Source organism: Rhinolophus ferrumequinum, chromosome 8 (genome assembly GCF_004115265.2).
Source record: "Rhinolophus ferrumequinum isolate MPI-CBG mRhiFer1 chromosome 8, mRhiFer1_v1.p, whole genome shotgun sequence".
NCBI lineage: Eukaryota > Metazoa > Chordata > Mammalia > Chiroptera > Rhinolophidae > Rhinolophus > Rhinolophus ferrumequinum.
The window spans coordinates 65,722,514-65,794,602 of record NC_046291.1 but is presented as its reverse complement, the minus strand read 5'-3'; the positions used below and the strand labels follow the sequence as shown (position 1 = coordinate 65,794,602).

Below are 72,089 nucleotides of genomic sequence, written 5' to 3'. Positions count from 1 at the left end.
AACTAGAAACTAGAGTTAGTGAAAATACTTCTCTGACAAGAAAAAAACTAAAGAAATTCATCACCATCAAAACAGTATTACAGGAAAGATTAACGGGACTTCTTTAAGAAAAAGAAGGCTGAGAAAAGAACATAAATATGAATAAGACGACAATAAGTATGTACCTATCAATAATCACTTTAAATGTAAATGGATTAAATGATCCAATCAAAAGACATAGGGTAGCTGAATGGATAAGAAAACAAGACACATACATATACTGTCTAAAAGAGGCCCATGCCTGATCAAAAGACACACACAGACTGAAAATAAGGGGATAGAAAAAATATTTCATGCAAATGGAAATTAAGAAAAAAAAAGCTGGGGTAGCAATACTTATATATATCAGAAAAATAGACTTCAAAAGAAAAGCTGTAATGAGAGATAAGGAAGGACATTTCATAATGATAAAGGGATCAATCCAACAAGAGGATATGGCCCTTGTAAACATTCATGCACCCAACATAGGAACACCTAACTATAACACATTAGGCAATATTGACAGACATAAAGAGAGATCGACAATAATACATGTTCATAGTAGGGAACATTAACACCCCACTGAAATCAATGGATAGATCTTCTAGACAGAAAATCAACAAGGAAACAGCCACCTTAAATGGTACATTCGACCAGATGGATTTAATTGATATTTTTAGAGCATTTCACCCCAAAGGAGTAGAATATACATTTTTTTCAAGTGCACATGGGACATTTTCCACGATAGACCAAACTTTAGGCCACAAAACAAGTCTCAATAAATTTAATAAGATTGAAATCATATCAAGCATCTTCTCCAACCACAACGATATGAAACTAGAAATCAATTACAAGAAAAAAAGGGAAAAACACACAAACACATGGAGGCTAAATAACATGCTACTGCACAATGAATGGGTTAAAAATGAGATCAAGGGGAAAAAAATCAAAAGATACCTTGAGGCAAATGAAAGTGAAAACACAACCCCAAATCTATGGAACACAGGGAAAGCAGTCTTAAGAGGGAAATTTTTAGCAATACAGTTATACCTCAAGAAATAAAAAAAATCTGAAATAAATAATCTAACCTTGCACCCAAAGTCTCTAAGAAAAGAAAAAGAAACAAAGCCCAAAGTGAATAGAAGGAAAGAAATAATAAAGATCAGAGCAAAAATAAACAAAATAGACTCTAAAGAAAAATACAAAAGATCAATAAAAATAAGAATTTGTACTTCGAAAAGATGAAATTGATAAACTGTTAACAGATTCATCAAGAAAAAAAGAGAGAGAGTACTCTAATAAATAAAATCAGAAATGAAAGAGAAGACATGACAACTGACACATGGATATATAAAGGATTATAAGAAAATACTGCAAACAATTACATGCCAACAAATTGGGCAATCTGGAAGAAATCGATAAAGTTCTAGAAACATACAATCTTTCAAGACTGAATCAAAAAGAAACAGAAAACCTGAACAGCTCAATTACTACTACTGAAATCGATTCAGTAATCAGAAAACTCCCAACAAACAAAAGTCTTACACCAGATGGCCTCACAGGTGAATTTTACAAAATATTCAAAGAAAAATTAAACCTATTCTTCTCAAACTATTCCAAAATATTCAAGAGTAGGGAAGGTTCTCAATTTCATTCTACGAAGCCACCATTACCCTGATTCCAAAACATACAAAGACATTACAAAAAAAAAGAAAATTAGAGGCCAATATCGCTGATGAACATAGATACAAAAATCCTGAACAAAATATCAGCAAACCAAAATCAGCAATATATTAAAAAGAGCAACAGATAGAATGATCAAGTGAGATTTATTACTGGGATGCAATGTTGGATCAATATCTGCAAATTAATGTGATACACCACATAAATAAAATAAAAGAAAAAAATCATATCATCATATCAGTAGATGCAGAAAAAGTGTATGACAAAACCCAGCATCCATTTATGATAAAAATTCTCAGCAAAGTGAGAATAGAGGAAACATAACTCAACATAATAAAAGCAACATATAACAAACCCACAACTAATATCATACTCAACGGGGAAAAGCTAAAAGTGTTTCTCAGATCTGGAACAATACAATGATGTCTATTTTCACCACTTTTATTCAACATAATATTGGAAGTCCTAGCCACAGCAATCAGTCAAGAAAAAGAAATAAAAGGCATCCAAATTGGAAAGGAAGAAGTAAAACTGTCATTATTTGCAAATGACATGATACTATATAGAGAGAACCCTAAAGATGTCACCAAAATCTATTAAAATTGATAAAAGAATTCAGTAGAGTAGCAGGGTACAAAATTAACATTCAGACATTGCTTGCATTTTATACACCAATAACAAACTATCAGAAAGAGAAATTAAGAAAACAATCTCATTTATAATTGTATCCAAGAAAATGAACTACCTAGGCATAAATTTAACCAAGGGGGTAAAAGACCTGTACTTGGGAAATTATAAGACATTTAAAAAAGAAATAGAAGATGCACAAACAAATGGAAGCATATATCATGCTCGTGGATAGAAAGAATTAATATTGTTTAAATGTCCATATTACCCAAAGCAGTCAACCAATGCAATCATTATCAAAATACCAATGGTATTTTTCACAGAACTAGAACAAATAATCCCAAAATTTATATGAAACCACAAAAGACCTCAAATAGCCACAGCAATCTTGAGAAGGAAGAAAGGTAGAGATGTCATGCTACCTGATATCATACTATAATATCAGGCTATAGTAATCAAAACAGCATGGAATTGGCATAAAAATGGATACATAGATCAATGGAGCAGAATAGAGAGCCCAGAAATAAATCCATGCCCTATGGTCAATTAATCTATGATAAAGGAGGAAAGAACACACGATGAGGTAAAGACAGTCTATTCAGTAAATGATGTTGGGAAAACTGAACAGATACATGTAAAAAAATGAAGTTAGATCACCTTGTTACACCATATACAAGAACAAAGTCAAAATGGATTAAAAACTTAAATGTTAGATTAGAAACCATGAAACTCCTAGAAGAAAACGTAGGCAGTAAACTCTTTGACATTGCTCGTAGTATTTTTTTTTCTAATAAGTCTCCCTGGGCAAGTGAAACACAACTAAAAGTAAACAAATGAGACTACATCAAACTAAGAAGTTTTTGCACAGCAAAGAAAACCATCAACAACAACAAAAAAAGACAAGCTGTCAATGGAAGAAGATATTCACCAATGATACATCAAATAAGGGGTTAATATACAAAATTTATAAAGAACCCATACAACTAATAACCAAAAAAAGTATCCAATTTTAAAATTGGCAGAGGACATGAATAGAAATTTCACTGAAGGGTACATACAGATAACCAGCAGACATAGGAAAAAATGTTCAACATCACTAATCATCAAAGAAATGTAAATTAAAACCAAAATGAGATATCACCTCACACATGTCAGAACGGCTATCACCAATGAATTAACAAACAGCAAGTGTTGGCGAGGATGTGGAGAAAAGGGAACACAGGTACACTGTTGGTGGGATTGCAAGTTGGTGCAGCCACTATGGAAAACAATTTGGAGGTCTCTCAAAAAATTAAAAATAGAACCGCCTTATGACACAGCAATTCCATTTCTGGGTATTTATTCGAAGAAATCCAGAAGAGTAAAAAGATTTGCACACCATTGCTCTTTGCAGTGTTATTTACAATAATCAAGATATGGTGGAAGTAACCTAAATGCCCATCAATAGATAATTGGACAAAGAAGTTCTGGTACACATATACAATAGAATATTACTTAGCCACAAAAAGGAATGAAATCATACCATTTGCAACAGCATGGATGAACCTAGAGGGTATTGTGTTAAGTAAAGTAAGTCAGATAGAGAAAGACAAGTACCTTATGATTTCACTGACATGTGGATTTAAAGAACAAAATAAGTAAACAAACAAAATAGATACAGATTTATAGATACAGAGAACAAATTGATGGTAACCAATTGGGAGGGGTGTAGGGTGGCTGATTGAAAAAGGTGAAGGGATTAAAAAGTACAAATTGGTAGTTAGAAAATAGCAGTGGGGATGTAAAAATACAACATAGGGAATATAGTCAATAATATTGTAATAACTATATATATGGTGCCAGGTAGGTTCTAGACTTATCGAGGTGATCACTTAATAAATTATATAAATGTCTAACAACTATGCTGTACACCTGAAACTAATATAAAATAGTATTGAATGTCAACTCTAGTTGAAAAAAAAGATTTGAATAAACAAAAATGAGTAAAATCATAATAAAAAGAAAATTTAAATTCAATGTTAAACAAAATGATCATAGGGACTATTTTTGTAATTCAAGCTACTAAATAGAAACTATTGGACTGATAGTCCACTGTTTTTAAATTTGCTTAACAGCATTCATTTAGCAAAAATTACTGAACAGTCATCATATGTCAGACACAAAGATGATCTCCTCAAGAAGATCACAGACTTTTGGGAAAAACACTTATGCTAATGGATAATTCCAATACAGTTTGATAAGGAATTGTATAAAGTTTTGAGGCTATTTATACTATAAATTCAAGAGGAGAGTAATTAACACTTCTGTCAGGGTTAGAAAAGCCTTCAAAGAAGAAGGGATATTTGGGTTAAAGATGGGAAAAACACTTCAGAACAAAAAACAATGCAAGGATCATTGCATGCAGTAGTATAATTATAAAAGAGCATCGGATATGCTTAGGTATCTGCAAATTTATAAGGTGGAAAGTTAGTTTACAGAGTAAAAAAAGAACTACATCATTTAAGAGTGTTTATCACATATTGTCATTAGTTATCAATATGAATTATAGTAATTTCATAAATACAGATATCAAATTATTAGTATTTTCATGAATTCAACAATTCCTCTAAATAGCAGACAATTTCCTACACCTGAGGATACAAGAATGAATTAGACATGGCCTTGTTCTTCAAGTGGAAAGTCAGTGGAAGAGTCAAAGAGTACTTAAAATTATCTATTATTTATGTTTCCCTGATCTTTAATTTTTTCAGATAATATTTAAGATGTCTTATGAAATTATATAAAACAAGCATATTTAAAAATTTGGAAAAATATGAAAAAGGAAACTAAAGCGAGAAAAAAGACTGAAAACGAGGCTAAAATTTGTGTTATAAAGGCACACACGCACACACGCACACACGTCTAGTACTTGGTGATAATTGATGGCTCTTCAGTTTTTTGCAGCCAAAATAAAAAAGTAAGACTTGGCAGTTACACAGTTCATAATGTTCATAAATTCCCCCCCGCTTTTTTTAGGCTCAAAACCACCATTCTTTTGGATCAAACAAGAATCTCTCATCAGAGATCTCATAAAGAGCACATTGTATGATGTAATGTATATCCTATGCAATATGAAATATGCAAAAAGCAGTTTCACAAGGATATTTTGTATAAACTCACTTGCAATATACAAGCGTATTGAATACAACAAAATGTGATGAAACAAAACCACAGAAACCAACAGTTTCAACAATCGCTTCTCTTTCATCCATTCACATACTGAGATTCTACGCACGATCTGTTTGAAGCAAGTGTATTATTATTAATTTAAATATTTTAAAAGTATGGAAATCACTGTTTCAATCCATGGAGTTTTTCTCAGTAAAACATTAAGACAGTGTTGATACCATTTTTTTGACTATCCCCGCTTTAGACAGCTTTTCTACTCAGAAGCTTGTCCTTAACAAGTGTGTTTATTCAGTAGAGCCAAATTTGAATTAGTATTACACCAGCACTGCTTTACATCTAATTAGGAAGCATGAATATCAGGAAGATATCTGCTCACATGTTGGTGGTGGTAACTTTGAACACATTAAATGGTGAATGTGATGTCTGAGAAAACTACAGTTTTGATTCTAACGCTGTGGAAGACGTCATTAGAGCAAAGCCCTAATATTAGCAACTTTCCCTGTAAGACTTGAGAGGAATGATCCTCAGCATTCTTTACTACTTTTAACTAGTGTGGTATCTTATTATGTCAAAGTTGAAGACTGATTTATATATAATGGGCTAATCTATCACATCAAGATTTTATTGGAGGAAATCATGTTTTTGGTGATTCACTTGAGCTACATTCTGAGAAAAAGCTCTGCAGTTGGAGTATATGGGCTTTCCTAAATAGTATTCAGCAAGGATTTTTTTTTCATTTTTATTTCAACTTATTGGGGTAATATTGGTTAATAACATTATATAAGATTTAGTTGTACAACTTTATAATACATCATCTGTATATTCCATTGTGTACCCACCACCCGAAGTTCATTCGCCTTCTATCAACATACATTTGACCCCCTTTACCCTTTTCATCCTCCCCCCACCCCCTTCTGCTCTGGTAACCACCACACTGTTGTCTGTGTCTTTGAGGTTATTTGTTTGTTTGTTCCTTTGTTGCTTTTTGTTTTATATCCCATATGGTTCTTGTCCTTATATGTCTGACTTATTTCACTTAGCATGAAAATTTCCAGGTCCACTCATGTTGTTGCAAATGGCAACATTTCATTGTTTTTATGGCTGAGTAATATTTCATTGTATATATGGACCACATCTTTATCCAATCATTGGTGGAAGGACACTTCGGTTGTTTTTATATCTTACCTATTGAGCATAATTCAGCAAGGATATTTTTAAGCCTGGACTGGAAACACTGTTGTAAAGTCTAGAGAGCAAATCATACAGTTTCTGACATAGCGCTTATCAACTTATTTTTCATCATTAACCCCCAGTTATGAGCGATGAATAATTATCTGATGCCATGTGTGGTCTCAATAAATAAATGAATATCTATTTTAAAATTTTGCTTTAAAGGCAAACTGTTTTCTTGTTATATTCCTGTAGAACTTTCAGAGTTTAACCCCATGTTAGATATTAAATGATGATAGCAGATTTACTGAGGAGTAAGAAATAGAGTTAAAACAGCAGGCTTTGATTTATGGCATCAAAATTAAATAACTAAATTTTAAATTGACCTCAGTAGAAGGTCAACTTACATTAAAAAAATAACAATAAAATTGCAAAACACAAAACAAAATGTGGAGTGCTGTACAATCCATGGCACCCATACCCAGAATGCATTGAATGAAAGAATATTCAAAAATTTTGGCATATTTGTAAAGATCATTAGATCCTTAAAAAATGTTTTTTAAAATCAATATTCCCATATTTTGTAGGGCACAGCACTTAATGGATTACAGCAATTTCAGCTCTTCAACAGGAGAGCTACATATATTTTGACAGCACCAAGAAATCCATTGGCCCTCCTGCATGGAAAACATTGCTTGCATAGCCTTTTTTTCCAAGAAATTATTTTTAAAATGATCAAACTGTGTCATATTATTTGTAATGCTATTAAGAATAATATATAAAGTACTTAAACTAATTATGCCCATTTTGTAAGATTAATTATCATTAATAATTTAACATATTTTATCATTTAAGTCAGTATCCGTTCTGATCTTTAACTTTAGAGAGTGCACTGTATATGTACCACATAATTAGGGCTTATGTATCACATAATTAAGGCTAAATACTAGGAAATCAGACTAATGAGACCAAATCAAACTGAATTATTTAAGCTTTTTTTCTTTAATTTTAGAGGTAGACTATTTAGTAATTAAACACTGATTTCATTTTCTTCAACTTACATGTCTTCTTTGTTTTTGTGGTTCTTTCTACAGAAGCCTTCAAAAATATTCCCCTGAGAAGTGAAGGAAAAGAATCTCTTACTTGCCACAACTGGGAGCAAAATAGTAAAGAGAGGCAGGTGGTTTTAGTCTTTTTTTTTCTCTCTCTATCCTTTCTCTTCCACTGTTCACTTTCCTGTGATCTTCATTGTTTATCTGTTTCTTTGTTTTTCAGAGATCCAAGGACCTGTCCTCCATCTGGAACCTGCTGAGCTTTCTATCATGCTATATTCCTTTCTCTCAGGGCCTGGCTGCTATGATGGGAAATGAATAGCTATGAAAAGGACAACATAATTCAGGAATTCAAGCTTTATAAAGAAATATTTTAGACAGGATTTTTGTGTTCTTCTCACCATTTCACTCTCTCATTCATTTATTCATTTTTTTTAACCATTCTTTGAACACCTGTTTGTAATAGTTATTGTGTGCAAGATTGTTGTTATACAGACTGGTGTTATAAAGACTGGTGATATTTTGGCTATGTGACTCTGATAAACAACAAATCACATTTGGGGTGTCATTACACCAATTGTCACTGAGGACTTCCAGAGTTCCCAGGGGCTTGGGAAAGTGCTAAAGTTAATGATGAGTGAGAGGGACAAGAGCTTTGTTCTCAGAGTTGATGGTATAATTGGGTGGACATAAATACATCATTCAGTAAGATGCCTTATGACGGGAGAAATATAGTGTCACATGGAAGTCAATGAATGGAGGATTTAATTTCAAGTAGGGGTCACAGAAGACTTCCTGTGCAAGATGTCAGTTAAACTAAAGCCTGAAGAGTGGCGAGAAATTAGGTACACATGTGTGTATGTATGGGGGTATGGGAAGCTGCTGGTTAAAGGTGAATTATAGAAGAATATTCCAAACAGATAAAAAAAAACATGTGTGCAAACTGGAAGCAAGAGAGCACTGTGATTTGATCCATAAATAGCTAACAAGTCCAGTATAACTGAAGTATAGTATTAAATGAGGTAGGAGAGGTGAGTAAAACACAGGTCAGAAACGGAGGTGTTATATCTAGCTAGGTGCTTTAATTGAATAGGTTTTAAACTCAATTTCTGATTCCAAAGTCTCCATCATACATGCTGACCTTCTATATCAAGAAAACATAAAGAAATTACTTAATTTGATTTTTTCCTTTTATTAAAAAATGATTTCTTAGAAAGTGTCTCCTCTCAGTGAATTTAAAAATGTACAGTTTCATAAAAACAACTGATGTATCTGCATAAATTTTTAGCAATGATTGCAAGAGGTGATGCTGTTCAAAAGTACCTAAGGGAAGCATTACCCTCTTACTTCATCTCCAACTTGCCTCTTCTCTGATAACTTATGTGTTTCTGGGCTTCATTTTCCTTCTTCTCCCCAATATCTATCTAGACCCAAGAGAGCTGCATCCAGGCAGCAGGGTTCTTTAGAGAGGAAACCAGAAGCAAAATGAATGATGCCCTCAGACAGAAATCAAAGCAGTGAGACACATTTAGAGGGTACTCCTAGAGAAAGTTGCTAAGATTCTGAACTAAGACAATTAAAAGAAGAACCCTTATACACAATGAGGTGTGATCAAAAAATACGGTGAATGTTTAAATTTATAAAAGATATTACAGTAAAAGATTAATTGCCATTAATCCCCCTCAAAATACTCCCCCTTTGCTTCAAACACACTTATCCCATTTTTCTTGTCACTTTCTAAAGCAGTTCTGGAAGTCCTCTTTCATGAATGTCTTTAGTTATGTGGTCGTGGCTGCCTTGATGTCCTGAATCAATTCAAAACATTTCCCTTTCATGGTCATTTTGACTTTGGGGAAGAAGCAGAAGTCGCACAGTGCTAGATTCAATGAATAAGGTGGATGAGGACACACCATAATGTTTTTGATAGAAATTGCTGTACCAGAAGCAATGTGTGACATGGAGCATTGTCATGATGGTGGTTGAAATAAAGACACTCACGAAAGAGGACTTCCAGAACTGCTTCAGAAATGCCAAGATTGAAGGGATAAGTGTGTTTGAAGCAAGGAAGAGTATTTTGAGAGAGATTAATGGCAATGTGTCTTTTACTGGAATAAATTTTTTCATTTAAACGTTCACCATATCTTTTGATTACACTGTGTACTGCTGGTGGAAATGTAAATTGGTACAGCCACTATGGAAAGCAGTATGGAGGTTCCTCAAAAAATTAAGAATAGAAATACCATACAACCTAGTAATCTCTCTCCTGGGTGGTTCCCAAAAAAATCTGAAAGCATTTATCTGTAAAAATGTATGTATCCTTATATTCACTGCAGCATATTTACAATGTCCAAGGCATGGAAACAACCAAAGTGTCTTATTCAAATTATTGGGTAAGGAAGATCTGATATGTATATATACACACACAAAATGGACTATTACTCAGCCATAAGAAAAGATTAAATACTTCCATTTGCAACAATATCGATGCATCTTGAGATTATCATGCTAAGGGAAATAAGTCAGAGAGCAAATGTCGAGAACCATATGATTTCACTCATATGCAGGATATAAAACTGAAAGCAACAAACAAACAGACAAACAAAGAAACAAAAACTGATAAACATAGACAATAGTTCAGTGGTTACCAGAGGGTAAGGAGGGAGGGGTGGTAGATGAGGATAAATGGGATCAAATATGTGGTGATGGAAGGAGAACTGACTCTGCGTGTTGAACACACAATACAATATATAGATGATGTATTAGAAAATTGTACTCTGGAAACTTATATAATTTTATTGTCCAGTGTCACCCCAATAAATTAAATTAAAGAAGAAGGAGAAGGGGAAGGGGAAGAAGACAAGGAAGAAGAAAAGGAAGAGGAAGAAGGAGGAGGAGGAGGAAGAGGAGGAAGAACAAGAGGAGAAAGAGGAGGAAGAGGAGGAGGAGGAGGAGGAGAAGGAGAAGGAGAAGGAGAAGGAGAAGGAGAAGGAGAAGGAGAAGGAGAAGGAGAAGGAGAAAGAGAAGACAAGAAGAAGGAGAAGAAGGAGAAGAAACTGTTGCCTCATGTCCAGATTTGGGAGACTTATGAAGTAAAAGTGAGAACATGCTGTGAACCAGTTGATAAGTAGTTGACACCAGATCAAGAAAGTGGAGAGTCAATGAAGATTCAGATTTTATCATCTAAAATCAATGAACAATGAATGAAGTACTGGTTTGGGGGACATAGTGGAATCAACATTTTCAGTGAATTTATTTTATTTGTTGAGTTTTCCCCAGTGGCCGAAAGTCATCTTTGTTGTGTGTTTTAAAATGTGTTTAAATATCATTGGATATGAATGACCATTTTTATTTTCACTCATCTAAATGGAGTGAATAAGCAACTTCTCATATAGATAGATGCCTGCAAATAAGTTGTTTTTACCAGCCTATGTTGAAACCTCAACAGGTAGAAATATTAGCTGATTCCTGAGATATGCACAATGGTCATCTGGAATGATTCCCTGCTGGGAGAGGAGAGTGACTCTCAGAGTAGCTCTTATCTCCGGTCCATGCAGGTAATCCCTCGTCAGCAGTTCAGCCCTTCTGAGATCTCTTTGCTTCACTACTGTTCTTCCCCACTCAGCTCTAGCAAGGCTTTGAGGAAATTAAAAGTAACTTCTCAGGAGGGTCAGTAACCTTACATAGGACAAGACACATACACTACTCCATGGACAAGTTCTGAACCAGAACATGCTACTATTAACTGATATAGAAAATATTGGAAAGAGTAACAAGCATCATTTTGTCTTAGTGTTAAGAATGATGTGAATCTAAATTGGAATATTTTTTTTTGTTTGTTTTTTTTTGGTTGTTTTTTGTTTTGTTTTGTTTTTTGTTTTTTACCTTATCCATTTATCACTGAAGAAATTTTAAAGTAATTCTTGCAAACATATTTTTGATATGTACTGGTTGTTTCTGATGATCTCAAAATGGACCATTACCTAAAATTGGTTTTCTTTTCCTACTGGGGAAAGAAAATAAGACAATCAGTCCCACAATATTCATCTTAGATAGCTCAAAATGACATACACAATTTGGACAAGGAGACAAATATAATAATACTTTACAAATGAATCTTTTTTTTTTCCAAAGTAGATTTGGAAGAAATTATGAATAGAAAATATCTTAAACCTGAGTCAAAGAAATAGAGCTTTTCATTTATCACAGAAACAAATAGCACAGCAATGACATAATTTTCCATAATATCTCTTGATTCAGTCAAACTATTTCACTCATTTTATTATACAGGCCCTTGAAATGTTTTAGCTCTATCCCATCACCTGTCAATTCATGCTTCATTATCCTGCTTCCCAGTGTCATTCAAGGTTGACTTCCTCTACAACAGTCATCCCTGTGCAAACAGAAGTCATGCATGCCATTTCTATGTCCAATGTCAATCCAAAACATGGTTTCCCATAATTAATATTTCAGCAGTCATAGTGAGCTCAACTCTCTCTTCCAAAGGAAGGAAAGAACTCAAACTATCGAGGAAAAGTGAGCCTTCAGCTATTTTATACTTTCTGGTGTATTATGAATTGAGATACAGTGTTTGCTCTACATAATTCCATAGAGTGCTACAAAAAGGGCCCTTAATAATGGACAGTTGGAAACTTGTCCTGCAGTCCTTTTTGAGAGTATGGTTGTGAATAGGACAATAAAACTATCTATGACTTTCCCAGAGTAGAGTCATTGCTTTAGCATCCTGCAGCTTTTTTATGAACTCCCCAATATGTCTGACGCATGGGACAAGCTTCCAAATTGAGCATTTCAGTTTTAGAATGGCACAGTCAATTCACGATGCTATTACATGGGGAACAAAGGCTGCTCTGACAGTTCCACAACAAGGAGCTACTACTCAAACCTATACTATTTTTTCTAATCACAATATAATGGCTACTGACACAGTTTCTGGTCTTTCTGCCACATTCATAGATAAGTAAAGAAGTAGTCATTATGAAACCAAATGAACAAACATTTAAGTACCTACAATGAGCAAGGCCTATTACCCTTTATCCTTGAGCTCTGTCTAAGCAGTTTACCTCACTGTACTCAAAAGAAAAGTGAGGGTGGGAGAGGTTGTTGTTGAACAAAGTTACATAGATAATAAGTGACAGAGTCTAAATATTATATTAACCCAGGTCTTGGGTTCCAAAGCCAATATTTTGATTCCTTCACAACATTGTATTCAATACAAATTTTTTCTGTGGAAAGATCATCAGGCTTAACCTTTACATTTTACAGAAGCAGAAACTGTGGCATAGCTTGGGTAAATGACTTCATCGAGGTCACACACATTGTATGTATGTGTTAGAGGTAGCACCAACACCTAAACTCTAAATTCCCAGCTCAACTCTCTTCTGTATCATATTCAACTAAAAAGATGATAATAGATATTACAGTAACAATTATCAGTATTATAATCACCATTGCTAATTGAAACCATACTTCTAGTTAACATCGAAACTTCTGTGGAACTACCACATTATTCCCTGTGGTCACATTATCGCGTGCTTCCTTGAATAACAGCAGATCCAGCATGGACTATGCATCGGTTCAGTGAGACAGTGGTATCATTAGAATCAGACCTCTGGAAGTCTTTACTTACAGTATTTTAAGACTTAACATTTTCAAATATAATTGTGTGTCTAAGGATGGACGAGATGGCCTATTTGATCTGCTCATTTCTCTGAGCTTTGCTAAGACTAGGTTCATTTCTAAACAAACAAAAAAATAGAATACTTTCATTTGACTGTTGTGATAAAATGCTAATGCCTTTTTTGGGCTTTTTTTTTTTTTTGCTTTTTGGAGAGAGATGGAGAAGATCTATATCATTCATCAGATTTTGAAAAGGTTAGACTTTGTACTGCTTGGGCAATGAATTAGTTTAAGTTACATTTTGTCATCAGCTCAAAATATATGGAACATATAGAAACTATATGGAAATAGGGGCATTTTGCATGTTTGCTTACTTGGTATAGTAGGTATAGTGCATATTCACCTAACCTTCCTCACAGAGTGTTATGCAAACATTTCACTGAATTGATTTTTTTTAAACCAGGCACTATTCCAATATTGAAACTCCATAGGAATATGGAAATGCCAGTGCAAATTTCTGTTTTTAATTTCACTATCCACTGATCCAAGTTTGAACTGGAAAAACAAAACAAAACAGGGTATTACAATGTAATGGCAACTCTTACAGTGATCGTTGCCTTATAACATCAGTTGCAGATCAGACATAAAGATTAATTTAGGACACATTAATAGAAGAAATTTCAGAGGAACTTGAGCTCAAATTATACCAATCTGTTACTGTTCCAAAATAAATACATCAGGTGGCATTTAAATGCAGGTGGTTAACCGTTTTAACTGTGCAGATATTTAAGCTATTATAAATATAAATAATTAGAAAATTAAATGAAATACACTTAATGTAGATTCTAATTCCAGCAGCACTGTCCTTAGCATTATGCTATTTCTATTGTAAATTATAAAATGCGTGTAAGTTGCACAGGTTTGTTTCTGAGTGATAACTGAACTTGGATAATTAAGTTGTTAACCATGAACTTCAGTGGTCAACACGGTTATATATCTTTGTCTTAAACCTGCTCCTCCTTCTTGTTTCCACAAGTCTCAGGGGAGGCAGATGAATGGCACTTGACTCTACCCAGCTACACAGTCGACTGATTAGACATAGCCCTGTACCACAGGTACACTCAATTATATGCCTTTCAGAGAGTCAAGCATTTCCTGAAGCTAAAAGTGTTGAATCTGTTGATTTCACACATTTTATACTAGGAGAAAACTGTGATCAAACATATTTAAACCTTCAATTTTATTTCATAACATAAATCCTCCTTCTGCTTATAACACAGGAGGTAAGGAGTTTATTGAGATAAAAAGGATAAATTAGTTTGCTTCAAATAATTAAGTTATTAAGAACTGGACAATGACTTCATTTTTAGTAATTAAATCACCTGTGTCGGGGGTGGGGTTGGGGAGGAATGTAACATTAGATTTAAGGGACAACTTGGTGTCCATAATGATACATCCCAATATTTAATTTTTACGATGTCAAAAAGAACAAATTCAGTAAAAGAGTAATGCCAAAACAATCATATTTGCTGTCATCCTCATAATAGAAAAGTGCTTAGTAAACATTGGTCTTAATGCTACTAGTATGGTAAAAAAAAAAAAAAAAAAAACTGTTTGGTGCTGAAGATAAGCCTGAAAATATCGACTGCTAATAATAAATATACACACTATCCATAAAATAGCCCTTTCTATGGATTGAAACCCAAATATGTTTATTTCTAAAATCTTCATTTATAATATGTCTGATGAGCTGGATATCCCTTATATTTCTCTATTCATTATGCTTCTAAATGATCAAAGACAAAGAGATATTCAACTATCTAAATTTATGCCTAATGTAAGGCAGCCATACATACTTATTTAAATGCAGAGTTATAATGCAAAGACCTAAATTGCTCCCTTTTTAAAACTTAATTACATATTCTACAGTTAGAAATCCAGTACATTTACCCTCCGCTAATCTTAATATCCTTGGTTTTAGCCAAAAAGCTCTTGAACATGCAAAACTCTAATTTGGATAGTTCTAGAAATGGCAGAATAATATCTTTTAACAAGACATAAAGAGAGGCTTAGCAATAATCAATAAATCTTAGAAATCAAGGGACCCTTTCCAGAAGCTATTTCCTGACCAATGTGTTTAGCAAGTACATTGATTCCTGAATTTTATCATAAGCTAACCACTAAACATTTCATGTCTGCATTTGCTTTAATAAAGGTAGATGTCATTCCTGAACAAGTTCAGGAAAGTACTTCTTTCAAGCAGGGAAACTGCTTAAATTAATTAAGCTAATTAGGTTAATGAATAATTAAGGTAATTCTTTCACTCGTCCTCACAATTCAATCTCTTAGTCATAAGTCTCAAATGGTGATATTAGAACTCCAAAATACAATCATACATTATATTTCTGTTTAATAGTCTACATCACAATTGCAACTATATATTTTCTCTTGTTTTTCTCTTAGTGTATAGCTTAAATAAAAATGGGCCATCTCTCAAATACTGAGTACCCTCTAATTAGGAAATGTAAATATCATAAATTAAAAGTTAGTCTAGACTAGAGAAGATATTTAGATACAAAAAATACTCTTAATAATCACTCATTTCAAATATAATAATATGTTCATAAGCATTATCTTTCACATCCCAGGCTCTGCAGAATAGTATTTCATGTAATCCTTTAACTACCCAAGGAGATATATACTGTTATCATACTTTTATAATTAAGTAACTAGAGACTCAAAGATATTAAGAGACTTGCCAAAGGTCATATAGACTGAGCAGTAGAGCTTGGATTTGCCTGTTACAAAGGAATTATTAAACACTTTTAGCTCTTGGCTTATTTTTGGAATGTAAATGTGGAATTACTTCTCTAAATGTACAGAGTACATTTATATAATATGCATATTTCCTGAGCTATTCAACTGGAATGAAATGAAAATTTTGTGAAAATATTGTAGAAAAGCAAGCTTAAACTGACACAGTCAAGTGATAATGTGTGTTTTCTGTCTCTTAGACACCTATCCTCCTCAACACATTGTCAGTACTTACCCAATATTGCATTTTAATTTATATGTAAAGTCACAAAAATTGGATTTTAGAGAATAGAAGATATTTTGCTATTTACTTCTATGATCACAGACATAATTCTGTCAGTCAGTCATCTTACTTCAACTAACCTCTGTCATCCCCCTCACCACTAAGGGGCAATACAGTAGCACACATGTCACTATAATTAGCATGCAGCAGCAATTTTCATTAGGCCAATGATCTCCAATAAGATTTTCCCAAGGGCTGCATTCAGTTGTATGTAATAGCTAGGTGGGCCACACATGTATTAGCATATAATTTGCACATAATTTGCATATGCATTTAAAGATTGCATCATATTTCTCTGGATTATTTCAAGGAAAAACGTAATTACTACAACACTGAAGGTTATGATTTCTATTTCTTTATATTATCCCACCATGTCTGACCCAGACGGCTTATGACAGAACAGCTCAGCAGAAAACTAGGAAAAGCCAGGGGGAACGAATTTGTCAGTGGAGATGGTTAGGGTCAATAGAAATCTTTTGGGGGGCACTAATGATGACTACTGAGAGTACACTGCTTTAGACAATTTGTCTCTTTTATAAGGATAAAGGAATAAAAGCACACTGGGTGAACCTTCTAAGAAATGCCTTTCTAGTTACTGCTATATCTTGTTGAGCATCTTTATTTCAAACCTCATTACAGGCTAAATGGCAAATTATCTGTTATCACTTGGGAAATCTCAGTTACCTCTTTATTCTAATAGTTAAGTCACATAAAAACTTTAACTAAGTTTCTACTAAACCTAATTACTCTGTTCTGAACACTAATTTTAAGTAGAGAGCTCTCTATTTCTCTTTAGTGTTTTATACATATGGACCCATCCCTCACAACTGGAGAGCATACTCTGTGCCACAGGAAGGGTTTTCTGGGGCATTAGTATTGGGGTAGGTAGAGAAAAGTTACAAGAAAGTGATAAGACTTGTACAGAAAAAAAATTTGGAAGAATTGGGATTACGTAAATACATAACCATATATAGACATATATTTACACGTCTCTTAATACATATTTACTCTTATACTTATGAAAAGAATAAGTCCCTTCCTCTCTGTTTCTTTTTCTTTACATTGTATTCAAAATCTACATTCTTTTATCTAAGACAAGAATCTTAATAATGATTCGATAGATGATAGATAGATAGATGATAATAGATAAATGATAAGTAGATAACAGATAGTTGGATAACAAATAGATGGACAGATGGATGACAGATGATTATAAAAATTGTAACTATTATAGATTAAAAACATAAATTGAGTAAGAAACAGTGCAATCTTCTATAAATTCCACCAGCATTTCATTTATGCTTTTCTGTTTCAGATCATTGGAATTATGTGGAGACATACAAGCAGAATATTCTTTGCCTACCCTAGAGTCCTTTGAACTTCTAGGCCTACTAGGGCAGGCTAGTAATCAGTAGAAGGCCTTTAATCAATTCTCAGTAACTGACTTGCCCAAGGTCACACAGTTTTTGAGTAATGGAGCCAGGACTTGAACGTATATCTGTATAACTCCATATTCAACCTTTAAAGGTTTTATTGTAGTTAATGTATAATCTCATCTATGTCTATAATAAATAGACATCATCCTCTGCTTTGAAAGCAGAGCAAACTTAAGTAACTTTCAATACCTTGGTCTTACAGTTCACAGGACATATCTCTTACCCAAAATCTTAGTTAACATCCTCAACAATGACAAAATAGAGAGGTGATAAAACGATGTATTTTTCTCTTGTCTTTTTCAAGTACACCAAATTGTACTGCGATATAGTACCAACAGCATCAAATATCTTTGATATATACATTTTATCTTTAGACAAACTGGGCCTAGAATATAATGAATTCTCTGTAAGCATTGTTTTATTGGATAAACAAATGATGAATGCACAAGTGTTACAAAAGGTTAATTTATTGCCATAGAAAGGAGTCCATGAAAATTAAATGTAGGTTACAAAACAGTTTTTTTAGTACAATCCCATTTTGAGGGAAATCTGTATATGTCTACATGGAAGGACAAATATTACTGCATTCATAGTTATTTATAGTATTTCCTTTTTCTTAATTTTGTTTTACTTTTGGAAAAATAACGTGTGTTTTTATAATAAAAATAAGTGTTTTTATGTTTGTCTGTTTTTGTTTTTGTTTTTTTAAAGAGGTCCTTTCTACCACATTTCAATGGTACTTTCTGGAAAAGAGTTGGACAGCCTACATTACAATCAGTTTTTCAGAGTGTCAATTTAAAATGTGGGCTTCTATCTATTTCTATCTATTCAAGAGCCTCATCTTAATTCATTTACTCTCTACTGTTACTTGTATACAAAGTCTCTCCCTTTAAAGTATTTTAAAGACCAGAAGCCATATTTTATTACTTTTTAAAATTGTATTTAACTACTTATTTATTCAATTACAGTTGATTTTCAATATTATTTTATATTGGTTTCAGGCATACAGTATAGTGGTTAGATGTTTATTTAATTTATGAAGTGATATTCCCAATTAGTCTTGTACCCAACTGGCACTATACGTAGTTGTTACAATATTATTGACTATTCTCTATGCTCTACTTTATACCCCCATGACTATTTTGTAACTACCAATTTGTACTTCTAAATCCCTTCACTTTTTTCACTCAGCCCCCCTAAACCCCTTCCTACCTGCTAATTATCAGTTTGTTCTCTGTATCTATGAGTCTGTTTCTGTTTTGGGTTTTTTTCTTGTCGATGTTTATTTTCTTCTTTATATTCCACATACACTTATAAGTGAGATCGTGAGATCACATTTGTCTTTCTCTGTCTGACTTATTTCACTCAGCGTAATACCCTCTAGATATTTTATAACAAAAATAAGTGTTTTTATTTTTGTTTGCTTTATATATTTTAAAAGTAGTCCATCCATGTTTTTGTAAATGGTAAGATTTCATTTTCTTTATGGCTGAGTAATATTCCACTGCATATGTACACTACATCTTCTTTATCCAATCATCTATTGATGGGCACTTAGGTTGCTTCCATATCTTGCCAATATCTAATGAGTTAATATCCAAAATTTATAAAGAACTCATATGTACGACTCAACAACAAAAAAACAAACAATCCAATAGAAAAATGGGCAGAGGAACTTAGACCTTTCTCCAAAGAGGACATACAGATGGTCAACATACATATGAGAAGACACTCAACATTACTAATCATCAAAAGATGCAAATTAAAAACATGAAAACCACAATGAGATACCACCTCACACCTGTCAAATGGCCATCATGCACAAATCAACAAACAATAAGTGTTGGTGAGGATGTAGAGAAAAGGAAGACTTCGTGCATTGTTAGTGGGATTGCAAATTGGTTCAACCACTATGGAAAATGGTTTGAAGTATCCTAAAAAAAACTGAAAATAATTTAGGACCCAGCAATTCCACTTCAGGGTATTTATCCAAAGAAATCTAAAACACTAATTTGAAACAAATATATGCACCACTATGTTCACTGCAGTGCTATTTACAATAGCCAAGAAGCATATTTTATCGATCTCTCAGTCATCCCACCTCTATGCCAACCTTAGTAATGAGTTTCTACATATCCAATTCTTAAAAGATATGTAATAAATATTTGATAAATCACTTAATTAAAATAATGAGTGCCACAAACAATAAGTGTAGTAGAGAGTATATAAAATAAGCATCCTTTTTTGAAAATGAATTTAAAATTAAGAGGAAATGAGCCTAATTTCTAATGAACTCTATTTCTATTGGTCATACCATTTCATAAATATGTCATTGATAACAAGGAAAACCAGTCTAGAGCACATCAATCATGTCTATAGGGAAAAAATAAAACATCTAAAGTAATATATGTATGGTACATTCTGTCCCTGATCACAAATTAATCATTAATTTAGGATTCATGAAAGTAGTTGTTTTCCAAAATACAAAAGCTTTCAAAGATTAGGCAAAAAATTATCATGTGAGAAAAATATATGAATACACTTGAAATCATGCAGGTGATATAAGAATGTAAAAATCTTACCAATTTAAAAAAAATCATATATTTTTTATTTTAGGTTAAGAAATATCTTCACTGATTTTTTTTCATAAAGAATAAATACTTGGGCTCAACAACAAGGAAATTAAAATCACAATAACTTGATATATATATATATATATATATATATATATATATATATATATGTATGTATCAGAGCTAAACCCTACATTGTTTATACCACCAAAAATTACCCTTTTCAGAACTACCCATGAACTAGGGTTTTTCCATTCCAATTTACTATTTTTTTTCAGGATACTGTTTAAGCTACATATTTGATAAGATCGTATGTGTTCCTAAGCCGATGTGCAGTAACAGTTTAACCTTCCAGATAACAATCGTGATAATGTCTGAACCCAGAGGAATATCTCTAATTATAGACGTTTCAGGCACCACAGAAGAGAGTGGAAAAAATATCCTAAGCCAGTTAGATCTATAAGTACTTTGGGCTATACTTACTGAATAGATGCCTTTTGGTAGCAAAAGCTCAATTAATAGTCTTCAAAATTTATTCTATGTTTGTTTTAATCCTTGAGGTTTAGCAACCTTGGTGCTAAACAAATCTGTAATCATAGCAGTCAGTCAAAATTTTTCCTTTAATGGCAGATCGAGTTTAATATTCTAAATTCTTGAAATTATAAAGTAGTATAAAAATGAGTAGAGAGCTACATAAACTGGAACTGCAGAATATCTCTTTAAACAACGTCAAAGCATACCATCATTATTCTTTTTAAATCATTCATGTAGTATTTATTATTTATTTGTATTACCAAGTATATATCATATACTATAAATTTCAGTACAGTAAAGAAAAACATTAATTGCTTATGAGAATCTTTTGAAAAATAGTAATTTTTTTTTCAGTGAATTCATTTAGAAAAATAAATTTTAAATACAAACTTTGAAGTTCCATTTGTACTTTTGGCAGACTCAGTTTCAATTACCTCTAAGCCTAAGTAATTCATATAAATTTCTTGTCCTTCATTAATATTAAGCACCTGAGAAAAATCATATAAGGCTTTCAGAACCCAGATTTTCACTAGATAAATAGCAAAATGAAATGATTATTATTCATGATATCAGTTGGCCTCTTTAGATACATACCTAGGACTGTAGGTATGTAAATCTACCATGTTTAACCGAGTACATCAGCACTGAAGATTGAATTACCCACAATCCAGGGATAGAAATAATTATATTAGAGCTCATTTCAGACCATGTAGTTCTCTATTAGTAATCGTATCGGGCTATTGAGACACAATCATTAGAGACATAAAATGGTCATTTTGTATATTAGTAGTAAAAGAAAAAATCATTAAACTTTAAGGGGAATTCATAAAATATGTACTTTTGACTCATAGTTAAAACATTGATTAAATTGCACACTACAAAAGAGGGCACTAAAAAATAGGAGGCATCGCCAAGGAGGCCAACCAACAACAACCACGTTCACTTTTTACAAGCATCCACTCACCAATAACGTAACATGCACTGGACTTATTTTACCAAATGCACCTAGAAAACAAAGATGCTCTCCATTTGAAGAACAACTTGACAGCCAATGAGCAACCCTGAACTAGAAGAAATGGTGAGTGTTGCCCATATTCTGTGACTCAATTTTTTCTTGAGAAATTTCAGAGATTTCTAATTAACATTACCATATTATGTACTTTGCATAACAAATATCCTTATTACAATTATTTTAAGAAAAACACATGTAATTGGACATTTTTAAAGCCTACATATTGTATTGTTTTATTGTAACTATCTCTAAACCTTGGATTTACGTTGTATTATATCGGTTCCATGCAAACCTATACAGGCAGTTGCTTCACATGTGTTAATTTATTTACACATGTCAACAAAGAAGTGTGAGATCTATAATTCGACTCATTTAAAGTAGAGAAAACTGAAGCACAAAAAGGCACAGGAATTTGCCTAAGGTCACACAGCTAGAAAGTAGCAAATTGGGGATTCAAAGCCAGATATTCTGCTTCCAAGGCCCATATACTTATTTCATCAGTTCCAAAGTTCACTTTGAACAGTGTTAAGAAAAATTATTACTTCTTACTTCTTATGAAGTCCAGATATTTAAATGTTTCATATCTTCTCTTGTTTGCAAAAGAAAATTGAAATAATGTAAGAAGGCCAGGGAATAGATGCTTTATCAATGACCTCTTGAAACCCCCATACTTTCTTCACCCAACCCCTTAAGTAGTGACTATGTGGAAGTGAGTTAATAGGATTGGCCAATTCTTTTATTTATGCTAAAGGAAAGAAAAAGGATACATGGTCCATTGGATAATAATTTAGCATATGCAAATATTTACCCAACACACATTAAAGGGTAAAATGTGATCTCTGTAAAAATAAAGATGCCACTGGAAAAAAAAAGCCATAATTAATTATACCATACATCCTTTAGGCAAATTGGTTTTTAATACTGCGGACTTATGTACTACCTCCACAAACTACAATTCAGTCCCATCAGACTTAGGCAGAACTTAACCTCAGGAATGGTGTCTTTGAAAATTGAAGTATAAATCAATGTAAGCATGAACATGACAAGTGACTTATAGATGGTAATGCCAAAGAGCTGAGTCCAGACCACATATCAACTTCCTACAATGAGTTTTAGAGTATTCTACTGTGGAAACATACAGAACAGGCCATCACATATCTAATATAATTTCAAAAATTTAGAACAGTTGCAGGGCACCTTTTATATAAAGACATTGACATTATGTACAGGTTGACTTTTCTAAGTCCTGTTCGCATCCTGATCAGATTTAGAATGAATTAACTATTACCAAATTTTTCATGCTAGATTTTAGATGAAGAGTTTCATTAATATTATTTCACAATTATTCCCAATTTTACAAATGAGGAAACTGAGGCTCACAGATATTGAAGAACCTGACTATGGTATGGCCATGTGGCCAGAAAATGGCAAAGATGGTATTCAAATTCACATCTGGTAACTTTATAATATAAAAGAAAATTTTAAAAAGTACTAATTTCTGATGATGTCTGAAATTGGCTGTGCTTCCAAAGAGCCACGTACTCTGATTTGATCTTAACTGTAGCAAAGATGGCCTTCTTCTTCTTTTTTTAATGATTTTTATTAAAATATAGCTAACATACAATATCATATTAGTTTCAGGTATACACCACAGTTACTCAACATTTATATGCCGAAAGAAGTGATCACCATGATAAGTCCAGCAACCATCTGACACCGTACCACGCTATCACAATATTATTGACTATATTCCCTATGCTGTACATTACATCCCCATGACTTATTTGTTTTATACCTGGAAATTTGGACCTCTTATTCACCTTCACCTTTCACCCCCTTTATAATTTTTCAATTACCGTTGACATTCAATATTATTTTATGTTAATTTCAGGTGTACAGCATAGTGGTTAGACATTTATATAATTTAAGAAATGATCCCCCTGACTAGCCTAGTATCCACATGGCACTATACAGAGCTATTACCATGTCATTGACTATATTTCCTATGCTGTACTTTACATTCCCATGACTATTTTGTAGCTACCAATTTGTACTTCTTAATCCCTTCATCTTTTTCACCCTGCCCCTCCACCCCCTTCTATCACCCTGAGAAATCTAGTACCCATTTGACAACATACATAGTTATTACAATATTATTGATTATATTTCTTATGCTATACCTTATAACGACTACCACGTAACGATCAATTTGTAATTCTTAATCTCTTCCACTCTTTCACCTGCCCCCAATCCTCTCCCATCTGACAACCATCAAAATGTTCTCTATATCTATTAGTTTGTTTCGCTTTCATTTGTTTGTTTATGTCATTCTTTAGAATCCACATATAAGTGAAATCATATGACGTTTGTCTTTCTCTGTCTTACTTACTACACTGTGCACAATACTCTCTAGGTCCACCCATGTTGTTGCAGATCGCTAGATTTTATTCTTTTTTTTATGGCTGAGTAATCTACCGTGGTATATATGTACCACCTCTTCTTTATCCATTCATCCATTCAGGGACAATCAGGTTGCCTTCATATCTTGGCTACTATAAATAATGCTGTGAACATATGGAAGCACATCTTACCTCAAAGTAGCATTTTGGGTTTCTTTGGATAAATACCCAGAATTGGGATTACTAGGTCCTTCTTGGTCTCTTGTTATATAGCCTTTGTTTTAAAGTCTATTTTGTCAGGTATAAGTATTGCTACCAGGTTTTTGTTCTTCATTTCCATTTTCATGATATAACTTTTTTCCATCCCTTTACTTTCAGTCTGCATATTTCTTTCAATCTGAAGTGAGTCTCTTGTAGATAGCATATTATGGGTCCTGTTTTCTTATTTATTCAGCCACCCTATAACTTTTGATTGGTGCATTAAATCAACTTACATTGAAAGTAGTTAATAGATATGTAGTTATTGCCATTTTATTATTCATATTTTTGATCGCTCTCTCTTTTATTTATTTATTTTTTTTGTCTTAAAAAAGTCTCTAACATTCGTTGCAATACTGGTTTGGTTGTAATAACTCCTTTAGCTTTTTCTTGTCTGGGAAGCTTTCTATTTGTCCTTAGAATCTAAATGATCACTTTGCTGCATAGAGTAATCCTGGTTGTAGGTCCTTGCTTTTCATTACTTTGAATATTCCATGCCAATCCCTTCTTGCCTGCAAAGGTTCTGTTTAGAAATCAGCTGACAGTCTTATGGAAGATCCCTTGTAGGCAACTAACTGCTTTTTTCTTGCTGCTTTTAAGATTCTCTCTTTGTCTTTAATATCTGGCATTTTAATTATGATGTGTCTTGGTTTGGCCTCTTTGGGGTCATCTTGTTTGGGATTCTCTGTGTTTCCTAGACTTGTATGTCTATTTCCTTCACCAGGTTAGGGAAGTTTTCTGTCTTTATTTCTTCCAATAGGTTTTCAATATCTTGCTTTCTCTCTTCTCCTTCTGCTACACCTATAATATGAATACTAATATACTTGATGTTGTTCTAGACTAAACTATCCTCATTTTTTTTTGTATTCTTTGTTCTTTTTGATGTTCTAATTGCGTGTTTTCTGCTACCTTATCTTCCAAATTGCTGACTTTATTCTGTGCTTCATCTAACCTACTATTGATTCCCTCCAATATATTCTTTATGTCAGTTATTATATTCTTTATTTCTGACTGGTTCTTTTTTTATGTTTTACATCACCATTTTCATGTTTCCTTTCTCTTTGTTGAACTTATCCCTGAGATCAGTGAGCATCCTTATAACCAGCGTTTTGAATTCTGTGTCTGGTAGATGGCTTGTCTCCATTTTGTGTAGTTCTTTTTTCTGGAACTTTTTTCTGGTTTTTTTTTTTTAATTTGGGATTTCTTTTTGTCTCCACATTTTGGCTGTCTCCCTGTGTTTGTTTCTATGTTTTAAGTAGGGCTGCTTTGTCTCCTGGTCTTAGTAGAGTGGCTTTATACTGATGTCCTACGGTGTCCAGTGGTGCATTCTCCCTGGTTACGTGAGCTGGGTACTCAATGTGTGTCTCTTGTGTGAGTTGTATGTTCCCTTTTGTTGTAGTTTATCCTTGTTTTCTGTTTGCACATCAGTGGAAGGGATTGACTCTCTAGCTGATTGGTGTGAAAACTGGCTGTGATTACAATGAAGAAGCTATTGTGCAGGAGTTAACCCTACAGAGCAGGATTCACTTTATCAGGGCTCTGATGTCTTCCCAGTGTGCCATTTTGGATGGGTCATTCTTGGAGGCCACCAGTTGATGTCCCACCTTGGTTGAAGCTGGCCACTGGGTACACCAGCCCGGGGCTTCCTGGGAGGGGACCCCTGCAGGCCAAGTTAAGCTGCAGCATGTGCACTCCCCAGAGACAACTGGCATGTACCACAAAACAATCTACAGGTGGCTACCACACACGTTGTGCTTGCAGGTGCATTGAAAGACCAAGCTGTGAACCAAATTTGGCTTTCACTAGTGCTGGACTTAGGGTTGCTCAACCAGAGGTACAGGACACACTGAAGCTAGATGCTGCTCATTTGGGTTTTGTGAACCTTTGAGAGATTTTAGGAAAGTCTGTAGCATAAGCCAAGTCCGTCCCGTTGTATGGAAAAGCCGTTGGAAACAGCTTGGGTGTGCCCAAAAGTCGGTGGGGTGGTGTCTCAGAATCATCAGGGTGGGGTGAATGAATGGTGTTAGCCATGTTGATGGACACTGACAGTGCTGCTCCTTTGTCTACACACCAGAAAGGGGAGTTCTCAATAAATAAATATTGGCATCCACCAGCTTCTCCATCCAGGAGAAAGCTGCCCCTCCAGGTCTCACCTTGAAGCCAGACAACTCAATTCCTCCCCATATGACCCTGGCACCTTTGAAGCTGGTGGCCCAGCACTGGAGCTCAGAGCGTGTGAATCCATGAGTAAATAAGTCCGTGTATGGGCCTTTTAGAAGAAGTGCCTGAAACTTCACCGACCATCCATCTCCCTGAGCCACAATCTCTGCTGGTTTTCACAATCTGAAATTATCAGGGCTTCACTCCCTAGCACTGAAACCCTGGACTGGGAAGCCTGGTGTGGGTCTGGGGCCCCTTGCTCCACAGCCAAAATATCCTTCTTCATTTTTAAGAGTCACAAGTGGGTGTTGGATCAGTTTGTTCCACATATCTAGACCTCCTACTAGTCTTGAGATGGCTTCTTCTGTATATCTTTAGTTGCAGGGCTTCTGTTCAGTTAGATTTCAGGTGATTTTTAATGATGGCTGTTCTGTAGTTTAGTTGTAATTTTGATACGGTCGTGAAAGAAGGTAAGCACAGCATTTACCTACTCCACCAGCTTAAACAGAAATTTCAAGATTGCCTTATTCTCATAGCAGGGGTTTGAGTCTCAGTTTTTTTGCCAAGAATTCCTTGTCCTGAGCCTCAGCCCTCTTAGCTAGAGCACTAAGCTGTGCCTAGCTTCTGCCAGCCTTTTCAAGAGGACACATTTCTATTGTCTGTCTCCCTAGACACTTCTCAGGTCCTATTAAGTAACTCCTAATCAACAACTTCTTGTCACTTGGACTATTCCTTTCCAACACTATTCCCAGAAGTGGCAGTGAGATCAATGTTTAAGAGTAAATGAGAAGGAATAAACAAATTTTAATTATTTCACAGTTAAATCACATTAAATCTAGATAAGGAAATAAAAACACTTGCTATTTGAGTAGGATTTGATAGTTTATGAACCTCATTTTTTGTAAGAATTTACCTTGATAATAATTATTCCTATTGAATAGATAAGGAAATTATGGGGGGGAAATGACTTACTTTAAGACTGTCTGGCTTATAAAGGCTGAAATTTTGGACCATTCTTAGGCATTGCCATCTATTTGACTGACATGAAATCTTAAATCATAAATCTACTTTTTAACGTAAATTATTTTAATTTTAGTTTCTATCTAAATATTCTTTGTGGTACTTTCTATCCAACTAAATTAATCATATTACAATTTTTAAAAATTATGTGTGTAAACACAGTTTGGTTATGTTTTCAGTATCTACTACTTGTGGAAGAACATTTTGAATGCAAAAATACTTCTATTGGCTTTTAATTTTCAGAGAATATGTGAATCTCAAATAGGCTTCATTTTGCATTCTGGAAAAAATATTTAGTGTCAAGTTCTATTGCATTTAACAAAGCTGATCTTGTGCTCTCTTGTTCATCACTACAGAGGGCAGCAACAGACAGCAGAGCTCCTTAGCATCACAGAGAAAATGTTAGATTTTCCTAGTAAATAAGAGGGTTAAAGACAAAGTCATGCTTTAATCACTCCAAATTTTCTTTTGCCTTTATGTTTTTTAACATTAATCACATCTATAAACTTACATATGAGGTATCAGACAAATGTATATAGAAAGTACCAGGAAAGACTAGATTTTTTCAAAAGTTAAATCTAAGACATATTTGTAATTATGCCAAAACCAACATTAAACAATAAGCAGGCTATGTGTCATGCAATATTGCAACAAGTAAATGTAGTCTGCTGTTTTTTTCTTACTCATAGATATTGTTTTCTTTAAATCTCAGTCTTAGCAAGTGAAAGCACTTTAAATGAACATGTATGATGATTATGAATACTGTCTTTTTAAATGTATCTAAATTTGTTTTTAGTAGGTAAGAACCTTGGAAGCCATGGTTTCACAATAGGAAGATTTATCTGCAAAGTGCCTGCAGGACAGAAATGGTTGTGAGGAGTAGTTTTCAAGGATAAGGACTGCACTTGCTTCTCAGCTTGGTTGCATCGGCCTAAAGACTGATTGTACATGCAAAGGACGGCAGCAAAGGTCTCATGATCAAAATGGAAGAAATGACTGACAACACAGAGCTACTTCAAAGGAACTAATGGAATAATTAGTCCCAAAAAGACCAAAAAGACTGAAGAATTCATGATGTCATAAAAAGCAGAGCTACTTAAATTGGATTAGAAAATAAAAATGACATGAACATTGTAAATATTCACAGATCACATCATTGACGTGTAATGTGCCGTTAAATGATGTCAAATTAAAGGGGAAATTACATGTGTTAGAACTAGGACGAATAAAAAGAAGACATTTAAAGATACATGGTCTTTCAAGTGAAAATTCCTAACATATATTACATAGATGATCATCACCCAGACAGTGAAACCGGGTGAATGAAATGTAAAATTAAATATTGGGGGAAAGATACCGGCTAAAAACAACTCATTTTCATATATCATAAATGGTAGTGAACTTTAGATTTCAGAGGAGCTATTTTGGGAATTTGTTTTATACAAAGCAAACCCAAACATGGTTAGAGTAAACAACTGATAATGATATTAAACTCTTAAAATCTGTCTTAGTATCAGCCCTAAGTATTGAATTAGTACGTAAATTTATCAGAAAAAGAAAGAATATCTAGGTCTATCTTAATTTGCACATGCTTAGTTTTCTCTTACTAATTACACATGTTGTTTGAATGATTTCAATGATTTTGCACTTGTTTTGAAACATATATAAGTGATAAAAGGACAAAACAAGAACACTGTATGCAGCAAGTGTAACATCTGTTCTCTTCCTGTGTCTCCCTAATATCTTTTGCTGAAATTACTCACATTATTAATGCATAACTTACCTGAATTTAACACATAATTCAAATACTTCCAAAATGCATAGATACTTGAAAAACTCGGAGCAATTTACCAATGTTTAGCAAAGCAACATTTCCATCAAAGAAACATCTCATCTTCTACAAATACTTTAGAAAGCATTAAATAAAAATCATGCCCCTTCTAACAGACATATTCTTTCCTGTTTATCTATTTTTGCTATCAGTAAGTTCAGCTTTACCTGAATCTGCTGTCGTATTATTGAGATAGCAAGTACCTTTCCTATATTGAAGCTCATTGTTAACAACATTCAGCATGTTGCACTATAGCCATAGTACCTCAAATTGACACAAAAAGCAAAGTCCAGATAAATAGCATATATTATATTTCTTCAACTGATCACATATATTAATACTCACTTTCAGTGCTCAATAGGATCTTTCTCCATTCTCAAAAGTCCCATAGGTTTCTTTATTGTATATCTGAAAAGGTAAATGAGTTAAGAAAAAAAAATGTAATTCAGGTGTCAATGAAATATTCACAAGCGCTTTATCAATAAACATAATCTCCAGTTTTAAATGAGTTTATTTAAGCATTTCACAAAATACATGGAACTTGATCCAGCTACTTACATTCCTCACAAAAGAAGAACAAACTTTCACAAAATATGATTTGTCAAGCTGTGGTTGTTTATAAAATGGAGAAGAGTGTTTCTCCCCCCTTTCATGTGTGGTTCTAGCAAAACATGTAAAATAAAATGCTCATTCCTGAAAAGGCAGAATAAAACACTATGTATCAGAGGGGTGGAGTCCTTCTATTGTGGCACAAGCCAATTGATTCATAGACAGAAAAATAACATGCTCAACTATTGCAGATCAGGATATAAAATGCCCATTTCTTTTTAATTCTAGACCAAAGGGTATTAATCATGTAACCTTTCAGGCTTCACCTATATGGAATAGCAGAGAAAATAGATTATTTTCTTCTTCTTGTAGGAAAAAAGAAAGGAAATCCACTATGAACCAGGTTTTGTGCTAGTCCATTTATATATGTAAGTATTTTAATCCTCATAATAGTGAATAAATGGGATCAGAGAAATAAGAAAAATATTCAAGTTCAGCCACACAAGCTAATTATAAAAATAAGACTTCAACCCATTTTACCTGACTTCAAAGTTGATCTTTCTCTAATAGACTAAGCAAAATCTCACATTCTGGAACCACTATGTGTAAGAATGAATTCTACAAAAAGACAGAATATTGGCCAGATATGGGAATAAAGTTTTGGCATTGCTCCCAGAAACTCTTACCTTATGGAAAGTAGTATATGAGTAAGAGGATGGAAACTGAGAGCTGCACGGCTTAAAATTTGTATCTTTTCCATCAACCAGCTCTTTGATCTTCTGCAAGTCGCTTATGTTCTCTGTGCCACAATTTCCCATCTGTAAAAATACAATAATAACAATAACAATACTGCCCATTGTTGTTCTGAGAATTAAAGCAAGTATTTATGCAAAGAGCTCAGAGCAATCCTTAGCACACAGTTAGTGTATCATAAGTCATTTTAAGTAAAATAAATTTACAATTGGAAGAATTAATAACGTTTTCATTAACACATCTTAGAAACATAAAAAATTAAATTTGCAATTGCTGTGTGGAATTTAAGAATCTTAATTTTGGTTGGGATATGTATTTAGACCATTGATAAGAAGAGTGGAGAAGAAATATAGAGAAATATGAAAATGTGAGAGAATATAAATCAAATGAATGATTGTAATTGCTATAACATATTATTTAGAATTAATTATAAACAAATATGCATTAAATTCAAATTAGGTTTGTATTGCTGAAACAGAAACTAAATCTCAACCCTAGTATTTTTCCAGAAGCAGCTTAAGTTTCTGGGTATACTAGTTTGATCTTTATTTGTAGGGGGGGACATAAAAGAATGGGTTCTCCATTTATTCCTCCTCCCTGCTTGAAAAAGGAAAAGAGAAGAGGGGAAATTCACTCTAGCAATGATTAATTTTTTCAAAGTATTCTGACTATTTTAGATAATCAGTGTAGACTGTTCCAGGATTAATAAATCTATTCTGAAGATTCCTACTGCAAATGTGGCAGGTGGGAAGGGTATAGATGGCCTAAGGTAAAACCCTTGACAAGACAGAGGGTATCTGGATTCTGAATTGGCCTAAGCTATGACAAGTGATTGTAAATTTCCTTTTGCAGTCTATAATCTTGTCAGAAACTAATGCAATTCTCTCTGTTGCAATTTTCATTAATATTTAGACTAACTTTAATGTAGACAGTGGACTGAGTACTGGGTATAAACTATTTTATTGACTCAACCAGTAGATAGCTTTGTAGTTTTACCGACATTTTTAAGCCAGTTGCAATTATTTCAAAGCTAATATTATCAAAATAATTATTACACACTTATTCTTATTTATATTCTCTGAGAGTTATTTTCTGAGTAACATTACATCTCAAAAATATACAGTCTAATAACGTATTAAAATGTTCCTACATTGTATCATGTCAGTAACTAATAGATCTGAATAGTGGTCTCAAAACAGCAATCTATGAAGAATAACAATATCATTTGGTTAAGTAAATTAAACTTTTCTAGACATTGTATGCGGAGTATAACTTAACAAAGAATATTTTCTTTTTAATTAATATAGACACTCACAGTAGAGGAAATGGTCAAAAACAATTTGAACTTACTGTTCAAGATTTGGGGAAAGCTGATAAAGTTAGGGTATCAACCATAAAAAGTTATTTTCCTATCTTCTGGAAAAATGCAATGAAAACAAGAAATATCCACTTGTGTTCTAAAGCATTCCACCACCGCCACCCCCATAAGAAATTTACTCACAGGAGATTACTATTTCATCACAATATCAAGATTAAAAATCCCCAATAATGAAAATATTTGAATAATTTTCTCAAGGTCTTTTATAAATCTTATTCCTGATTCCTTGTTCTATGTTAGCCGCATGACACTATATCTTAAGAAACGCTGATATGGATTCATTTAAATTGATTTAATAGAGATCCACAGAACAAAATAATTTTTATATAAATGTGTTCAAAAGAAAAAGGAAGTTAAAAATAGGTCTTTATTTGTAAAAATTCATATTAGTATTTGAGCTAAGAGATTATTTTAAGTATATGTGCAGTACTCTGAGGCGAAATGTGTATTTTTCTCTCAATAATGATGAAAGAAATTCAATGATATTAAAAATCGCTTAACAAAAGAAATTATTTAGTCTGTAGTCTTGAAAGCAAAGGATATGATAGCTTTTTACAGATATTACAAATGAGAAACTTTTCTTGATAAATTAGTACTAGAGATACAGAGGGGAATGTTTCAGGTTATCATAAGGAAAAAATTTCCAAAGATGGCACAAGATAGCTTCAGAAAAATTAATCCTGCTACAGTGTCTAAATTTTATTATAAGGATAAACATCCAGAAATGGAGGAACCAATTAGAATTTGTAACCCTATACTAATAGTTAAGGTATTTAGGAAGCATAAGTGTAAAATAATTCAATTAAACTATAACCAGGCTCTCACTGCTTCTCAGGATTCTTTTTACATTTGTGTGGGGGTTGGGGGAGAAGGAGGATGATTTTGTTATTTTTCCCAATTGTAACTCTGTGAAACAATCTCTCCCTTAGTAAAGAGAATAGACCAACTTACTTTGTGCAAATTGCCTTGACTACTATCATGAGAAGACAAAGTTTAACTGCTGTGAGCAGCCCCTTCCATTCCAGCACCACAGCTTTGTTCCCTTGCCTTCATTCGCTCTTTGCTCAAGAAAGTTATACTTCTTTGATTTGAACTTGCTCTACTTTGAACTTTCACTTCACTTTCTTAAGTCTTTAAACCCAGGAATATGTCTCTGCCCTAAAAAATGTCTTCCCTTTTCCTTCTCAAGACATAACCTTATTTTTGGTTTTCCCTCCATCCCAAACATTTACAATTGTCCTCTTGCATCTCGGCTTACACAACTCATCATCACCCATTTTCACTCTCCTGAAATGTAAATTTCTGCCCACCACTGTGTCAAAAATACTCTCATGGAGGTTAACAAATCATCTAGCCATCAGTTTCAAAGTAAAATAGATCCTTGTTTTACCATTTTCTACTTTCTTTATACATGCTCTCTTCCTGATTTCCTAATTTTATTCTTTTTAATAGCATCACTATCCTCGCACTCAGAATTGTGTTGGATTCCTCATGCTCCCTTATTCTTTTTTCCTTTACCAGGTTCCAATACTAACTTATGAGCAAGATTAATACATTCCACTTCCTTTCTTTGGATGGGTTATTGATGAGGTTATTGTCCTGAGGAAAGAATGAAATATAAAACCCCCAAGAGACATCAGACTTACCTGAAATGAAAAGAAACTAGAAACTAAGGATGCATTTTTTTCATGCCCCAATGAATGTTTGCCATTGGATATATTGATCAGTAGAAGCCCAACATTATGTTTTTCTCTGCACAATGAAGGCTTTCTAGAAAAAATGAGAAGTGGACTCTAAAGTAATGAGCTTTCATGCTTGCTTATGTGGCACCTTTCTTAGGGCAAATTCAGGTTTGGAATACGGCCCTTACCTTTGTTGCTGATTCCAGAGTTACCTACTATGTTACATACTTTTTATTGCAAAACAAAATATGTGGAACTTAATTTGAACTTTCAACTGTAGTTGGAAAGATTTGACTTAGATGTTGTGAAGACTACACTGATCAGCTAGGTTGTATGATATTCAAAAGTCTGATTGGTTAAAGTAAAAGAGCTATGGAGCTTTTTGTTTCATTCCATTTTTGATGTTTAGAAAAATAGTCAATTAAATTTCTAACATATAGTCAAAATCCCATTTTTAGATAAAGCAATTTATTAAAATGTCATGTCAACTTTATCCTAGTTATACACAATATAGATAAAACATTCTTCTGCATATTTAAAAAACGTGAGCATTAGAGAACTTGGTTAATCCTATCATTAGATCACCTGCTTTGTTGCTAATACGCATTTCTACAATTTTAGCCTACATTAGAATTTAGTCTGAAATTCAACATTGAGTCAGCATTAAGTATTTAGAAATAGGAAATAAGTCAACATTGTTGGAAATGTATATACTTTTATTTTATTTTTCTCATTTTTTCTTTTACACTAGTTCCTGGGGATATATCCTCCTGATATTGTACTCTTACAGACTACTCAAAGAAAAGATTTAATAAACATTTTTACACAGAATTGAATAATAAAAAATAATAAGTAAGTAAAAGATAATATATCCCAAAAATGATTATTCTAGAGTCACTATTTTATCTAGTGCTATGATTAAAATATGTTTCATAAATTTTCTGAATAATAAGAGACGTTACTTTAAATTCAAAATACTTGCATTCGGTATAAACATGAAGTACATTTAGATATTTTTTGAAACATTTAAAAATATGAACATATTTTATTGAATTTAGTATATAAATAAAGCTTATTGCAAAAGAAACAAAACAGACATATTTTCAAAGAACATAAATTTGGTAAAATTAATTTCATTTACTGTGGTTACTTTTTATTGACATACAGAAAATTGATAGCATTTACTATTTGTCATCTGGTTTGTTTAGTATCACATAGGTAGTGCCACAGTCAAGACAGCTCTTAAAAAGGAATCTACTTACTTTCTACTCAATAAAGGTTTATAAAATAAAGCAGAGAGGAGGCTGAACAATAACCTGGGAATTTAATTTACCCAACAATTAATTTGCATGATTTGGGAATGGAAAGGTGTTGATTTTCTTAGGTACAATGATTGCTGTCTGAATTTCTCACTTACGAATTCTACTTCTTATCGTAGTCTTATTAAATGAAAAGCAAGTAAGGAATGCACTAGACATTCTTAAACACAAAGATTTTCAGGAACATAGTATTATTTCAGAAGTTAAGACTGCCCTCAGTTTATCTCCAACAGTTGACTTTCCCTCAATCTGAAGTGAAATCTCTCAATTTCTAGTCTCTCACACTCTAATTGAGCTTTCGCAAAACTGCCAGTGTTGTCTTCCTGAAAGCATAAGAAAAAAGGTGAAAAGACCAAGAAGAAAATAAATTGGGACAAATGTCACTCCGCTGGTCAGGTATACAAGGTACTTTAAGTTTTTTCCCATTCTTGTTTCATCAGCTATCACTGTGCTCCACATTTCCAGGATTCCACCCCACTGGCAAGTCTTCTCTTTCCAGAAGATACATGTTTTTTTACACGCTAATACTTTTTTTTCTTATGCTTTTCATTTATTCCAGAATCTCTCTCCCTTCCCTTATTTATCTCTTATTTAATTAAGAACTTGGTCAGATGTAACTTCTTTCACGAGACTTTTCCTAATAGCTAAGATAGAATTTGTTGTCCCCTCCAATGTCCTTATTGCAACCTGATTATAAGCTCCTTCAGAGCAGAAATCATATCATGGTTGATGATAATAAATGCTTCCTAGGTTTAATTAAATTGAACTTCAGCCTCATCTAAGGTAAAACTTTCTCCAGGAAGCATTTTCTGATGGTCTATTAAATGTGACGTCTTTCCTTGAGTGCTATTGTTTTCATTCTTTTATGCCACTGACTTTATTCTTATATTATAATTAATATGGAAAAATACAACTTCTACTATACATCATAAAATACTTGATGGCAAAAATATCATGTTTTCTGGCATGTACTCTAAAGTGAATTGCATGTTATAGGTGCTCAAATATTTATTAAATAGATTTTTTTCAGAAATCTTCTTTTATATGTGTGTGTGTATATATATATATATATATATATATATATATATATATATATATCAGTATTAAAAACCCTTACCCTCAAATCCACATGGTTAAATTAAGCATCAACTTTGTCACGTTATGTGATCTTTATAGGATCCTAAACATCAAAAATATAAAAAAGTTTGAGAGTGGGTATATTTAGACATCACTATAAAATTCAATGTATTTCATCTCTTATTTTTAATGTGAATTTTTGAATTATGCATTACTTCATAATTAAAAATAAAAACATTTTGAAAATTGGGTATATAGTCTTTACAACAGGATTGCTATCAGGTCATTTGTGTCTCATAAAAGCTCTCCCCTAAACTTAGCATATTAATGATATAATTAGATCCAAAAAACATGACTAATTTATGATCAGAAAAGACAAATTTTACCTACCTATGAGCAATTTAAATGGCCTTTCCCTCTCAATATAATGCTATTCTCATTATTAAAGAATTAAATCATTCCGGAATACTTTTGAGGTAAAAAAAATAATGAACCAATTCTGTTTTACTCAACAGAGAAATAGTACAATGTGTTATTGTAATCTGACTTGTATCCTACTTGTAAAGCACTGGGAATTATTATTTTAAATTATGATGTTAGATTAGATTTTCTGCAGCTTAGTATATTGTAATGTAATATAATTGCTAAATGCAAATGAGATACTGTACAGCTTTTCCATAAAGTTGTTCATGAAAGCCAAGCATTTTACATATTACAGTGAAGTGCATGTTATTAAGAAACAAATTATAATGAAACTTAATTTACTATGAAGACAAGATACGGTATCTTTATAACAAGTGGCAGTACAGTATGGTATATATATAGCAAATCTGCCACCTGCCCAAAATTTAACTATCAAGAGCATTAAATATGCCAGAGTGATAACACTGTATTTTTAAAGATTTTCACTTGCTCCCATTGCTTCATGTCAGAGTTACATTTGAAAATTATTTTAGTTTCTAAATACTGCCTTTCAACTTTCAGGGTAAGAAGTCTCTATCTCATTCATCTGTAATTAGTATTAATTACTAATTACTTTATTACATATGAATATCTTGTGTTTTAACTGTATTTTAAATGAATAAGAACAACAACCATAACTTCCTAGCCCAGAGTGGATTTGGAATCAACCCCAAGACGGGAATTAATTTGCTCTCCTTACAGATAATTTTCTTTTTCTAAAAAACAGCCTGTATCAGACTAAAGTCTGTTAAAAAATTAAATATTCTGTGAAATATGATCTAATAATTGCTTAGGAAAATAACTGTGGACTGATTAAATTAAGTAACAAAATTATTAGAAACCAAGGCTCTGTGGGGGCGAAAGTATATGAAGGAACAAACAATGAAATCATGAACAATGGCACTACTTAAGATTAGAGCATTCTTGGAATTTTCAAAACCATCCTTATACTTGATGAGGATAAACCATGTAATTGCCAACCAATCACACTGAAGCATTTGGCCCTAACACAGACCATCTTTATACAGATTGTGGGGAGATGGTCATTGGGAGAACAGAATGGTGAAACCATAGCGATTAGTACTACAAATGGCAATATGGCTAACAAATTATAAAACAAACTCCTCAAAGACGTATTTTTTACTATTTCTAATTATAGTCTTATTTAAATAAAGTACTATTTAACAAAGAAAAAAAAAGAAAGAAAAGGCACATACACCAATGGGCTTGTTTCATGCAGAAGAAACCAGCTCAAAAGCAATTCATTATTAATGCCTGAATATTCTTGCTAAACAGTTCTGATTATTTCACAAGAAAGAGGTCAAGGTAGTGGAGAAACGGATTTAATCAAATAAACTCTCAATCTCTCTCCAAATAGCATTTTCATCCAGCTGCATGTAAATTCATCAGATGACTAGCCTCCAAAAGCACAGGCAAGGTTAATCTGCTATGACTGTTAAAACTTCTATGATATGCCTATTGAATAAAGATTTAAAATGGGATGAACCATGCAAGTTACCCCAAATTAGATGCTTTTTTTTAATCATAAAGTACATGACATTTCCACTGTTGAAAACAAACAAACAAGCCAAATTTCTTCCATTAAATTAGAGTTTATTGTTAATTTCTTAAGAAGAGCTCTTTGCAATATTGTGTAGCTTTAATTTATTGGGAGTTTTGAGGACTTCCTTCCCTTAGGTTCTAGAAATCCAAAATGCTTCCACCTTGGTTGGAATTAGTTCAATAACCTTAAGATCTCAGAAATCATATAAAAGAAAATAGGTTGTAATAAGTTTTACAATATTTTTTAAATCATGCTGATTTGCTTTTACTTATGTGTGAGATTATAAAATTCATCATATTTTTATCCAAAGGCAATACTACTGGCAAACATTACTGAGTGTGTTGGTATTTATTACTTAAAAGATAAATTTTAATTTTCAATTTTCAAAATGTAGAAATGGATGGAGATAACATCAGTAAAAGGATATATTAGTGTGCGTTTTCACAGACAAGGCAAATACATATAAAGATAAAAATAACTGCACAGACACATTTTAGTGATATATTTCTGTCTATGAAACATAATTGTGTACAAGTATATTATAAAAGTTAAAGTCATGTTTTCAAAAATGGCAAGGTGTTCAATACGTTTTACTTTGAGGATGAAAACCTCTGAATTCATTTTCTTAAAAAAAATATATAATTATGCTATATAAATGTTTCTAGAATTTAAAAAAATGTAAAAGCATAAATAATTTTTGACAAAAATATATAATTTACTTTCAGTAATAAATAATTTAAAGGAAATTTTCCAATGAAGCTAATGTCACAATCGTGAACCTATAGATTTTTAAAGCATCTATGATGTCTTCACTGAATGTTCATTTTTAATTTATAATTTCAAAATCCACACGAAAACATATTACAGCATGGTAATGTTTAATTTAGTCTATTGCTATTTCAATAATCCTTATAGTGCATTTCTTACCTGCTAAATTTATAAAATTTCTTTTATATTGCATATTTTATTTCTATATTTAAGAAATAATGCAGCAGTTAATAAATCTTCTTCAAAAATATTAAAGTGTTTCTCTGCTGGCATTCTTTGCCCTCTTAGCTCTCAGCACCTTTCTTGAATCTTAGACACCATTTTACATGAGGATAATTTCTAAAAAGCAAAATATAACTGTCTAATTAAGGGCTGTGTGATTGGCTAGTTCACGGTCTCTGTGACAGTTGTGACAAATACACATATTGGCACAGCCCTAACCTCACTTCACAGTTTGCAACACAAAGATGGTATTTTCAGAAATGTGGAGAACACTCTGATACAAAGCTTCACCTTGTCTAGTGCTATTCCATTTAATTTTTTATTAACTGCCTGAACATATGCCATTCTAGAAGAGGGTAATAGTTACAAAATGTCAGCAGAAACATTTAAACTGCTAAAATGTAAATGATTTTATAAATTTGTAATGAAAGGTAATTGTCATGTGGGAAAAGTAACAGAAAAACAGATACGTGTAAATGCAAAACTGGTAAAAAATACATCTTATTGGTTGAAGGTAGGAAAACCTAAGTATATTTTAATGAGTACTCTATGTAGTATTTAAATAAAATTAGATTCATAAGAAGAAAATGTGAATTCTATAATATTTTATTTTCTAACATTAGGAAAGTTCATAATAATGACAAGAACTCATAGAACTTTAATGTGCCAAATTCAATAAACAGTAGGACAGGATATTAAGATGCTTCACCTTGTTTAAAAAAAAAAAACTGAAAAATAACATAAATCAAAGTAGGATAATATAAATAAAAAGTGTCTTTGGGATCAGCACAGTAGCTTTAAGAGCACAATAGTCAAACATGATTAGTTTGTTTCTTTATTTTCCACTACGATGAAAAACAATTTAGGGGTTAATCCCTTTAGCAACACAATGCTGGGTCAGTACTTTCAGATATGTCAAGAAGAAGACTCCGGCAAGGAACTGAGTATTTCCTCAGCCACCACACAGAGCAACCACCTTCCAGTTAGGTTTGCGGGCAACCATCTTTAAATGCTTGAGCTGTTCTGCGTGGCCATGACAAGATTTGCAATTCTCTACGTTTATTTACACACCATCACCCCAACTAGACATCACATGGAAGTGGCATGGTCACAGCTGACCCCGGGGTAGTCCCTGTCTCTGCCGATCCAATTTCATTGTGCTCTGCAATTGAACTGCAGTCATACTGTAGAGAATGTATGCACAGGACTCCGTACCACAATAAAATTAGCAGAAGCTTGTCAGGGGGCATTTTCCTGTTTTACGGTGACAGACCCTGGACAAATAAGTCTGCTTTCCAGAAATCCATAGAGGTCTAGCTCTCTTGAAATGTATGTGAGCCCAGCATATTTATATCAGTGTTCTTTCTATATGGTAAGCTTGTTCCGTAATAGTTTGAGAACAATGTTAAGCTTTTGTTGTATTTTCCATCTCCTCTTCACAGTTTTCAGGGGCTGTAAATTGCCTATGAATAGACTACTTACTTGTGAATTGTAGACAAACACCTTATGTGTAGCAGTAGTCATTGAGAAAAAATTTATTCTTCCTGCAGAGGAAAAATGCCGCACAGATCTACAGTATTTTGAAAGCAAAATTGCAGAGATAATTTTTTTTTTTGCAGTTCGATAAATTAAGCTTTAAAAGTCTTTCTCCTGTACTCTCATTTTACCTGTAAAAATTAGGTATATCACAAGTAAAATCTGTTTGTGAAGATACATTTAAAATACACTTGCAAATAAATTTTAAAGATTCTTTGTTTAAGATAAAATGCTAAAAGAATAATATGGTAAATAAATAAATGTTACCATTTGTAGGCAGAATATTTTAAATCATAATATGTTTTGTAATATAGCCTAAAGTAATTTTATTAGATATTCTGTGCAGTTCTTACATCAAACATTCTCAGAAGCCCTGGGATCATTTTATATTCACTAGAAGACAGAAAGAAATCCAAAACCTAGTTAAATAAATTGTTCATTTATTCCTTCCCTTTTATGCACCAAGATCTACATGTGGTCATTAATTATAAAGAGACTATTATAGCACCATATTTTCATTCAATACGATGTCCTGGTATATATCAAAGAAGTCCCATAATTAAAACAGAAGGGCCACAATGACAATTAAAATTACAATCTATATGGGGAAAGAAAGTACAGTTCTGCAATTTTTCACCCTGTCACTGTCAGCTCCATGGAATATTCTGGTCACGTCTCTTGTAAAGCAGCCTAAATTCTTCCTCACCAATGCAACCTCAAAAGCATTATCAGCACCTAAGCAAAAGCCTATGCAAGTATAATTTAATACGAAGCCACAGTTTGCAAGTAATAGCGTATAAAGTGATATTTAAGTGGTGTTTTAAGCACACTTCTGATGGCTACAGCCGCTTTTCCCTGGTAAATGCGTTTTCCTTTGAGTAGTGATTATGAGTCCTAGGTGAAGAGGTCCTGTGTGCAGGTCTGTCTGTAAGCCTTACTTCCAGCTGCCAATCTTTACTTCACAGTGAAGAAAAAGCCACATAGCACCTTGTTCTTACTCTTGTATGCTGTCATCCCCTGAGCCTGATAACACAAAATCATTTCCACATAACACTTTCCTGCTTCTGCCTCTTAAACCTTGAGACCTGCACATTGTGCATGCACTTGCACCCTTGGCAACCGGCTCCCCGGAAGCCCCTTCCTTTGAACCATCAGAGTCTTCTAGTGGACTATTTTTAACACTTATCTTGGTAAATATCTGCATTAATGGAGTACAAAGCTTTCTGGTAGCAATATGTATTTGCTACAATTTATTGTCGATAAAAGTCACGAACAGTGAATTATTACTCTTAAAATTGTGTTTTTCTTTATAATAACTTTAAACTGAGCACTCATATATGAAGCATGCAATAGAGATTGAGAAGGTTTTGTATAATAAAACTGTGACATGGTCATTTTTTCCAGTTTTGCATTACAGAGACACACTCATGCATGGTGCTTTTTAAATTCTTATTATGTGTGAGGTCAGGGGGTCGAATGTCAGAAAGTACTGTTAATTTCACGGGGTTAGGGGAAAGTAAATTCAGAGGGAATACAGATCACTTAGCACAGAAAACCAGCTCCTCTGAAGTTTGGTTTTACATTTGTTAACCATATCCTTCAGCTGACGAACCATTGAGACCACAGTGACATTCTGGTCCCAGATATAATGGCTTGACATGCTGCAGTGAGAGTGTGATTCTGTCGCCCTGCTCCCCGTGCCAGCCTCAGCCTTCCTCTGAATCAATGAAGCACTAAAACTCCACACAACTGGAACTGAACAAAGCATGTTGCCATTTTGGCTGTGATGTTTAAATTATAGAGAAAGCAGTCAGGATGTCTTAAAGTTCAATCTGACAAGAAATGTAAAATATATTTCTGTCTTTATTCTCTAGGAAGGTAGCATCTTACACTGCACAGTATCACTACCCAGAGTCCTTTTAAAGTGGTTCATAATAGAACATCAAAGACCAAATTCTTGCATTTCAGGGCTTTTTCCCTAATCAAAAGATGCCTTAGCACTGGGCAAAGTTTCTAGAAAGAAATAATAACCTAGATTATATATATAAGATTATATATATATATATAGTTCAGTTGGTAGTGTAGAGCTATAGTTCCTTTATTGCACTAGTTGTTCTGAAAGACAAAATTAACATGTTGGCACACATACACACAGTCCAGGTTATACAACTCACCACCAACAAGGACAAGATAAAACAAGGGTCCATTTTACAGTTATGCTACATGAGTAAAAATCAAAATACGCTTGAATGGGAGGACTGTGAGCATGTTGAACTCTGCTAAAACCTGCAGTTTCAGTTAAACATAGTTCACTGGGCTGGTAGACACGTACTGATAAGTTGGGTTGGGTAGTTCTGATTTTATTAGTGTTTTGTGTTTTTGTTGTTGCTTTTTAACAAGACTTTTCAGATTCAAAACTCAAACTGGGCTCAGCTGCCCCCTTATAATTAAATTTTAATGACTTAGGCTGAGTGTTTGTGTTTTGGCAGCATGGTTAATAGGGTTAGCATTTAAACGGTTACAACTAGAGGACGAGGGGAGGAACACCATTACAAATCATAGGTAAAGTTTCTCCGAAGACGCTCAGGTTGCCTGGGATGTTATGGGATAGAGCGGGACAACTAGCCACAGGTCATACAGTTGTAGTAGCTGGTTAAAAATTAAATTAGAATAATATACTACATACTCTAAGTTCCATAGTAGCCTGAGGGCCAATGCTTTTCAGTTTTAACACTTCTTCAGGGGAAGTAACAGTTCTATACATGTTTGTATGCCAACGGGTCTATTGGTAAATAAAAGCTGTATGTGGTACTGCTAATAAAAATCACCTTTTCTCACAAAATGGCAAGAACAATCCAGGGTCCACATGTTAATCAGTTCATTTTTTTTTTTTTTAAAGAATTATTATTAACTTTGCAGTGGTGTATATCACTGGCTTTCTTTTATAATTAAAAACTTTTTCTCCTCAAATTCCCTTTCCAGCAAGCAGCCTGTTGCCTGAAGTTTTAATCCTTCATTACTAGTTAAAACAAAATCACCAATTAGGCACATGAACACGTCCGTATTAATCTCATTAAGGTGATGGCACCAAATAAATTGGAACTATTTTTGTGCTTTTACTATGTTCCTATGGCTTTATCAGGCCCTGTGGTCATATACAAAGACCTCGAAGCTTAGTCATTTAGAGTCATTCGGTTGTGGACTGAATGTGGCATTACCATCTATGGCTGAAAATTGCTTTCAGCTTTTAAACTGCACTGACTAGTCTGTAGTTAATCTTAGATCATTCACTCGCAAAATTAAATGAGCCAGAACGATGGTTCTTTTTTTTTTTTTATAAAATAATACATCACAAAACACTTATTTGCCCTGCCCAAAAGAGAGATCAAATTCATTTAAAATCCCATAAACCAGAGTTGTGAATTTTTAATTTTATTTAGTAGCAGAGAAATAGAGGGTAAGCTATCTTTCTACAGCACATCATTGCTATAAATTTACATATGGAACATGGTTTGATGCTTAACCAACCTTTAATCTACCTTTGATGTATACTTCTACTTCAAGGTGGTCATGTGACACCCTTATTAATGCAAATGTAAAAAAGACTGTTTGGGCTCTCTGATGTAATTAGCCATAAACCATCCATGTTTAAAAAAAAAGGAAGAGGGCCTACTTGAGTCACTGGAGTTGCATATAAAGTTCACAGTTATCACAGAAGAATAACCTTAAGAAACTAAGTTTAAAATTTTTACTTCATTCGTTCCTATATTTTCTGCCTAAGTAACTGCTGAAGACTATTTTATTATACCAGTGATATTCAACTAAGATTTGATTGCTAAATAATTTGTTTCATAGGAGTAAATCATTTTAATTTTCAAAGGGTTTTTAGCCAGCTTCTTGTGAAAGGAAAATCACATTGAGAGAAAAATGCTAACTGAGGCAATGCACAATGCAATGCTTCTTATCCTGATTAGCATATGTTATAATCATTTCAAACACATCATCTTTTGAATGAAAGCACTGGCTGTGTTTGCTTATTGTTGGTTCCCTCCCTTCCCACTGCCCTACCCTACAATAAGGACTAAATGTCTATGTTTTGGTTTTGGCAGTCACTAATTTTAGGCTCCAAAAAACTTGAGCCACCACAAATGAGGTGAGGTCACCTCATAATGCCAGCTGGAGGCAAAAAGTTTGGATATTTGAGGGGCTGACCCAGTGAGTCCCCTGGTGGATGACAGGACGCTAAGGTTACATATTGGAAAATAAGGTTCATGCCACTCTGTCAGTGGGGCTGGAGTAAGCTGCCTGTTTGACAGAGAAGGTAGTGTGTGGTCTGGACCTCAAGAAAAAGGAAGTCAGCCACCCAGATCAAAATTACCCTGTTGGCCATCCAAAAATGATTGTAACATCAGCTTCGAGAGACAGGAAGAAAATGGTAAAAAAAATAAATAAATAAATAATAAGATTGTACTTTATTTTAAGATAGCCTAGGGAAATTCATAGATCCATCTCAATATCATGAAAGTTCCTGAATTAAGAATATAATTGCAAAGCCACAGTGGTGACATCATTTTATTTTTACTATATGTCACAGGTATACATGACTCAAGCTGTACAATTCCAGATGTTAACCTTTCATCATTTTTTTAAGATATAGTTTTATAAGCAGAAGTGCAGTAAAATAATAGGAATTTATATTTGAATGTTCTTTTAAATTTAAACAAAAGCAAAATTGACTGAAATTAATAGACAAATTAATAGTCACTCACAGGTTATATAGTTATTTTGCCAATTATAGACATGCCTTTCTATTTCACTTGTGATAACTTAGATAAAAAAGGATTTTGTGACCAAAATATCATATTCATTTTCATTGAGTGTTCTCCCCATCTTAAAAACTTGAGACTCCTTGACCTGATTCTAAAGATAACTGGGTTCCTTAAATTTTATCATATTGCTAATTTAAAATAAGTGTTACATTTATATGTTTCAACAAATTTTAATGATTTCAAAAGACATAAATCTATTCAAGATTTGTCGCTTTTTAAGACTATGGATGAAACAAAAGATACATGTATATGATTAAATATTTTCCAAATATCAGGTGACCATTCTAAATACCACACAGTATTAGTTTTTCCATCTCAAGAAAAATATCTGCATATTGTTGTTTATTCTGTAAAATATTCCTTTTTTTAATAGCCTGAACCAAATAATTTCTCATTTTTACAGGCTTCACTTCACTTTTCTCACAGTGAATAAATTGCAACTTATTTCCATGAAATTCACAGATGACACAGATCTTTATTTTGCATAAAGGCATAAAGAAGTGCCTAATATCTTCAATATTCATCTGCTAAGTGGACATTTGCATTGGGTTAGAACGGAAAAAGAGCCCCAACCCTCCCGCAGTGACAGCTGTACAAAGGGATGACATCTGACAGCTGTGACAGTGCTGAAGGGAAACTCAGATGACTCGCAGCATCCATGATCCAATTACAGCACACATCCCTCTGACAGACCCAGCAGCTTGACTCCAGCGTTTGGAAGGACAGTATTGATCTCTTGTCAGAAACCAGTTGCCTGCCTGCAATTGTGTGCTGCTGAACTTTGAAAGCTATAGTACCCTCTTAAATGATAGGGGCAGTCAGGTTATAGTATTCAGGTACAAAGAGAGGTGCAAAGGGTATCTGCTAAATGCTCTAAACTTGAACAAATCATAACAATATGACAGTCCAATCATACTCAAGGAGCCCAGCTGATCTAGCTGGCTACTGTCTGTGCTAATGGAAAGACAGCTCTTTGTGTTTAGTGGGATGATCTTACTTGATGAAAAGGCCACTGCAATTAGTGCATGCTGGTTGGCTGTGCTGGGTGACAGCAGCATGGATGGTATAATGGCAGCTGCCAATAACCCTAACTTCAAGAAAACAGACAATTAGGCCTTTGATCCTCACACTGTTAGTCCCTCTAGTCCAGACCTCTGCTCGGCTTTTACTGTAAACCTCACAAGGGCAATGTGGTACAACCTCACCAAACAGAACAACTTGGTCAAGAGGTCAGTTACCTTTCTCCTCTTGCTTCTGTCCCTGCCTTCCTTAGGGAAAGAGGGAGAGAGGGAGGGAGGAAGGGAAAGAGGGAAGGGGAGAGAGAGAGAGAGAAAAAAAGAGAGAGAGAGAGAGAGACTCATGCAAAATGTAACAAACAAATATTTCCTTTCAACTATAGTTTAAAGGAAGCTAATATATGAGCACAATATTTTAACATGAATAAACTTAAAATACATTTTTAAAAATAGGGTGGTTAAAAACAAGATGCTAAACCTTGTAATAGAGCTATCTAATGGCAAGTGATCTAATGTTTTAAGTTATATGTAACATTGAATATTAAGAAATTATAAAAATCCTAGGATAATTCAAGATTATTTTCAGTTTATCTTTATTGCTTTAGGATGGGATAAATACAGGTGAAATAGTCTAAAGACTTAGCATATACAAAACTTTTAATGCAAATTATTTTAGTGCTTTGCATCAAGTGTTGCTCCAGAACAGGTAACTCACTAAAGTAGAAGTAATACAAGTTCAATATTAGACACAAATACATACACTCACATACAAACACAATTATACTAATATAGACAAATCTATGACCAGAAAAATTAATGCTTGCTTCAGCAGCACATTTACTAATATTAGAAGGATGCAAAGAAGATTAGTCTGGCCCCTTTGCAAGGATGACAAGCAAATTCAGAAAGCATTCCATATTTTTAAATGAATATTCTTTGCACACCTCAAATTTAGAACTTTTCTTAACTTTAAAAGTTGTTTATTTTTTCCCCTGAAATTGTTGAACAGGTAATAAGTATTATTAACTCCATATAGGCAAGTATTGACAACCAAATCCTACAGGAAATGTTTACTGTTGGCATTTAAATTGTAAGAACTGAAAAAAAAGAAAAGAAAAAAATAAGTTTATTTATATCAGTCTTAGATACCTTCTAATAGAATGGGTATAATGCAGCACTGGAAAACTGGCATTACATAAACCATAAATGTTATGTTTCGCATAGTCAAATGTTGAAGAACACTTTGGCATTATTAAAAGATAAAATAGAGTATGAATACCAGGGTTTGAGAAAGAAGAGAGAACTAGAGATTAAAAGCATTTAAAATAAAGTTTTGGAGAGTTTTAGAGCAGAAAACAGATGTAATAGTATCTAAGATAGAAGACACAGAATCAAAGTGCTTCAGAAATACAAACCCTTAAAACTCATATACTTGCCAAGATACTCCTGTTCACTCATATGTAAATAAATGCTAAATAAAGCACATAAGATCACCCAAATATAAACTGGATAATACAAAATTAGTGAGAATATGAAAAAACAGATATTCTCTTCTTCCTAATGGATGTATACATTGTGATAGCATTCTTAAGGTTAATTCCGAAATATCTATCCAAAATTCTTATGACTTTAACCAGAAAAAATCTTCACTGCACAAGGATTTATAAGCAGGAACGTTCATTACAGTACTGTTTATAATGAGAAAAAGAAAAAGGAAAAAAAAAACCTGAACATTCAGTAGGAGAGGATTAATTAACTATTTCATGATACATACATAAAATAAACTAATATAGGGCTAACAAGAAAAAGGTGGATTTATATAAGCTGATATGAAATTTTCTCCAAGATAAAAACATAATGTTAACTTATTTGTATAAAACTATACACAGAAACAAATATATATGTTTGGGCATCTGTGTAGTTGTGCGTGGATGGATATTTATATGATATTTTATAAGATATTTATATTTACATATATATGTCTCTACATATATATGCTTTATAATATTAACATTTTTAGGAATACAAACAAGAAGCTGATATGGTGATTATCTATTATGAGTTGGACATGGTAAGGAAGGCTTATTCTTACATTACCTTATACTATTTGCATATACATGTATTATTTTGATGTTCTTTATGTTAGTTAATTAAATGTTTTTGTGTTAATGGCCTTTTGCTACAAATATAAGGTAACCATGACAGTTGTTCTTGTAGGTGGAAGACACAGTGAAAGGGAAAAAAGGCACATTCCCTAACAGTACTATATGTTCATAGGTTTAAAATTATAAAGATGCAACCTAAACAATTAGTACTCTTCATTCCTTTACTAAACATTTATTAGATATCTGTTGTAGGTCAGATCTATGCTAATCTGGGAACATGAAGAGTAGTTAGTATTGTGCCTGCCCGCAAAAATCTCATGGTCTAGTTGGAAAGAATTTTTTTAAAATAGAATAGCACCGTGAAGAATTCTGAGTACCATGGTAGACATGAGATACAGGTGGTTTAGAATACAATAGATGGAGCCATCTCAGGCACAGGATGTTAAGGAGTTCCTAGAGGACACTAGATTCAAGTCTCAGATGGCAAATGTGGTCAGCCAAGCGAACACATAGGCCACATGATTTGAAACACAGGAAACCTGGGCATAAACCCCCCCAGCAGTTGGACATGATTAATCCATAGAAAACAAGGAGATTTGTTTAAGAGATAAATTTTCTGAGAGATACATTTGGAAAGCCAAGTAATATTTCAAGGGAAAAAATGATGATTAATGACCAAAACTCTGCAAATATTCCAATTTTTTAAAATTTATTAAAATAGTATAAATATGCAGCTGTCCACTTATGTTGAGAAAAGAGAATCAACTGGACTCCATGTTAAAAGAAACAGATTCTTGAGGCCCCCCACATATTTATCAAATTGAACTGATAATCTGCATGCATAGCACGTATCTTGGATGATTGTAATTATCTGACAAGTTTAGAAAACATTGGTAGAAGGCAATATCCATGATACTATTACATGTAGCCAAAACTTGATCCATGGGAGAAAAAACTAGCAGCCCAAATCAAAAACTCTAAATTCACCTCTACAGTGACAAATATTAAGTGAAATATATAACACAAAATCTTAATTCTACAATTCAACCAAGAGCCTTTTTATAGATAAGTATTCATTTTCTTGACAAGTAAGTAAAGAGAATTATATTTCCTTGAGAGCATCTAGTAGAACAAAGGTCCATAACCTCTTATTCATCTGACTTTTCAGTACAATTCATTCTAATTCAAATTATAAGATAACGAACTTACAAACATTTTAAACTGAATGACTCTACTACGAAACTGAAAAAAGACAGATGTACGATTCCTTTTAAACTGTTTACATTCTAAATTTTTTCAATCTTACTCTATTTCCTTAAAATTTTGAATTATTTTCTGACTCTAAAATGTATTAAATATTAATATTATTTTACTTCCTCTACTAAATAGGTGAATAACTTCACCAATAATAATTGATTATATTTTAATAGTAAATGCTCCCTATAGATCTCTTTAAGGCTAAACCACAGCAAAGAAAGAGAAAATATATTTCTAGCTTCATTACAACCCTAAAGATGGTGAGCTTGTTGGTTTGAGTATCATGCTTCTTTGGTCTAATTCTAGGCATTGATCTCCTTGTGGATCATTTAACTTTGTTCTGCTCCATTTCAAAAGACTGTGCCCTTAAACCTGTCCATTCCTCAAATACCTGTCATTGGTAAGAAGGAAAATGAGGGAAGAATGTGGATGGTTTCATAGAAAAATATACATCGATTCAATTTAACTAAATTCAAAACTCAATTGAATATAACAAAAATTTAAAGAATTCTATGCCAGAAACGTAAAACAAAGAACCACAAACTGGAGTTCAAAGGTGTTATAATTTATTAGCAAAGATAGATATGTAAGGAGTAACAGTTTAGTGTGGTAAACATAACAGAAATATATCCAAGGCACAGGAGAGTGAGGATTATCTGATGGGAAAATAGGGAAGAACATACTTATGAAGTTAAGATGATTCTAAACTATAAATGAGAGTTCGTCAGATTTACTGGGTATCAGGAGAGGTTAATTCTGAGCAAAAAGAGTAGCAGGCCCAAAGTGCATTGAAATGTGCATGTCAGAAAACTAGAATTTTAGTATTAACTGAATGCATATTTTAAGGAAAAGGAGAGACACTGTATTCTACTGAAACTTTTTTTTCAATTTTTGAAGTATCTCTTTCAATTCTGTTCATGCTCCCAATGAAAATCTCCACCAGAATTCTCATCAACCCCTGTAATTTCAAGTTCCTAGAGAAAAATATGCAGAGGGACCATGCTGAGCAAAATTGCATTATTTATAATAGTGAGGTTCCTTGATACAGTGTTGAATCAAAAATATCCTAATTTAAAACCTATTGTAAAAGCAGTTCTGGTACAACCTAAATCTCCAATTATAAGCTTTTCCAATTAAAAAATAATAGTAGGGGCCGGCCCGGTGGCTCAGGTGATTGGAGCGCTGTGCTCCTAACACACAGCTCGAGGGTTCGATTCCCACATGGGCCAGTGAGCTGCGCCCTCTGCAGCTAAGATTGTGAACAACAGCTCTCCCTGGCGCTGAACTGCTGTGAGCAGCCCACTGACTGCCTCAGCCGGGGGAGCGCAAGGCTCACAATACTAGCATGGGCCAGGGAGCTGTGTCCTACACAACTAGACTGAGAAACAATGGCTTGAACCAGAGTAGGGGGCTGGGGGGGGGCGGAAGAAGGGGAAAGAATAAAAAATAAAATAAATAATAACATTAATAATAATAGTGGTGTAAAGAATACAGAGGAAATTACATAGTATGTTTTTCCCTAAGACTTTGAACAGCGTGTCTAAGCTATCCACCCCTTATGATTTTTCCCTTACATCATATCTTGGTTCTTGTCTGAATTTTGCATCATACCAGCCCCTTGTGCTGCATGTGAACTAACAAAGACCATATAAAAACTCTCATCGATCACTTGGCACTCTAAAAACACCACCTCTTAACACTGTCACCATAATGTTTTTGTGCTGGTAACAATGGCCATCTAACTAACGTAGGAAGCTCTTAAGAAAGTTGAAAGAGATCAATAATATCTTCCAGCTGTTGGTTGTCTCCTTAATCTGGCTTTGTGGGAAAACAGGTTTGCTATGGTAACCTGGAGACCGTGCATGTTCCCATATAGTCCACATAGGCAATGCTTGGTTGGCCACAGTCTGACCCAGGTTTTGGTGGAATGCCCTGCAATTCTTCCTGAAGCGAGGGTGGACCTCCTGATAAACAGCTGTTGCATGCAGTTTTTCATCTACATTTTATGGGAGATTTCTACAAAACCATATCTCACTCATATTCCTAGTTTCAGTAGCATGCAGGTCTACCTAGCCCCCTTCTCAGGGTACAACTGCAAGTTTCTGTGTGAGTTGATAAAACTGTAATACATTTTGTAGACTCCTTTGGGCTGACTTCATAGAAGTGTGGCAAGTAAACATAGCACCTACCTTCACAGTACAGTGTATGCATGGTCTGTTTGATCACTTTACAGACTTAATCGTTAGCCCTAAGGTCCATCGGAAATATTGCTCCCCCTTGAGGAAGAAATTATATTTGGACACACAACTATCCTGGGTTTCCACCTAATGTGTCTATAAAGTATCTTTTATACAGTGAGCATATAGACATTCTATTCTGTAGTATGTTAAATCTGATTTCACATATTAATATCTATTAGACACATATATGCCAGCCACTATTCTAAGAGTTTTATGTACACAATCTATTTTAATCCTCACACCAGCTCTTATATTAGTTCAAACTTACATATGAAGAAATTGAGGTTTGGAGCATTAGTTACTTCCCCACAGTTAGTACAGAACTAGAATGAGCCAGACCCAAAGTTGGAATACAGACAATTTAATTCCAATGCCCTCATTTTTAATTATAAGATTATTCAGCCAGCCCACTAACAGTGTTTACACCAAGTCTGACTTGTGCATGTGGCCGTCATTCTTACTGTTGTTCTTTAGGCCAAATAAAGCCAATCACCCTATGTGACTGAATTTGATCACCCATTTCCTCAGAACACACTTTCTCTGGTGATAGTCCCTTAACCAATTAATCTTTTCTACCAAGTTGAGTTTATGTGCTAATGTAAGACACGCACCAACAGCCCATCTCCAATTTCAGGTTCATCTTTTACATGACATTGAAACATTTTAATAGGAATCTTTTAAAATTTCATTTAAAAGTCACACTTATGTTAGCCAGATGTACACCTATCTTTATGAAAACACAGGGAACATACCAATGAATGATCCCCAGTAAGGGATGTCATGTCTGTCCAAGATTCAACATCAAATATCTACCTATAATGTCACATATGTATTCTGAAGATTGTATATTATTTGCTGTGTGCTTTACCTACTTTCAACTTTTCAAGAACAAAATTCAAAGGAAATCTTTCCTTCCTATGGCCTCAGTATAGTAGGCCATGTTAGGAATAGCCACTCTTCTGATCTCCAGCTGCCTTTCATGCTTTCAACTTGATTAAACTTAGGTTATGCAATCATCGTCACTTAAAGTGACCCATCAATAGAGAGTCCCATGAAAATCAAGTACAAGAAAACACAAATGAAAAGAAAGCATTTTAAGAATTAATTTAATCTTATATTTTATAATATTTACAAGAGCTTTGATTTAATGAATGCTTATGTATGCAGACAAAGCTTATTTTATAGTTTTTTTTATTAAAATATTCTTTAAAACTCTAGCTACATATTAATACTATGTTTTTCAAGGCATTAAGAATTTTCTTAACTAAATTATAAAACAAAATTTACTATGAAAACTACAGGAAATTCAACATAGAATTTCTGTTTGTCAATCAAGAATAAAACATTTGGCCCAAAAAAAAAATCTTGGCAGAATTCACCAATAGAGAGCTTTGATAAATAGTAAGAGGTGAATATTTGACAATGACAAGTCGAGAAATTTATATATAAGATATATTTTAGATGGAACATTTTAGTATGCATATAAAAGAGATAAAGTGTTCAAATTCTTGAACATTAAGAAATAAAAGAAATAGCACTGAGAAATCATGAATCAGATTCACACGAATAGAGTTACCATTTAATATTTTATGTTGACTTTTGTAATTCTTCATCAATATCATTTTTATAAATACTCATATGAAAATTCATAAAGTGGCACACACAGCTTGGTATTTTGTTATTAACCACCTCTGCTTTATAGTTAATGAATGAAGTCATGCTAATTTAAATGAATATAACAAATATCTTAGAGCTTTGAAAATGACAGAATCAGTTTTACATATTTTTATTCATTTGTTTCAATTTATGAACTGCAACCCATGGCCTCTGAGTACATGTGCATGATAAAATTATAAGAAAACAAATTATAAATAATAATCAGTGACTTCTTGCTTAGCCACTGAACTTTATCAATGACATGACCCAGGATCTCAGGCCTGAAGGCCAATCAACTTGTACTCTGTCAGTTCATAAGGCAAAAAAAATTCTAAATACAATCTCCTACATGAAGAACTGCCACCCTCGAGTTTGATAGAGCTGAGATTCACTGACTGCTGTCTGTAGTAGCCATATAACAATTTTAATTGTGAAAATATAAAAGCAATATTTACTACAGTGATCTTATGGAAACTAGTTTATGCATTTAATTTATTTTTCCTAAATCAAATTACATCAATAAATACAATTTTATAATTTAGAATTTCTATTCTGAAATAAGTTCATTTCAAGAAATATAGTTTAATTTTAATAAAGGTCTTCATGTTGACAGAATAGCAATTGGCTGGAAAGCTATAATGAATTCTGAATTTCTCAGCAATTACATTTTCCACATTTCAATATAGTGGCTAGAATTCCAAGAAAACACCAAATAGCTACGTGAAACTTTGAAATAAAAGGAAATACTTGCTCTTTATCTGTAATGCATAATTATTCAGCTATTTTTTTCCTTCTACTTTCCTCCATGTGTTTATGATCTTTACAGCACATTTATTATTTAAAAAGTATGAAGGACTTGTTTACCTAGGGCTTTATTCTAAAAAAAATATTGAGGAAAAAGAAACGAAACAAGGGGCTGTGAGGGAAAAAACAGGGAGACAGAGAAAGTCAGAACAATTGTCAAGACCTTTTAAAAAACTGTACTCAACTAAATGTATAATCTCCTTAATCAGATCAAAGCAAACTACGAAATAGTGAATAACTGAGCAAACAACTCAAGGTTTAAAAAGAGTTCTATAAGTATTCAGAATGTGTACTATATGTAAGGCAAATTTTGACATATTGAAAATCAGATTCTTTTTTAGAATAGGCAGTGAAAGAGAATCTACCCTAAGACAGTGTAGTGTTGATTAAGTGTAGTGTTGAATAAGTAAGATAGTGTGGTGTTGGCTAAAGAGTAAACAAATAGATCAATGAAATAGAAGAGCCAAGAAATAAATCCAAATAAACACTTAACTGATCTTTGAAAATGGAGCAAAGTCAATACAATTGATCAAAGATAGTCTTTTCAAAAAATGGTGCTAGAACAATTGGACATCCACTAGCAAAAAATGAACCTACAAGTAGACACAAACCTTATACCCTTCAAAAAATTAACTAAAAGAGATCATAAACCTAAATGTAAAGCATAAAATCATAAAACTCCTACAAAATAACAAGAGAAAACCTAGATGACCTTGGGTATGATGATGACATTTTGGATACAACACCAAAAACACAATCCATGATAGAAATCATTTATAAGCTGGAATTCATTAAAATTAAAAATACTTTTGCTTCATGTAAGACACTGTCAAGAGAATGAGAAGACAAGGCACAATTTGGGAGAAGCCTTCCAAAAGACTTATATGATAAAGGACTGTAATCCAAAATGAAAAAAGATCTCTTAAAACTCTACACAAAGAAAACAAACAACCCACTTTAAAAACAGGTCAAAGACCTTAAAAGATACATCACCAAAGAATACATAGAGACAGCAAATAAGCATTTGAAAAGATGCTCCATGTCATATGTTATCAGGGAAATATAAGTTGAAATAAAAATGAGATACCCCTCACTGCATGACTATTAGAATGGCCAAAACCCAAAACACTGACAACACCAAATGCTGGCAAGGATGCGGAGCAACAGGAACTTGCTCATTGCTGTTGGGAATGCAGGTTGGCACAGCCACTTTAGAAGACATTTTGTCAGTTTCTTACAAAACTAAACCTACTTTTATCTAACAATTCAGCAATCGCATTCCTTGGTATTTACCCAAAAGAAGTTGAAAATTCATTTCCACCCAAAAAAACTGCACATGGAAGTTTACAGCAGCTTTGTTTATAATTGCCAACACTTGAAAGCAACCAAGATGCCCTTCAGTAGGTGAATGGATAAATAAACTGTGGTCCATCTAGGCAATGGAATATTATTCAGTGCTGGAAAAAAAAAAAAGAGCTATGAAGCCATAAAAAGATATAGAAGAAACTTCAGTGCATATTACTGAGTGACAGAAGCCAATCAAAAAATGCTACAAAATGCATGAATACAACTGTACAACATCCTAGATGGGACATTGTTCAAAATATGTACACTTCTTATTGTGGATTAGTTTCAAACTGACTGGAGGGTTATTTCTTGAGAATTATATCTACTAATGCCATTATGAGATACTTCTGTCACAAAAAACACAAACAATTTCCTGTAATCTCATGTCTTTATTATAAAGTAATAGTAATTAGTATGATAACAATATTGATTCAAAATTTAAGAGTAGTACTAATAAATCTAAATTTAGATTTTCAAGAATTCTCCTGATTTAAAGTATTGCTACTTACTTATGTCAGCCTTCTCTTACCCTAAACATTTATGATGATATAAAACTAACAAAATAATTAGACACAGTCTAAGAAATTGTTTGGTTACACTGACAAGTCTAGGAAAATAAAGGTAACATGCAATCTTTAACAGGATTGAGACCATAGCACTATATATAAAAGAACACAAAGCAAAAATCTTTCACTTGGAACAAAAGTATATACTTTTACAATAACTCTCATTCCTATTGAAAGGGAAAAGGGAAATAGTTATTTTATCAGCAGGACTCAAGCTGAAAATATATACACAGAATTGGACAACTACTGCTGATGATTATTAAATACTTACTAATTTGCATCACTTAACTGAGAATCAACAATGAACTGTCAAAGTTTTATTTTAGATACACAAAGGTTTTGCATTAGTCAGAATGTGGTCAAAGTTATAAACAGATGGGGGTAGATAATGAGATATTGCCAAGGTGTTACCTACTCCAGAAATGTTTATCAGCTATCTATTGTGTAACAGAACATCTGAAAGTGTAGTGGCTTAAAACAATAATAATTTATTATTCCTCATGAATCTGAGGGTTAGCTATATAGTTTCTCTGCTGGATTTGCTGTCACTGTAGGGACAGAGGTGATGGCACAATAAAAATGACCTCACTAACTAATCTGGAAATTGGTTCTTGATCAGTTTTTCTCCATATGGCCTCCCATTCTCCTCTAGGCTAGAAAGCGTTTTTTGACATGGTATCAATAAGGTAGATGAAGGTAAATGGGATCAAACATATGGTGATGGAAGGAGAACTGACTCTGGGTTGTGAGCACACAATGTGATATATAGATGATGCATTACAGAATTGTACATCTGAAATCTGTGTAATATTTTACTAACAATTGTCACCTCAATAAACTTTAGTTTAAAAAAAAGTAGCATTTCAAAAGGGTGAACACACAAGCTACAAGACCCCTTGAGAACTAAGCTGGATGACTCACACAACGTGATTTCTACATTACATGGACCAGATAGAAGGGATTATAGAATACACCACATCTTTTGATGAGAAGTGGCTAAGGTTTTCAGTCTGCAACACAAGTGAATAAGGTTTTTTCATGAGCACATAATAGATAATAAAATCTTGGTTGATTGACAAAGATAGGAACTAAATTGTCTAAGAGGACAGCTGTTTTTGCTTGTATCCTCTTTGATCATTGCATTTTTACTTCACACTTGTTTTCTTGTAATGAAACTGCAATATCACAAGCCTGTGAATATTCCTTCATATTCTTATTAATTGAAACAAAGGAAAATAGAGTAGAAAATATTAAATCACTTAAAAAGATTATATCTACAAATAATTTTTTTTATATATTGCTTGGCTGTTTTAGAAAGCACTTTTAAGTATAAAACTATTTGATTTGATCACAATAACTCTGTGAGGGAGAGAGAAAAGATATCACTATCTTTATTTTGCAGATTGAATTGGAATATTTAAGTGATTGTTCTGAGAACACATTCCTGGTAGGTGGCACAGACAGATCTAGAATTCAGGTTTCCTAAGTTTAAAATTGATCCATTATGTTTCAAAACTAAAAAAGTTTATATTTTTCATCTAATGAAAAATTACTTAGCATATGTATCTTTAAAATGTTTTCTAGACTTTACTTACTTTTCTTACTATTCATAGCAATGCTGATACAGGATAGTTAGCACGTCCCTAGGTAGACAAGGAGGTCCCTGGTGGAATAAACAAAGACACCCTATCCTAAAATTCCCTGTTTTGAAATCACTCTTTTGCTCCAGGACATAAAGTAACAAGGCCTTGAGATTAATCATAAAATTCCTTTTGTCCTGACAAATGGAGCCGATCTGATAGATAAAGACAGGGTTACTTTGCTAATTCCTTCAGGATGGGCAAGCAGAACAAACCTAAATGAATTTCATTAGAAGGCAACAGTTCCCTTCTTCAAACAGTTCCCTTCTTCAAACAGCTCCGCTTCCCCAAGCAGGCAAGAGAAGGTATAAAAGTAAGAGCTTTTGCCTCACTCACGGGACACCCCCATTCGGGACCCCCTCTCGCTCGGGGGAGCTGCAACCTCTTCTCCTGCCTCTAATAAACTATCCTCTTTTTAAAACTCTTTGCCTCTCCTGGGTTCGCCTTTCCATTCTTCGGTCTCACGAGACAGGATCCCGGCCCACACCCAGAAACTGCCGGCAGATCCAACATCATCCACATCATTTGAGGACTCATAGGAAAATATTCCTCCATAAATGCTTTATGCTTATTTTAAAAACCTCTGTTATGAGGACACTCTGATTTTGTTTGATTAACAATTAGACTCAAGCATAGTGATGCATTCCCAGTGGGTGGGCGTAACTCTAATAATTGTAGTGTTGAATACCAGAGGTCTATGGACAAAACTAATCTAATTATTTTATTTTCATTAATCCAAAATTACTTATATCATCTGTGTGTTACTATTTGAGCACTATATTTTACAGATTTATATATATATATATATCTTTACCTCATTCCTAATTCAAAAGAAAAATGAAAATCTTAAAATATCTTCAATTGTTTCAGATACTTTGATTTTAATTTTTATAAATATATATATATATATACTTTGAAAGAAGTAAAGTCCTAATTAAAATATCTATCATAGAATAATTGATCACTTATACAAAAAAAGGATTATGTATCAAGACTATTTGATGTTGTCTATTTTAACATTTAATCAATTTAGTATCAACTGTGATTTTAAAACTCTGATTTGTCACTTGATATTAAAAATTAATTCAGGAAAAATGTCTCAAAGAATATGAAATCATAAAAATTTCCATATACTTAAGGAAAACTAACATAAATCACTTCAAGAGCTTTTTCACAATTTTGAAATTGAAATTTGTATATAATTTACTTTTTGATAACTTGTTTAGGACTGAAATATACTGAACATTTCAGAATGAAGAAAATCTCTACTTGCCCCTCTTGTTTACAAAAATTAGTGAATTATAAACTGCTACAAAGCATCTGTATCCCTGTTCAGTTTTTTAAATTACATTAAACTAAAACTCTTTGAGAGAATTGACATACATCACACATGAAACAAAGGGTTTTATTCTAATGTAAAATAGGGTAACGGAATCCTTTTATTATGAACTTATTGGTAGAAATAAAGAAAATATTATACATTGACTTGACTCCAGCACATTTGAAAATTAAAGACCACTAATATTTTGAAAAGTAAAATTTCTAAAGCAAATAATTTGCATTACCGGCTCTTATACAAAATCTATTTCCAGTAGTGTGTTTAGCCAGTAGCTTAGCAATAGATTAACACCATCATGCAATTATCATAAATTTAGAAAATGGAAACCCATCTATCAACAGGCTACAAAACATTTGCCTTCAAGAAATAATACATTCTCAAAAAAGTTAAGTATAAATAATGAGCAATGGTAAATCATAAAATACATTAAATGATGCAAAGTTAGAAATCAAAGAGTATAATAAGCAGAAAAAAGTGTTGTGTTATATTAGAACAAATATAACAATTATATACCTTCATGCACTGAATAGCATAACAATAGACATATAACAAAAAGAGAAAATTAAAACTACAAACAAAAGTGTCGGAGAAAAAAAAAGAATAGGAAATCTAAGAATCTCTCCATCCAAAAGAACAACAACAAAAAGAAATGATGATTAAAAGTATTAAATTAATAAAATTAAGTAGTATGAATATACTTGTGTACATATATTAAATCATTTACCTCACAAACAATATGTAAAACAGATTCCATATATTTGTGGAGTTCGTATTGATTCCGGTAATGGCAGAATTTCAACTGTCAAACTGAGCCTTTTACAGGTAACAAGCATAAGCTCTGCACAAACTATAAAGAATAACTATTTAACAAATAGTTAACTGAAGCATGACCAGATGCAGGCAGAAACAGGAGAGCCCGACCCTTGAAAGAAGGGCAGTATCCTAGGTAGGAGTTACATTTATATAGCTTTTGACCTGAGGATATTCTCCAGTTCTGGCAGTACAGGGAAGCTAAAACTTAAGTAAAAACTCACAGTCCTTGGTGGTAAGGAAACAGAGGATGAAATTTAGGGTTCCCTCAATGGATGGAAAATTAAGGAAGAAATGCCAGAAAGGAGATAGCCACAGAACAAAAATCCATAAAAGTTGCATATAAATGTCATCTGAATCCTTGCTTGACCCCTAATCTGTGTATGATTGAGGAAGATTTTTCAGGTGACATGGCTGAAAATAGAGCAGTCAATTCACCTTTATTTAAGTAGGTGAGAATTAAGTTTGAGTTTGGCCAAATTAATTGCATAACAGATAAGAAACAATATATTTAAAAAAAAGATAAAATCCAGAGTTTCTATCTACAGCATGTTGTTTAAAGTGCCCAAGAATCACTCAAAAATTATTACAGGTGCAAATACACATGAGACTTCAATAGAAAAAGAGGCCAATAGAAACCAACCTTGAAATGGCTCATGTAAAATTTAAAAATGGGTTCAAAGCAATCATTATGTCATTATATTCAAGAATATAAAAAATATGTAATTACAAAAAATGCAAATATGATAATTTGGTCATAATGATGAAAATAATTAACTTAAAAACTATAATATATTGAAAATATTTCATATATAGATATTAAACAACATACACTTGAATAAACCATGAGTCACAGAAAAATTACAAGGCAAATTAAATATTTTGAAGTCAATAATAATTAAACACATCACATATATTTTTATGGATGCATAAAAAATTGCTTATGCAACAGCAATAAGAGTAAATATTTTGAAAGAAAAACATCCAAGAAAATTAACAAGCTAAAAGGTTTTTTATGAAAATATTCATGCAATTATAAATATAAACTGTGTATAAAAGTTTTAGTAAGGGTCATCTAAGAAAAATGAACTGAAAATTGTCAGGGAATTTCATTTTCCCTCCATTTTTCTACTTTGAGGATAGCATTGGATATGGAGTTGTATAGCAGGATAGCAGTGATGAAGAATCTTGAGAGAAAATCCACTTGTCTGGCCAGAGAAACTTGTAATCTAAATACTTGGGAGGAATCCCTGTTAATTTATTTACTCATTTTCTCTTGCTGCTTTGCCATGAGTGAGGAACTAAGTAGCAGTAGGAACTAAGCTTCTGAGAGAAACCTTCTTTTTCTAGCCAGAGAACCAATAAAAGATCTCCTGGGAGCTGGATAGTGTAAAGAAAATTCCAGAGAAGTGATCTAGATTAAAGGATTCCCTAATTCTGTATATGAACTAATAAAAGTCCCAGACTCATTTTTAAACTGGATATATTTAAAATTAACCCAAAGCAACACAGAACATGCTGATAACTAATTAAAAAAATAAACTACAGCCCAAATCCCAGTGCAATCCCTTAGACATTAAGGAGAAGCTATGAAAACTGAAGGGACACTAAAACCATTGGTCACAAAAGGTGACTTAGACATGAGGTCTAGACCTAACCAAGTTGATTGTCTGCTAAAACAAACAAAAATCAACAACCTCCAGAAAATAACAGGAGCAATAAACTCACAGTGTTATTTTTTAAATGTCAAGATAAATCAAAATTATTTGGCATACAAATAATCAGGAAAATGTGACAAATTCCCAAGGGAAAAAATAATTGACATCAACTCCAAAATAGTCCAAATGTTAGAATTATCAATCAACAAATCTAAAGAACTTATTATAACCATGTTCCTTGAGATAAAGTAAACACTCTTGAAATGAAGAAGTAGAAATACTCAGCAGTAAAATAAAAACTGTATTAAAAATGAAAATTTTCACACTGAAAAACACAATATCTGCTTTTAAAGTATATTCATTTGATAGGGTCAAGGTGACAGAGAGGACAGAGCCCACGCACTTAGAGAAGGATCAATAGAAATTTGATCTCAACAAGTACACACACACACAATGGTATAAACAAATAACAAAGCATCAGAAACTTGTCAGGCGATATAAAAAGATGTTCCATTTGCTTCAGAAGGAAAGGAAAGGGATTAATTTAGAAAACATATTTGATAAAATGGTAGAAAATCTTTCCAAATTTGGTGAAAGAAAAAAAATTAACTCAGCAAACTGAAATAATAAACTCAAGGAAAACTGTGCCTATATACATCATAGTCAAAACACTGAAAACCAAAGATAAAGAAAAAAATCTTGCAAGCAACCAAAGAAAACTGGCAAGAACTGTTAGTCCAATATTCTATATCCAGTAAAAATATTATTCGTGAGTGATGGTGAAAATGAAGTCATCCCAGTGAAGGAAAATTAAGTGAACTTCTTACCGAAGTATCTCTGTAAAGTAAATAATAAAGTTCTTCAGTATGAAGGGAAATAATACGAGAAGGAAAATAGTACTTCAGGAATGAAGGACAAACAAGAGAAATGGTTATTATCTGGATAAATTTAACAGTACTTTTCTCCATTAATTATTTAGGCCTATATGATTATTGAAGCAAAACTTATAACATTGTTTTATGGGGTTTTCAACACATGTAGATATAATACATATGGCAACTATAACATAAAGGGGGAAGGTAAAGTGACCTATATAATTATGTTTTCCTACATTTTGTGTGAAGTGGCAAAATATTAAGAGCAAATGAACCATGAAACATGATGTATATATACTGTAATTCTAGAGAAACCACTAGAAAAATGAACAGAGACATAGCCAAATTGTCTTGGATAAATTAAAAAATAATTCTACAAAGTATACAAATAGTCCAAAATAGAACAGAAAAGGGATAATAGAAAAACCAAAAATTGAGGAAACAAACTGAAAAAATGTACAATGTAGATCAAAATACAAACATAACAATAATTATATTTCTATCAACAAAATTAAATATCAATTAAAAGGTAGAAATTCTCATATTAGACTTACAAAGACTCAACAATAAACTGCCTACAAAAAAAAACACAAAACACTTTAAATATAATGACATAGGTAGGGTAAAAGTAATAGACTGGAAGGAGATATGTCATATAAATACTATTCAAAGAAACTCTGAGTGGTTATTTTAATATCAGAAAAAACAGCCCTCAGAAAAACAATAATATTATCAGGATAAATAGGGATCTTACTTAATGATAAAAGAATGAATTGACCAAAAACATACAACAGAATGGATTGTGTATGGAGTTAACCACAGAGTTTCAAAACATGAGGAGCATAACTTAATATTACTGATAGAAGAAATACATAAATCTATAACTAGTCATGGAGATGTCAACTCTCCCTTATCAATAATAATAAATAAGTAAACACAAAATTAACAAAGATATAGAAGACCTGAAAAACACAGCTAACCACATTGACTTTATTGATATTTATGACACGTGCCATCAGAAACATCAGAATGCATGTCTTCAATTGTGCAGGAATAACGAGTATACAAAAAAGTAATTAGCAGCTACTTTCTGTGTGTTCGAGGCTTGAGCAAATGAGTAAACATATTGACAGTAATGAGAGCCCAGTTTCTCCGTTTTGAGAGTTTGAAATATCAATATGAACTCGTGTTTTTATAAAAGAGAAAAAATAAATAAATAGATGTAAAAATGATATTATATATGCCATATTCCCTTCCTCTGTCCACTAAAAGGGCCTAGAAGCAATGACACAGGTAGCAACAACCACACCAAACACCCTAATCTTGGTTTCTAACCACCATTTTCTACCAAAAGTTGTGAGGCATTTCTGGAGAAAAAGCTGATTCCATAGCAAGGATATGGAAATTAATAAATAGGGTTGAAATGTCTTACATTATCTTCAATAAGAAAGTATTCAAGGAATCATGAGAACAAACTAAAAGGACACAGAGCTACATGTAAGAGGGCCCTACTGATCAAGTCTGATATAAATTTTATGAGTATTAAAAATGAGTAATGATATTAATAGAATGCAATCTATTGAGTAGAATAAAAACCCATGAGTCATCCTTATATATATAAATAAATAAATAAATAAATAAATAAATAAATAAATAAATAAATAGGCAATTCTTTATAGCTTATCAAGCATTCATCATTTTTAGTGGGAGGTATCTATTTATTCTACAGGCGGAAAAGGAATTTCTGGGAGAAGGTCCAAGATGGTGGATTAGATAAATGCTGGGCCTGCTGCCTCCCAGGATCACACCAAAATTACAAATAAATTACAGCACAATCAACCTCAAGAATCATCTAAGGACTATCTGAACAGAACCCCTATAACTAAGGATAAAAAGAAGAGGCCACATCGAGACTGGTAAGAGGGGTGGAGATGTGAAACTAGCTGATCCCAAACCTCAAATAGTGGTTGAACATGGGGAGGGACACCGCCAAAGGAGGGAGGGGTCCCAGCCACACACTGGGGTCTTGTACCAGGAAGGGGAATTTCCACAACATCTAGCAGTGAAAATCAGTGGGGACTTTATCTGTCCATCCCAGTAAGACTGAAGGTAGCTAGAAACCCAGACACTCTCTCAGAGGGACCACACACATATTCACTTGCTTTCAAACACTCACCTGATCTCTGGTAGAGGGGCAGCAACTCGATAGGTGCCAGAAACATTCAGTGATAGACCGAGTTGTGTGCCTTCAGTGAAAGGCCTGGAGGGACCAGCCATTGTTTCTGTGAAGCTGGCCTCAAGTGTAGCCTATAGGAAGGTGCCATTTTTTCTATGTTGAAACCTTTCTCAGAGGGCCAAATGCAATACTGCATTGGTCTGTTAAAATCAGCGCATATGCCCCATGTTGGTAATGTCCTGGGTCCCCGCCCTACACAGCTAGTATTGCATTGCAGGAGACACTTTTGGCCAAAGAGCAGCTGGCCTGCTCCATGAACTGTGGAAGCATTTTACAGCAGCAGACACCCAGTGCTGGGCAGTGACCCAAAATCTGTACCACAGCAACATTTGGGCAACTCTTGAGTATTTGTGAGCCTTATACCAGCAGTAGCTTGCTGCAGTGTTTGCAGAGTGTTTTTGAAAAATGGTTGCAGGCCAAGTACCAGTGCAAGAATAGAAACTGCATTAACTTTGTAAAACCAACTCCCCACAACCCATAACTCCCTGGAACCTCACCCTGCCCACCTAGGGCTGAATTGCTGGGGCATTCTCAACACTGGGTCAAATAGGCTGGCCTGTGCACCTAAGAAGGCTGAGCCTTATGGGCAGCTGTCAGGTAGCAATAGACACAACAGGTCCTGGACCTTTTGCTAAGCTGTTCCAGGACTAATAGTGGTGTCAGCTGGCTTCGATTCACAGCAAGGCCTCCTCCACATACTTCTGGGTCCAACATAGGCAGCAACCAATCACTCATGGTTGAATCGCTCCTACTGACTATCCCAGGGCCTGTCACTAACAAGGCTGAAATAGACCTGCACAGGAGCCCCTAAAAGAGACATCAGAGATAACACACCCAGATACCAGCCTCAGACCACACGAGAGCACTACCTAGTTAGCCCCACAAGCAGTACACCCAAAGGATGGTCTCAACAGGCACAAAAGCCTGCAGGGGCAAACACCACTTAGAGGGATAAGTCCCCACACAGCAGCTCATACACAATGGGTGAAGGCAACCCTCATAATCAGTCAGCACGGGAGTCAATTGCACCTACTGATGCACCAAAAGTAATCAAGTCTCAACAATACAGGAGAATACACACACAACACACACAGGGGACATGCCTGGAACATATGCACAGGAGATCAGGAAGATTTGTGCTGTTAGACCACATAGGACACATGTTAATAAAGTCACCCAGCAAAGATGGAGAAACAGGAAATCTACCTAATACATAGAAGCAAAACACACAGAGGCAGCCAGAATGAGGAAACAAAGAAACATGTCCCAAATAAAAGAACAAGAGAAAACTCCAGAAATAGAATTAAATGAAATAGTGGCAACCAACCTACCAGAGATAGAGTTTAAAACACTGGTTATAAGAATGATAAAAGAACTTAGTGAGAATTTCAACAAAGAGATAGTAAGCATAAAGAAGGACATAGAAACCACAAAAAGAACCAGTCAGAAATAAAGTATACAATAACGGAAATGAAAAATGCACTAGAAGGACTTAATAGCAGATTAGATGAAGCAGAGGATTAAATCAGTAATTTAGAAGACAAAGTAGCAGAAAACACCCAACAGAACAGCAAGAAGAAGGAATAATAAAAAAGGAAGATAGTTTAAGGGACCTTTGGGACAACATCAAGCATAACGACATTCACATCATAGGAACACCAGAAGAAAAGAGGGAGCAAGGGATCGATATCCTATTTGAAGAAATAATGACTAAAACCTTCCCAAACCTGGCAAAGGAAACATATACATGCCCAAGAAGCACAGAGAGTCCCACAGAAAATGAACCCAAACAGGCCCATACCAAAACATATCATAATTAAAATGGCAAAGTGTAAAGACAAAGAGAGAATACTAAAAGCTATTCTCTTTTAGAAGAGAAGAGAGAGAACTAGTTACATACAAGGGAGCTCCTGTAAGACTATCTGATGATTTCTCAACAGAAACTTTGCAGGACAGAAGGGACTGACAGGAATTTTCAAAGTGATGAAAAACAAGGGCCTACAACCAAGAATACTCTACACAGCGAGGCTATCGTCTAAAATCAAAGGAGAGATACAGATCTTCCCAGACAAGAAAAAGCTAAAGGAAGTCATTATCACCAAGCCAGTATTACAAGAATATGTTAAAAGAACTCCTTTAAGCAGAAGAAAAAAGAAAACAAACAAAAGTCAAAAATATGAACAATAAAATAGCAATGACTACATACTTATGAAAAATCACTTTTAATGTAAATGAATTAAATGCTCCAATCAAACGAGATAGGGTGGCTAAATGGATAAGAAAACAAGACCCAGGCATATGCTGTCTACAAGAGATTCACCTCCAATCAAGAAACACACAGAGACTTTTTCAATCAAAGGATGGAAAAAGATATTTCATGCAAATGGAAACAAAAAGGTGGGGTAGCAAAACTTATATCAGACAAAATAGACTAAAACGAAGACATAAGAGACAAGGAAAGATATTACATAATAATAAAGGAATCAATCCAACAAAATGACATAACCTTAGTATATTTATGCCCCCAATATAGGATCACCTAAATATATTTTTTAAATATTGACCAACAAAAAGGCAGAGATCAACAGAAGCACAATCATAGTAGGAGATTTAAACACCCCACTGACACCAATGGACAGATCTTCCAGACAGAAAATCAACATGGAAACAGTGGCCTCAAATGACACACTAAGACCAAATGGATTTAATTGATATTTTTAGAGCATTTTACCACAAAGCAGCAGAATATACATTCTTTTTAAGTGCACGTGGAAAATTTTCCAAGATAGACCTCATGTTTGGCCACAAAACAAGACTCAGTAAATTTAAGAAGATTGAAATCATATCAAGTGTCTTCTCTGACCACAATGGTATGAAACTAGAAATCAATTACAAGAAAAAAAAAACTGAAAAACACATAAACACATGGAGGCTAAATAACATGCTACTAAATAATGAATGGGTCAATAATGAGATCAAGAAAGAAATCAAAAAATACCTTGAGACAAATGAAAAATGAAAACACCACAACCCAAAATCTATGGTTCACTGCAAAAGCAGTCCAAAGGAGAAAATGCATATCAATGCAGGCCTTCCTAAAGAAACAAGAAAATTTTCAAATAAACAGTATAACTTTACACCTAAGGGAACTGGATAAAGAACAGCAAACAAAGCCCAAAGTGAGTCCAAGGAAGGAAATAATAAAGATCAGAGCAGAAATAAATGAAATAGAAGTTTAAAAAAATGCAAAATATCAATAAAACTAAGAGACAGTTGCTGAAAAGATTTTTTTAAGTGACAAACATTTAACCAGGCTCATCAAGAGAGAAAGAGAGAGAGAGAGAGAGAGAGAGAGAGAGAGAGAGAGATCCAAATAAATGAAATCAGAGATGAAAGAGGAGAGTGACAATAGGCCCTACGGAAATACAAAAAAAAAGAAAACAAAATAAAACAAAACAAATAAACAATTAAGAAAATACTATGAGCAACTATACACCAACAAATTGGACAATATGGAAGAAATGGATAAATGCCTAGCAGCATACAACCTTCTAAGGCTGAATCAAGAAGAAACAGAAATTCTGAACAGACCAACTGCAACTAATAAAATTGAATCAGTTATCAACAAGCTCCCAACAAACAAAAGTCCTGGACCAGATGGCTTCATCAAACATTTAAAAAAGAATTAACACCTATGCTTCTCAAACTATTCCGAAAAATTTAACAGGAGGGAAGCTCCCAAGCTCATTTTATGAGGCCAACATTACCCTGATTCCAAAACCAGACAAAGACATTATAAAAAAAGAAAACTGTAGGCTGATGTCCCTGATGAACATAGATGAAAAAATCTGCAATATAATCTTAGCAAACTAAATTCAGCACTACATTAAAATGATCATAAACCATGATCAAGTGGGATTCATTCCTCACATGCAAGGTTGTTTCAATATCCACAAATCAATTCATGTGGTACACCACATGAACAAAATGAAAAACAAAAATCATATGGTCATATCAATAGATGCAAAAAAGCACTTGACAAAATCCAGCATCCATTTATGATAAAAGCTCTCAGCAAAGGAAATATATTTCAACATAATAAAGGTCATATATGACAAACCCATAGCTAATATACTCAGTATGGAAAAGCTAAAAGCATTTCCTTAAGATCAGGAACAAGACAAGAATTCCCACCTTCACCACTTTTAATCAACATAGTTCTGAAAGTCCTAGACACAGCAATGAGACAAGAAAAGTAAATAAAAGGCATCCAAATGAGAAAGGAAGAAGTAAAACTGTCATTTTTTTGCAGATGACACGATACAATATAGAGAGAATCCAAAAAAAAAGTTCACCAAAAAATTACTAGAACTGATAAATGACTTTAATAAAGTAGCAGCATACAAAATTAATATTAAGAAATTGATTGCATTTTTATACACCAATAATGAACTATCAGAAAGACAAATTAAAACAATCCCATTTACAATTGCATTAAAAAATACTTAGAAATAAATTTAACTGAGAAGTAAAAGATTGGTACTCAGAAAATTATAAGACATTAAAGAGAAATTAAAAAGATACAAATAAATGGAAACATATACCATGCTCATGGATAGGAAGAATTAATATAGTTAAAATGTTCATACTACCCAAAGCAATCAATAGATTCAATGTAATCCCAATCAAAACACCAATGGCATTTTTTACAGAGCTGGAACAAATAACCCTAAAATTTATACGGAATCATAAAAAACCTCGCATAGCTATGTCAATCCTGAGAAAAAAGAACAAAGCTGGAGTTTCATGCTACCTGACATCAAATCATACTACAAGTCTTTAGTAATCAAAGCAACATGGTATTGGCATAAAAACAGACATATAGATCAATGGAACAGAGTAGCGAGACCAGAAATAAATCATCCCCTTATAGTCATTTAATCCAGGACAAAGGAAGCAAGAATATACACTGGGGTAAAGACAGTCATTTTATTAAGTAGTTCTTGGAAAACTAGACAGATACATGCAAAAAAATGAAACTGGACCACCTTCTTACACCACATACAAGAATAAACTCAAAATGGATTAAAGACTTAAATGTAAAACTCAAAACCATTAAACTCTAAGAAGAAAATATAGGAAGTAAACTCTCAGATATTACCCTTAGTAATATTTTTATTGCTATATCTCCTCTGGCAAGAGAAAAAAAAGAAAGAATAAGCAAATGGGACTACATCAAACTAAAAAGTTTTTTCACAGTAAAGGAAACCATAAACAAAACAAAAAGACACCCCATAGAATGGGAGAAGATATTTGCTAATGATACATCTAATAAAGGGTTAATATGCAAAATTTATTAAAAAATCATACAACTGGGTCGACCCGGTGGCTTAAGCGGTTGAAGCTCTGTGCTCCTAATGCCAAAGGCTGCCGGTTCGATTCCCACATGGGACAGTGGGCTCTCAAACACAAGGTTGCCAGTTCAATTCCTCGACTCCCACAGGAGATGGTGGGCTCTGACCCCTGCAACTAAGATTGAACACGGCACCTTGAGCTGAGCTGCCGCTAAGTTCCTGGATGGCTCAGTTGGTTGGAGCGTGTCCTCTCAACCACAAGTTTGCCGGTTCGACTCCCACAAGGGATGGTGGGCTGTGCACCCCGCAACTAACAACGGCAACTGGACCTGGAGCTGAGCGGCGCCCTCCACAGCTAAGACTGAAAGGCCAACAACTTGACTTGGAAAAAGTCCTAGAAGTACACATTGTTCCCCAATAAAGTCCTCTTCCCCTTCCCCAGTAAAATCTTTAAAAAAAAAATCATACAACTGTACAACAAGAAAACAAACCATCCAATTAAAAAATGGACAGAGGACCTGAACAGACATTTATCCAAAGAGTACATACAGATGGCCAACAGACATATGAAAAGATGCTCAACATCACTAATCATCAGAGAAATGCAAATAAAAACCACAAAAAGACACCACCTCACTCCTGTCAGAATGGCAATCATCAATAAATCAACAAAGAACAAGTGTTGATGAGATTGTGGAGAAAAGAGAACCCATGTACATTGTTGGTGGGACTGCAAATTGGTGCAGCCACTGTGGAAAACAGTATGGTGGTTCCTCAAAAAATTAAAAATAGAACTATCTTATGACCCAGCAATTCCACTCCTGGGTACTTATCCAAAGAAATCCAAAACACTAGTTCAAAAAAATATATGCACCCCTATGTTTACTGCAGTGCTATTCACAATAGCCAAGATATGGAAACAGCTGAAATGTTCATCAATAGATGACTGGATAAAGAAATGTGGTACATTTATAACTCTGCCACAAAAAAGAGTGGAATTTTACCAGTTTCAACAACATTGATGGACCTAGAAGATATAATGCTAAGTCAAATAATTCAGACTAAGAAAGACAACTACCACATGATCTCACTTATATGTGGAATCTAAAGAACACAATAAATGAACAAACAAAAGAGAAATAGACTCATAGATATAAAGAACAAACTGATGGTTGCCAGATGGGAGGGAGATTGAAGGATGGGTGAGAAAGGTGAAGGAATTAGGCAATATAAATGAGCAGTCACAAAATAGTCACGGGGATGTGAAATACAGTATGGGGAATATAGTCAATAATGTAAAGATTATGTATGGTGTCAGACTTGTTGGGGGGATTACTTCATAAATTATATAAATGTCTAATCACTGTAATGTACA

The 72,089-nt window shown here is 33.6% G+C and overlaps 1 non-coding gene across 1 annotated transcript; it reads left to right on the top strand.

The window, feature by feature from the left end:
* Window positions 1-47,647: 47,647 nt before the first annotated feature.
* Window positions 47,648-47,750, top strand: LOC117026403 (U6 spliceosomal RNA). The gene has a single exon (XR_004423754.1). It is a non-coding gene; the product is annotated as a U6 spliceosomal RNA (small nuclear RNA).
* The last annotated feature ends 24,339 nt before the right edge of the window (window positions 47,751-72,089 follow it).